Raw genomic sequence first — 72089 nt, forward strand, 5'->3', positions numbered from 1 at the left:
AGCAAATGGGTTTTCAAACTGAAAAAGGACAAGGATGGGAAACTTGAAGTTTTCAAAGCTAGATTGGTTGCAAAAGGTTACAGGCAAGTCCACGGTGTGGATTACGATGAAACCTTTTCACCAGTTGCAATGCTAAAGTCTATTCGGATAATGTTAGCAATCGCTGCATATTACGATTACGAAATATGGCAGATGGATGTCAAAACTGCTTTCTTAAACGGCGTTTTAACAGAAACTGTGTTTATGACACAGCCTGAAGGTTTTGAGGATCCAAAGAATGCTAAAAAGGTATGCAAGCTAAAGAAGTCAATCTACGGATTGAAGCAGGCATCCAGGAGCTGGAATATACGTTTTGATGAAGCAGTCAGTGACTTTGGTTTCATCAAAAAACGCAGACGATTCTTGTGTATACAAGAAGGTCAGTGGGAGCAAAATTGCTTTCCTAGTATTATATGTCGACGACATATTACTTATCGGAAATGACATTCCTATGTTGAACTCTGTCAAGATTTGGCTTGGGAAATGTTTTTCGATGAAAGATCTAGGAGAAGCACAGTACATATTGGGCATCAAGATTTACAGAGATAGATCTAAAAGGATGATTGGACTTAGTCAGAGCACTTATATCAATAAGGTGCTTGATAGGTTCAAGATGGCGGACTCCAAGCGAGGCTACCTACCCATGTCTCATGGAATGACTCTAAGCAAGACTCAGTGCCCAAAAACACTTGATGAGTGTAGACGAATGAATGGGATTCCATATGCATCATTGATTGGTTCAATAATGTATGCTATGATATGTACACGCTCGGATGTTGCGTATGCACTCAGTGCTACGAGCAGATACCAGTCAGACCCAGGGGAGGCGCATTGGACTGCTGCCAAGAATATTCTGAAGTACCTGAAAAGGCACAAAGATGACTTCCTGGTCTATGGTGGAGATGATGAATTAATTGTTAAAGGCTATACGGACGCAAGTTTCCAAACCGACAAAGATGATTTCAGATCACAGTCTGGGTTTGTCTTCTGCCTCAACGGAGGAGCAGTAAGCTGGAAAAGTGCTAAGCAAAGCACCATTGCGGATTCTACAACTGAAGCGGAGTACATTGCTGCACATGAAGCAGCAAAGGAAGCTATATGGCTAAGGAAGTTCATAGGTGAACTTGGTGTAGTCCCCTCCATTAAAGGACCAATAGCCCTGTATTGTGATAATAACGGAGCTATTGCACAGGCAAAGGAGCCTAGACACCACCAGAGAGTCAAGCATGTACTTCGTAGATTTCACCTTCTACGAGAGTTCGTTGAAAGAAAAGAAGTCGAGATAAGCAAAATTGGAACTGATGACAACATATCAGATCCATTGACTAAACCTCTACAGCAGGCGAAGCACAACTCGCACACTGCAGCTATGGGAATCAAGCATATTGGAGAATGGCTTTGATGTCTCTGTTTAATGTTTTAAAGTTTTAGAGTTTAAATCTTTGTAAAACATTATTGGTTAATCATTCACAATAAATGAAAAGAATTCATTTTTCCATTTAATTTGTGGTTTATTAAATGATGAGTCACTTCAATTTGACGATATATTCAAGATAGACTATCAGGACCAGTCCTGTGACTAAGAAATGTCTATCAAGTGAACTTGAATGTCAAAGGTTGAAAATGGTCCCTAGTCGGAGTTTTCTATAAAATTGGACGCATAGAAAACGTTAGACGATTAGAATGCAAGATGACTAGTAGTTCTGTTTCTTGAACTATGTGGACATGGCAATGTCATAATCATTTGCATAGATACTTACTTTGGGAAGACTAGTATCGGACAAGACCTATGAAACTTTACTGTAAGAGATGAAAATCTGTCATAAGTAAATTTCATTAAAATTATTAGACACTAAATCCTCAATACCTGAGTGATTTGAGATTACTTGTTTGAGAACTGGTTGCTTTGACGTTGACCAACCGTCGCACCGTAAAAGGAGGCTATAAAGGCAACGCTCAGGTAATCACCTATCAAACGAAGTCTAATCTCAAGATCGCAAGATTGGGATTGTCCTCCCATAAATCGGGATGAGATGCTTAAAAGTTGTACAAGGCCACTCGGAGAGCTAGAAACTGTGAAATGCATGGCCGTGCTCGGATGAATCATAGGCTATGATTATCTGTTTATTTGATCAGTTGAACTCTGAAACCGAGGAACACCTCCGGACATAATAAGAATGACAACTCTTACCTTATGTTCAAGAGCAAGCATCGAGCGACAAAGGAATTAGGAAATGCACACTTGTCCCTAAGGACAAGTGGGAGACTGAAGGAAATAATGCCCTTGGCCTTAGTATGCATTCAATGATAAGTCTAATAAATGCGGTTCAGTATTAATTAACAAGTTAATAATTCAGTGAGATCAAGTGAGCTGAATGCCTAGCTAGAGGCCGCTTCAGTTCAAGTGGAATTAATGATATTAATCCACAGCTTACTCTTGACTGAACCCGTAGGGTCAAACAAATATTACGTAAACGGATCAAGTATTTAATGGCATTAAATACTCCATCTATGGATATTCGGAATCGACGGATCTTGGTTTCAGTGGGAGCTGAGATCGTCACAGGCAAGAAATGAATACTCCGGAAACAATGATATTGCCGGAAACGGAAATATGGATCGTATCGGAAATATAAATATTATCCAAGTCGTAGATGTTGCCGGAAACGGAAACATGGTACGTATCGGGAAATATTATCGGAAATGGAAATATTGCCGGAATCGGAAATATTGCCGGAAACGGAAATATTGTCTGAATCGGAAATATTATCGGAATCGGAAAATAATTCCGGAAACGGAAATATTAAATATTTGTTCGAAGCGGAAATTAATTCCGGAATCGGAAATGTTAAATATTGTTCGTATCGGAAATGAATTCCGGAATCGGAAAATTAATCGGAAGCGCGTCGTACGAATTAGCATCGGACGAGCTTGCTAGACGAAGGCCCAGCACGAAGCCAGGCCCACGTCCAGCAAGGGAAACGCGCGCCACAACACGCCAGCCCAAGGCTGCGCCAGGCCCACCGCAAGGCAGGCCCAGCGCGCGCCCAAGGCTGCGGCAGTCGTGGGCTGCGAAGCTCGGGCTGTGCGCGCGCGCGCATGGCGCCCCTCGTGGGCTGCTGTGCGTGCGTGGGTGTTTGTGTTCATATACGAAACCTAAAACGTACAGGATTCGTTTAATGATTAAATTCCTAATTCTATTTGATAAATTAATTAAATAAAAGTTTTATTATGATTCTAATTTAATTAATTCGTATCCTAATTCGATTCCAATTCTCTTTCCATACCCCTATAAATATGTGGCATGGGTTCACAATTTATAACAAGTTTTCAAGTATTCAAAGTGAGTTTTTGAGAGAAAAATTCAGACACATTCCTTGCTCAAAAGTGCCGAAATTTTTAGTACCTTAAGGGCGATTCTAGTTGGTCAATCTTAAGGCGGATCCGGACGTGCTGTGGACTATCTACGGAGGGACGACACTTGGAGTCCTAAAGACTTGTTCTTGTTCGGTTCGGGCGCAGCTAGGGAAGGCACGCAACAAAGAGTATGCATCCAAACTATGCTATATGATTATGTGTAAATAATATGTATTCCTGGCTAAATGGTTTTTCCGCATGATTTATGAATTGTCATATGTATCATAACCTAACAGTACATGATTCTTATAGATATATAAGAAGTTTAGTGGGAGTACATAAAAACTTTATTGGTCCTATGTGTATCACACACATATCTCTCTATTGTGAAATAACATTCAAATGCTAATGACTTAGATTTGAAATTATTCATCAATGACGGACCAAGGCGAAACTTAGTACATATTGGGTTTTAAGATCTATTTACAAAGATCTTATAATATTGTTTTGGATTAATTAATGGCATTTACTAAATCAAACACGAAAAACTCCATTGGAGATATTCAACCCATGTGAATAAATCTAAGTAAAAGAATGTTTGAACTATGTATAAGCATTTACTAAGTTAAACATCAAAGGATCTAAATAAGATTCCTAACCTATATTATATGTCAAAGAATTTAGCTGGATTCAGTATCTACTGAAATTGAATGAGCTAAAGTTACATGAATAGAATTCAATTAGGAATTATTCTGCAAAAGAACTTATCATGTATGATATAATATGAGGATCGCCAAAAACGTATCATATGACTTTAGGCATGACGAACATATACCAATCTCTATTGATCTAAGTAAAGATCAACTAGATTGAGATCAAGAAAAACTTATGGTACTTGAAAAGGTACATAGGATTAGTTCTTGATTCAAGGAAATAAAGATATGCTAAATATTGATGCTTCACGCATAAACACTGGCAAAGGATCAAACAAGATCCCTTTGGAGTTATCCATTGGCAAGAACGAGCTATATGCATTGTGTTTTGAAATGCAACATGGATTGGAGACCATGAGTTGTTGCGTGGGAAATTAAATATTAATTTCTATGTTCTAAGATACAGCTGGAAAGACTTCCACATATCTGTGAACGGCTTGGGTAAATAAAATCCAAACAAAGCATCACTAGCAAACTATACAATTGAAGTAAAAGTACTTATTGCCTAAGAAGCAATAAACAGAGTTGTTTATATTAATGAGTTCTTCATTGAACTTGGGAAGATCACATGTCTGTTGACTTAATGGTTCTTCATTGCAAAATGCGTAGAACCACTAATATAGCAAGAAAAGACTAGATCACAAAATAAACATAACTCAAAAGATCTTATCATCTATCTCGAATAACATTCGATGAAAATGATATTAAGATTGGCAAAGCATGATAACTAAACCTATGCAACAAGTGAGAAGCAACACTCAAATTGTAGCATTGGAAATCAAGCATAGCTTTGAATTCCATGAACTGTTTTAAAGATGGGTTTGAGGCCCATGGTTGTAAAACATTGCGGTTGAACATTTATCATATATGAAATGAATTTTCATATTCCATTTAATCTTGGTTTAGTATTAAATGATGAGTCCCTTCAATTTGACAATATATTCAAGATAGACTGTCAGGACCAGTCCTGTGACTAAGAAATGTCTATCAAGTGAACTTGAATGTCAAAAGTTGAAAATGGTCCCTGGTCGGAGTTTTCTATAAAATTGGACGCATAGAAAACGTTAGACGACTAGAATGCAAGATGACTAGTAGTTCTGTTTCTTGAACTATGTGGACATGGCAATGTCGTAATCATTTGCATAGATACTTACTTTGGGAACACTAGTATCGGACAGACCTATGAAACTTTACTGTAAGAGATGAAAATCTGTCATAAGTAAATTTCATTAAAATTATTAGACACTAAATCCTCAATACCTGAGTGATTTGAGATTACTTGTTTGAGAACTGGTTACTTTGACGTTGACCAACCGTCGCACCGAGGCTATAAAGGCAACGCTCAGGTAATCACCTATCAAACGAAGTCTAATCTCAAGATCGCAAGATTGGGATTGTCCTCCCATAAATAGGGATGAGATGCTTAAAAGTTGTACAAGGCCACTCGGAGAGCTAGAAACTGTAAAATGCATGGCCGTGCTCGGATGAATCATAGGCTATGATTATCTGTTTATTTGATCAGTTGAACTCTGAAACCGAGAAACACCTCCGGACATAATAAGAATGACAACTCTTACCTTATGTTCAAGAGCAAGCATCGAGCGACAAAGGAATTAGGTAATGCACACTTGTCCCTAAGGACAAGTGGGAGACTGAAGGAAATAGTGCCCTTGGTCCAAGTATGCATATAATATTAAGTCTAATAAATGTGGTTCAGTATTAATTAACAAGTTAATAATTCAGTGAGATCAAGTGAGCTGAATGTCTAGCTAGAGGCCGCTTCAGTTCAAGTGGAATTAATTATATTAATCCACAGCTTACTCTTGACTGAACCCGTAGGGTCACACAAATAGTACGTAAACGGATCAAGTATTTAATGGCATTAAATACTCCATCTATGGATATTCGGAATCGACGGATCTTGGTTTCAGTGGGAGCTGAGATCGTCACAAGCAAGAAATGAATACTCCGGAAACGTTAATATTGCCGGAAACGGAAATATGGATCGTATCGGAAATATAAATATTATCCAAATCGTAGATGTTGCCGGAAACGGAAACATGATACGTATCGGAAAATATTAATGGAAATGGAAATATTGCCGGAATAAGAAATATTGCCGGAAACGGAAATATTGTCTGAATCGGAAATATTATCGGAATCGGAAAATAATTCCGGAAACGGAAATATTAAATATTTGTTCGAAACGGAAATTAATTCCGGAATCGAAAATATTAAATATTGTTCGTATCGGAAATAAATTCCGGAATCGGGAATTTAATCGGAAGCGTATCGTACGAATTAGCATCGGACGAGGCCTGCCAGACGAAGGCCCAACATGAAGCCGGGCCATCGCCCAGCAAGCCAGCGCGCCACAACGCACCAGCCAAGGCTGCGCCAGGCCCACCGCAAGGCAGGCCCAGCGCGCGCCAAGGCTGCGGCAGCGTGTGGGCCTCGTGGCAGTGGGCTGCGAGTGCTCGCGGGCTGCGCGCGCGCGCATGGCGCCCCTCGTGGGCTGCTGTGCGTGCGTGTGTGTGTTTGTGTTCACATACGAAACCTAAAGCGTATAGGATTCATTTAATGATTAAATTCCTAATCCTAAAAGATAAATTAATTAAATAAGAGTTCTACTAGGATTCTAATTTAATTAATTCGTATCCTAGTAGGATTCCAATTCTCTTTCCATACCCCTATAAATATGTGGCCTGGCTTCACAATTTAGAACGAGTTTTTGAAGTATTCAAAGTGATATTTGAGAGCAAAATTCAGTCACATTCTTGCCCATAATTGCCGAAAATTATAGTACCTTAAGGGCGATTCTAGTTGGTCAATCTTAAGGGGAATCCGGACGTGCTGTGGACTATCTACGGAGGGACGACACTTGGATTCCTAAAGACTTGTTCTTGTTCGGTTCGGGCGCAGCTAGGGAGGGCACGCTACAAAGTGTATGCACCTAAATTATGCTATATGATTATGTGTAAATAATATGTTTCCTGGCTTTATGGTTTTTCCGCATGATTTATGTTTATTCATATGTATCATAACCTAACACGTGCGCCCTCGCTGCTCTCTCTCCTTGCCTCGTCCTACATCGCGCCACAGCGCAGCCTCGCTGTTGTTGTGTGTGTGTGTCTCGCCCGCGCCAGCGTCAGCGCCCTCGCCCACTCGTCCTTTGCGCTCGCATACGCTGCTGCTTGCGGTGCGTGTTGCGTGCGTTGTTGTTGTTGCTTGTTGTTGTTGTTGCGTTTTTTCAATCGGCGCACACACACACAACACGATTAATTGTTGTGTGTGTTTGAGTTGTTCAATTGGGTCAATCAAATTATATTTTCAAAACATTAATTTTTAGTTTTAAATTGGTTTAATTGTTGTTATTATTTTAAATATTTGGGTTATTTAAATTGATTAAGAACGGTAATGAACACCGTATTGGATTAGTGTTGTATTTTAATTAAAGAGATTAGTTTTGATGATTGAAATTATTATTTTCAGATTTAATGAGTTTATAAAGTGTTGATTTCTAAAGTCAAAACATGTTTTTATGATAAACTATTATTAGGGTTTTAATTCCAATTGATTAAGCGATTGATTCACATAATTTAATGACAATTTAAATTATGGGAATCAACTTAAATTTTCAGATTGTTTATAAGCTTTAAAAAGTTGGTTTTTAATGGTTTTAAAGCTAAAAAGTCAATGTTTTTTATGTTAGGGCTTGAGATGACTATTTGAGACTATTAAATTAACGATTAATGAATGATTTCTAATTAAACTAAGAGTTTTAGAATCTTACATAGTTGCTGGAAATTTAGTAAACATGGATAATAACTTAGTTCTCCTTTTGTGTTTATAGGAGTTGATTTCTAGTGAGTCGTGATTCGCACAGTAGCCCCCGTACTTAGGTATTTCAGGTACGTACAAGACTAGGGTGACCACCCATCCCTTGAGGACTTTGTGAAGTGTATTGAATGCGAATCATGTGAACTTATATGTTATTATGAATTCATGTTTGATATTGAGAACGAGCATGTTATTATTATTATTGAATCTATGTGAACGAGCATGTTATGAATTGAATTATGCTTTATAGATTCTATTGAACTATCATGTTATGGACTTTTATAATCGTTGAATTATGTCAAGCATGTTGTTCAAGTTGGTTTGCATGTATGAGTAGTGCGCATGCAAGTTGTTATTATTATGCTATAGTACAGGATGTCTAGCATATATATTGAGCCAGTCGAATATTGCCAGTGAGAAATATATATTCTACCAAGGGGTAGAATATGTTAGATAGTCTATGTAAATTGAATTAAGGACAATTCGTGCTAAGGGCACACCCCGCTTGTTAATAGGCAATGTCGGGTTATCTCAAACAGTGTTTTTGAGAAGGAACAATGGGAGTAATTTCACTTGAGTCTATATTTGATCACAAGTCCTAAAGAATTAAAATAATGAAGTGTCATTGTTGAATTGTTTAATTGTTCAATTGTTTGTATGTTGTGCCTTGAGTAGAGTCTTGAGTCGCCTTGAACATAATATACTAAAACGTAAAGTGTAACCCAAAGAGCTTCAAAACTCTTCGAACGTATATACCTTGAGTATGAACAATGGGGGGAGTCTTGCCGGAAAACTTGTACTCCTAGAATGATACAAGACGTTGTTTCATTCTTCTTTTATGCCGTTGTGCATTGGAATTCTTGTCGGTATGGCCCAGCTGTCGGTAGTAGCCCGACTTATTTTGGTGTATGGGTTGCTCCCATCACCCTTTTCTTTCCTTTTGAGGATACTTTACTTTACCCGTTCGAAGCTACTTTTTATTAATCTGTGAGTCAAAAGTTGTGTCAAGTGTCGAGTCTTGTCTCCATGGTTTTTTGTGTATTTACATGGCTTTTGCATGTGGATCATTTAATTTATCGAGTGAAGCATGTTAGGATAGAATGTTATTCTAGCTTGTTCGTACTCAGCTTTTGCTGACTTCGTGCTTCATGTCTTCTGGTCATGGCCTTTGCCTTAATGACCCTATGATGATCCATCAATTGCATTTGCGTTGTTGGGGAGTAGAATTTTAATAAAGCAGGTTTGTAGAGATAACTTGCGGGAGAAGTTATCATGGGATTCAAGTTGAGAGTTTAATTCTTCCGTATTTTATAAACTCTATTTTTATTTATAGTCATGACTAATACTATCTACAGTTAATGGATTTTTAAATGGTTTAATACTTTGGATTTGGGCCTCAACGGTTCCAACTTGTTTTAATGACCATTAACTATTTATTTAATATGTTTTGAAAGTTAGTTAATTCCGTTGCGTAATTCTGGTAAATAGCCTTAGCCGTTATCACGGTGGCGGTAATATCTTGGTAATTCCTGTGTTTTAAGTTGGAAAATGTTTTATAAAAAGCAAGGAATTATTAGGGTGTTACAATAATCATAAACATACATCATATTACTTAGCACATAAAACATATAATAATTAAATAATCACATATAACTCACATACGGGCATATAAAGCTTAAAGGTTAGACATAATAGTTACACCTTGAAACATTTTTATATATGGGCATGCACATAAATGCTGGACATAAAAAGTACATAACGTATACGGGCATGTAAGATAAAATGTTAGACATAATAATTACCTTGATCGTTAATCCGTTCGGCTAAATCCTTAAATACCAACATGATGTTAATCCCAATATGCATCATCTTTTCTCATTGCTTGAGTCTCAAGATGCTACCTTAAGACATTGCTCCATTATATATAACAAACCCCAAAGTTAGAAATAATTATTCATTAAATTAAATGGGCAACCTTAATAAAGTTGAAACACTTACTTATCCTTTCTGATCAGCCCATAAGAATGTTAACTCCTTATTCCTTAACTTTATTTGGGCCCACTTTCTATTAGAAATCCATTAGCAAGAAGTAACAAAAGAATCAAATATTTAGAGAAGCAGGAACAATGGGAGAGCTCATGTAATAGCGAGCTATAACAGTGGGGCCACCGGCCATGGCGGGGCGGGAGAAGCGGCACAGCAGCAAGGCGGCGCCAGTGTCTGGGAGCGGCGGTGTAGGTGGTGGCAGAAGAGACGGTGTCGTGGTGGTCGAATGGAGGAGAGAGAAAATGGGTATCCATTAATGGTGAAAGATCAAGGAAATAGATAGAGGGGAAACAAATTAAACTTAGAAATATAATCAGAAATATTAATTAGTTTTAGCTTGCATAAAAATGGAAACTAAGTTAACAAGATTTCGCCACGTATAGAAGAAGAAGAGAAAATGGGGTTTGCAATGCATTTGGACTGAAATGTGAGACAAAGAGAAGCCAAAAATATTTTTCAATCAAGCTCTTATCATGGAGGTTACACGTATAAAAGGAAGGTTGAAGAGGAGAATGGACTTTGTTCTTTTTATTTCACAAAGAGCAAAATGATAAATTCACACTCAACAATAGAAATCAGATTTTTGATTAATAATGGGCTTGAACGAACAAACTCACATATGAAAATATGTTGAGCACAAATAATCTGTATTATGTCACAATAAAAAGATAGACATAATAGGATAATTGAAATAAATTGAAAAAAAATTAAGGACGTAATTACATTAATAATCGTAATTGCAGAATAATAAAAGAGGCTTAAAAATACGGGGTGTTACAGAAATAGAATAGGCAATGAAGAAGAGAATTATGCCAATCCGGCCTATAGCACGGTACAATCACGAATTGAATGTGATTGGGCGAAAAAGGGCCAAAAAATACCGAGTATAACACACAACACAAGTTGGTGTGTGTGTTGCGTTCGGTGCAAGCACGGAAAGCAGGGGCAATAACAACACGGCTCGGCAACAGCGCACGAGCAAGGAGAGGATAGAGTGTGTAGGTGTGTGTGGGGCCGGGCACGAGACCACGCAGCAACACAACAACGAACAACATCAGCAACATCACGCAAGGGTGCGGGTTGTGCGGGTAGGTTGCAGCGACGAGGGGCGAGAGAGGGGTGATCGAGGTGCGTGCCGTGCGAGAGGCACGAGCAACTTAGGAAACAAGGGAGTTCGAGGGCACGAGCACAAGCGCACCAACGAGCAGCGTGCTTGGTTGAGTGCTGGCCAGGGAATGGTCGAGAGAAAGAGAGAGCCGAAGGAGAGGAGAGCAAGGGGAAGAGAGAGAAAGTTTAATGAAATAGTGGAGATCATTAAGGTGAGGGGATATATTTATAGTTTCCTAATCCCTAGTGGGCTTAGGTTTAGGGGTTTGCACTGGGCTTTCACAATTGGGTTTGGTTTAATATTTAATACTTGAAAACTCTATTGGGCTCTCCAACTGAATTGAATTGGGCTCGGAATTAATTTAAAACACGAGCCAACAAAATTTCCCGACTTGAATAATAAAATAATAAATTTATTTAAGTTATTTCGGAATTAATAAAATAATAATTATATTATTTTAAATAAAAATACATTTAAATCAGCAATTTAATTTCTAAAATTCATAAAAATACTTTATAAATATAATAAAACATATTTATAAATTCAAAAAAATACGAGGTATTACATCGACCATGGGTCGAGGTTTCCTACCATTCACTAAGAGGTCCACATACATCATGTTTATGGAGCTCTCTCTTGTCTTCGGGGCCTCTTTCTTCATTGCATACATCATGTAGACGGAACTCACTCTGGGGGCTCTTTGATCCTCATTGCATGCTTCTTCTTTTGTCTCTTTCGGTGTTTCCTCTACGGACATGGCCGACAACTTTTTCTGCGGGTTTTCAATCTCCCCTTTGTGCTTGCAATCCCACCATTTGTGTGGCCTTCGACATAGCAAAATGTTAATCCTGCTACGTTTCTCGAGGGCGTGCTGATCGTGGATTCTTTTATGGACAAGGAAGGTGATGACCAGGATTTCTGCGAGTCTCCTCCCCCATTTTCCTTTCTTGAATCCCCCGACTGAGTTAGACGTCATCCTTGAGTCATTTCTCGCACTCTTGGGTGATCTTGGAGTCGGGCGCTCTAAACTTGTAAGCGTCCCCCTTGGTTCTTCTTCCGAGCTATGGCCCTTCCCTACGGAGTAGTCCATTAGTCGCTCTGCAGCAGTCATGGCTGTCGAGAGGGTGTCAACCTTCGCCCTCAAAACTTAACGCTGCGCCCATTCTTTCATCCCGTGAACAATGTTGAACAACCGATCCTTCTCATTCATGTCTCTGATGTCCAACATGCAAGTGAGTATTCTTTCACATAGTCGCGTATGAAGCCCTTTTGGTGGATCTCATGTAGCTTCATTCTTGCAAAAAACTCAGTGTTCTCGGGGTAGAACTGATCTTTGAGATCCTTTTTGAACTCTTCCCAAGTATCTATCTTGACTTTCACATCTTTGATGTCATCGTTCTTTGGGCGCCATCATAGCTTTGCATCATCCGACAAATGTATGGTCGCAATATCCACCTTTAGATCGTCACTAAACTGACAAATTCTGGAATACTGCTCCATGTTGAAGAGGAAGTTATCAACTTCCTTCGAGTCTCAAACGCCACTATAGTCTCGAGGTTTTTGAGGTTTGATTTTCATCGCACCACCTCCACCCGAGTCAGTCCTTGCAGCGTGCATTAGGGTCGCACACTTGTCTTGTGCATCTTCAGCTTGTCCCTTGACAAAGCTAAGTTGTACATACAGTCCTTCTATTTCTTGCATGAGCTCGTTAACCGCATTCTCGATTCTCTCTATTTCTTTTGCTTGGCCAATCACAATTTTATCGAGTCGGGTCCAGTTCTCTACCTAGTCCTCTAGCTAGGCTATTCTTTAATTCTTCGATTGATCCCATCTTAGATTGCTTTCTCGGGTCTCTTGATGTCTAGGTTTGAACCTTGGCTTTGATACCAACTATCAGGGTCCGAGTTTTCTACACCGGATCGTGCGGCGCGCTCTTGTCTATGGGGATGCAAGCCTTATGCGGAAAGTGAATCTCAAGGCTCGGGGTACGAGCGGATGCTTGCTTCAGAATAAGAACTCTTGCCTATTGCATGGCGACAAGAGCGAGGGTCGAGGGTCGATCGGGGCGCTTGGGTGCGCACATCAGGCACAAGCGGGACCGACGACGAGAATGTATCTGTTTCGGTGGAGACTTTGTTGAGTCTTGAAGAGCTTAAAAACATGCGATAGCACAATATCTATAAAGGCTAACAACAATGCAAGTGATTAAGCAAAGATAATTTCTGATGAGAGGTATTGGTCCATACCCCTCATAGAGGTTTATTTTGAATTAGCTAAAAACGGCTAGTGAACATTAGAATGACAGTAACATAATAGTTATCTCTAAAGCCTAGATAACAATTAGAAAGATCCTAGAAAACAATAGATAATAAAAATACAAGTAAAAGAAGGTTGTATTCTAACACTTTGCATACATTACTTCAATATGTACGTGGCAATCTACAAAAAATTTTCATACAAATTTTCTTGAAAGAAGAAATATATATCAAAAGTATGCATGGTTGACAGCAACATTGTCATGAAAAATGTGAAACCAAATTAAATAAATGTAAGTTGGCTTACAAGCTGCGGAGATATGTTGCCCCACACGCTCAGATTACCAAAATTTATTCACTTGACTTGGGGTCACATATTCGATCCCGGTCAAATTAATACTTCCTCCGTCTCTTTTTATTTTTTACGTTTGGAATTTTTCACGCGTTTTAACGAATAATTAATTTGCATCGAGATTCCTCAATTTTTTTATTTAAACAAGATAAATTACGTTTATTTATAATGTTTTCACTTTTATCAAAATTCTGATATTGGGGAAATGAGAAAAATTTAATGTTCCAATGAAAAAGTGTGAGAGATTAAATGACCCAATGAATTTAATTGGTTAAAATAATAATTGGTCACAAATTTTGATAGAATACTAAGTTATTATGTGATAATATAAAAAGAAATGTAAAGAACATTTTCAAATACTAAAAAAGGAAAACGTAAAAAACAAAAAGAGACGGAGAGAGTAAAAGTTTTGACCCTTACCTACAATTAATATTGCAGTCATTTTATCGATCAATTATCACGACCCAAACTAAATATCATCATGTATGTGATCTGAGGGTTATATAATACGGTTTTTTCATGAAATGCCCCTGAGGTTTGCAAAAACGCACCAAATACCCTCGCGTCTTTTGAATCACATAATATACCCCTATTTTTTCCCAAGTTTGCACCAAATACCCCTAAACCGACTTTCCGTTAGTCATCCGTTAAGTCGTGTTCATAATTCATAAAATACACCTATTTTGAAACTAAGTTGCACCAAATACCCAAACTGCTTTTAAACTGCAGAATTTGATTTCCACAAATCGTTCACCTAAATCAATTTAATCAACCTAAAAGTTAAACCTAAAACAGAAATATAAGTAATAATCAAATAAAATTGTGGAATAACAAGATTTATATAGCGTTTAAGAGTGCTTTATTACATCCCCTGTTAGGAGCCTTTGAAAATCTTTATTCACTCTGCGTATTGCCCTACCTGGAAGCCTGGATGCACTTGGCGTGAATGCAAGGAAAAGAAACAAAAGAAAAAGAGGAGACATTGCTGCTGCTAGCAATGTAGCATCACTATGGGGATTGGAAAGTCAGCTTGTATGCCCGTGAGAAATGTAATTAAAAGAGGAGATAAAAGAGAAGTAGATCCATTCAGAAATCATGTTTTAGCAGCTTTGTTGTTGGGATAGTCTAGTCTCTCGAATGCAAGCTGGTTTCATTGGTTGGTTATCAATACGATTTCCCATTAATTTCTCTTCTGCAGTCTTATTTTTCTCCATTCCAGACCTTTCTTCTCTAATCTAAACCCATTCTTGCAGCAGGTGCGGCACTGCAACACACAAAAAAGAATTAACCCTAGTTTAACCAATCCTCCAATCGAAGAACCCTAATTTTTAAAACCCCCAATAAGAGAACCCTAATTTATAAAGAAACCCCCAATTTCACAACACAAAAACATCACAAAGAGAACATAGTGAAAAAGAATCGAGGGAGGAGTTAAGGAGAGAGATTACCTGTCATCACGGTTAAAGCTTCCAACCTTGGTCAACAATGGTAGAGAGCACAATTAAGAATTGAGGGAGGAGTGAATTCAAGAACAATCCATTTAAATTTGATGGCGCGTGAAGGATCTCGATCTACACCGAAGAAAATTGCGGTGGCGCGCGAAGGAGATCGACCACCGCTGACCAGAGAGCAAGAGTAAGAACAGGGGAGAGGAGAGAACAGGGGAGAGGAGAGAGAAAGAGGAAGAACAGGGGAGAGGAGAGAGAAAGATAAGAAGTTTGAGATTTTTTTGGAATTTATGTCGAAAAACATCATTAAGGGCAAAATGGTAAATTGCAACTAACGGTAGACTAACGTCCGTTAGCTCCAAGTGCATCTCATGAACAGTACGAAAAAATAGGGGTATATTATGTGATTCGAAACACACGAGGGTATTTGGTGCATTTTTGCAAACCTCGGGGCATTTCATGAACAATGGCGAAAGGTGTATATAATATAGGCACCTAAAAGCCTTAAACCTCGGCACCTTGCCTTTCCCTCCTTCAAAAACCCCTCATTGTCTGCCTCCACACTCCTCATTCCTCATTCCTCATAGAGTTGTGAACAATGGCGAAAGGTGACGACGCAAGAATCAAGAAGAAGAACAAAGCCAATAGGAAGAAGCTTGCTAAAGATCCTACTTCCGTGTCTGCTCGCGTTGCTGCTCTTATTGCTGCCAAAAAGCGTCGTCAATCCGGCAAGCGCCGCAACTGTCAGGTCCTCTCTCTTTGACTCCTCTTTTAACTTGTTTTCGTGGATTAGTGTAGCGTTTATACGTGCTTTCTGCTTGTTGATTTATATGGGTTTGTTCTATTTCGTTTTTTTCCCTTCTGAGTTGTGTAAATTGTTATCTATTTGAGTTTAGAAGTGCATATTTTTTAGTGTTTTTATATTAATTTGGGAGTATTTCACCATTTATTCTCCATAATTACATATTTCGAAACGGGCATAGGTTATTTCAAAACGCGGTTAGAAGTATTGTGCTCGACTAGTTGTTGAAAGATGCCTGGAGGGCTGGAGGTAGCAATTAATTGAGGAATAGCGCGCAGATTGGTTATTCCGGAAATGTCTGTTTGGGTTTTTTTCGTATAGACTGCTTGAAACTTGAAAGGAAGAAGCCAAGGAAAGAGGAAAGAGCATAAGTTAATTCTTAGCTCCGTTGTTCGGTTTATGGGGGCATGTTGAATGGAATAGAAAACAATGCATATATTTTTGTTGGTTGGCTATGAGAAATTAAGAAGTGGTGAAGCTAAAAAAATTAACTACAGCTCGAACTTTGAATATCCTTATTTCAATCAATTTGAGAGCATAATAGGACATTTGCCATTTCTTTGGCTTTTTTGTGAAGTTGTTATGGGGCATCTGTTAATGCTGATTTGACTTCAGATTCTGTATTTGTTTTTTTCCTTCTTGTTTCTTGGAGTTAATAAATTGTGGTTTGGAATAAATGCACAAATTTAGGTGACTTGGTTATTGTTTGGGGTTGAATACACAGATCCAAAGCATAGGTATTTATGTTTCGATATATTTGTATAGTTTTGTGAATCGAAATCCCCCGATGTAGTAACTCAAGTCTCGAAAAGAAAAACCACATTTTTCTTTATTTCCTTTGTTTCACATCCTATTCCTTTTGCCTGATATGTCGTATGCAGACAATCTTCTTTTGAGTCGCTGACATTCACGGACATTAGATTGAAGAAGGCATTTTCATTAGAAATCTACATCACATTCCCAACGTCCTCGTAGCAGGAAACTCTTGAATTACTATATGGTTGGAATGTTTTGTTCTTAAGCACCTGGGTCTTCAGAGGCCGATAGGCGGTATAATCTTGCTTAAATTGTACAAACACATACATCTTAAATAGGAGAGTAGTGAGAAACATCACTTTAGCAAGGGCTAGTATAGTAGGAATCACACAAGAAGCAGTTGGGATTTTGGGAAAGTAGTTAGTGCTGATAGTAAGTCAACATGTGAATGACATGACAAATTGACAACTTTGTAATGTTTTCACTTGAAGGAAGTTCTTCTTATAAGCATATTGTCTATTGCTTGTTTCCACTTTGGAAAAATAGTTAAGAACTTGGTGCTGGTGTCATAAGAGCATAACAGATAGCTATCAGTTTTTTTCCCAATAAATCAATAAAAATGCATTTCTGCAAGTCTATGTTAGTTAAAAAATATATGTAAAAAAAGAGGCCAAAATTATTATATAACAATGATAATTGCCATTTACGTTGTCGTTATGTCCCCGCTTTTCCACAGTAAAAAAATGTTTATTTGTCTTTTTTAAGTTGCTAGTAACAACTTTTCCCTTCCTTAGTTTTAATTCTATCGTCTTAATTAGGAAGAATTTATCAACGAGTTTAGTTTGTTAGCTGCTAAAGTAGTTTGTTGTAACCATGCTTGGAAAATCAAATGATTGACTCTTCTCCCTCTTTTTATTTTTCTTAAACTTTCCCTTCTTTCTTCATCGTGCCTACTTAATGAACAGACTCTAAACATATGTTATTGTTATTATTATCCTTATTTTAATTTTAGCTGTCTGGTTTACATTTGGGATTTATTTATTACTGCATCAAAGAGTAAATATTTCTCTATACACTATATCTTTTGGATGAACGTCTGTAATGTTTGGATATCCTTCTCATTTTACATCTTTCTGGTTGGTATAATCTTCTACGTTTTAGGGCATGTGCTATAGTCTTCCCTCACCCGAGGATCCTTTCAATGAGAGACATGGAAAAGAAGATTTTAGCAGTAGGAAGATCAAACGTCTGGCTCCTGAGGTAAAGACCAAGCAAACCTTAAAAAAGGAAGCCAATAAACAGCAGAAAAGAATGCTTTCTGGTGACCAAGTGAACATTAAGGAAAAGAATACAAAGCTAGGCGGAGGAGACTTCCAAGATTTTACTTCAGGAAATTCTGGCTGCCCATCTAAGTTTCTTTGCTCGTGCTTAAACTCCATAAAGGATTCTTTGCTTGGTGATGGTGTGCTTAATAAGGAACAAGATAAACCTTTGTTTGTTGACTCATGGGGAGTTGAATTTTGGAAGTCTTATTCCTCTGGAGTTGATATTTTGGAAAACAGTGGTTCTAGTCCTTCTGTGCAGCAAATGGCCTGGATAGCCTCCACCGCAGCTGACAGCATTTCACAGAAGGAGAAGGATGGGATATCCTTTACCAGCCCGTTCCTGTTATATCTTGTACCATCACAACAGAAGGCTAATAAGGTCAGTTGGCATAACTTTTTAAGTTTTTTCTGATGTGAGATTGATGTTACATTTACTCATTTTTATGTTCTCACAAATTAGTGCACATCCATGAAGTGATAATTTTCAGAATGAATGAGGGCTAACATTAGTGATTGTAACAACATTAACATCTAGATTAAACTGTCATAGGATTAAAGGAAGGAACATTGTTAATTTTGTAATATTTTGTAACTCTTGGAAGTGTTAATATCGATTTACATAATGGAATTAATGCCACATTCTTTGAAGAAAACTTCTTTAGTGAGCTTCTGCTTTCCACCCCCTGTATCGCCAAACATTGATGGAGTCTTTGTAGGCTATAGCCCTTTCTTTCTTCAATGGCTCTAGTTTGCTTATTTTGACGTCACTTCTTGAGAACTTCTCATTTCTTGGTGTAGTCAAAAGGATAACACAAGAAAGAATGCACTGTCTTGAAAATGCAGCTGTCATTTGTCATTTCTAGGCTATTTCACTCAGACTCTGATCTGAAGTTTGACACGGGTAAGTGTTGAAGTGTCTGGCGCTGCTGATTTTTGATAATTTTCATGATTTTGGGCCATTTCAGCCAAGTGTCAAATTGTCCTTACCTGTCGAGGGTCTGACATGGTTACTTGAGGGTCTGACATGAAGAGTCCGAGTAACAAAGTTCCAGGTACTATCATTATTCATCTTGCTGTTTCAGGAGCCATTTACTTAGAGGATGGAGAATGGGGTGGCACTAAGTCACTAACCTACTATTCCCCTAGCTAGACAAGTTCACTTTTACGTATGATGCTAGGATTTGGATTTGAATGTGACTTGTAAGACTCCAGAGTGGATCCAAGAGTTAAAGATAATTTATTTATTTTTACTTTGAAAATACATGTACAAGGTTAAACTATTTCTCAAGTGAAAATATGCATAATAGGATATAGATTTTCAAAATAATTATGAGTATAGTTTCAAACAAATTTCTTTAATATTTATAATTTTGAAACTTATGATAAATAAATAGGACTAATTGGTAACAACTAACAAAGTGAAATAGATTCTGAAGAAAATGAAAAATTACCAGCAAATATAGTCCCTTTCGTTTTTGGCTCATTGACGGATCTTATCCCACTTCTTTTCACCCGTTTCAAGTCTAGTTAATTATTATCTTCATTTCTCAACTTACTCCCTTATATTATTTTCTCTGCCGAAAACCCAATTGTTCTCCGGTTAAACCATTGACAAGACATTGTCTTTCCTGGGAGATAAAACGGCCTACCCTCTTTCTGTTTTTTCTCATCAATTAATGGGTCTTTTATAAAGATCTAGGGTTTTTGAATGCCAATCCTTGATCGTAATGGTAATTCTTTGTAGCTGAAGACATGTATGTTGCTTAATTTTACAGATAGAGGAGGTAAGTTTAATTTCGCTAGTTAAAAAATCTCATGTTTGTGTTATATTATCTGAGCCTGAAATGATACTCTGTCTTCTGTATCCATGCTGTGTCATGTTGACATCCTTACTTTACATCCTTCAGCTCCCTGTAGGTAAGAAATATGTCATAGGTGATTTGTAAACAGAAGACCAACTTTGTATAAGTAAAAGAAGGGAGCAAGCATCCTTGAAACATTCTCAAGAGACTCATGCGTATAGAGTACTGTATGCTAACGGACACATCAACACTCGGTTAAACTCGGTTAGTTGATTGCCTTGAAGACTCCATCCTTGTGTTTGATCCGGGTAGTTATAACATGAAGGCAGTTCATAACTTTTAAGTTGATGATGATTTATCCAAGCAGATCAATGAAGTGTTAACAGAATTAAAAGTTTGTGGATAAATCGGCTATGACCCTTCTTTATGGATCAGTAACATGTAAGCTAGGGATATAGGATGAAATGAGGGTGTTATAAGGTAATACTGATAATTTGCAGTTAGAAATGACTAAAGAGGGTGAATTACTCTTAATTATAATTGGTTTAAATGGAGAAATTTTAGTTTATATGAGGTCAACTATGAAGAATATATTTGTACTCAACTCATCCTATGAAGAAAGTCCCACATGGAGATTAAAATCTATTTTATATGATGTGCACATGACTCACCATTAGCTCGGCAAAGCAAGCAAGCCTTCCCTTTGCAACATATAGTTTGTATTGATTTTCCCCAGAGCTAACGTCCAAGCTCTCATTTGTGCTAGGTGAGGCATGCATGAATTTACCTCAGGCGCATAATTTTCTATTCTACACTAATTTTATTTATATTTTTATTGAGTGCGCCTTACTCACTTCTATGAGTCACACCGAGGCGCACCGCAGCAAGTCCTCTATTGCCTTAGCGAGTTAGTGCACTTTGAGATTCTTTATACATTGTGCAGGACTAATAAATTTTGTACTCATAATCCTCATGACTCTTTTCCCTTTGAATTTATGTTTATTTTTCCTTATATATACATGGTATATACTAGGTATAGGTATGCTGTAAATTTGCACAAAGTTGTGCTTTGAGTTCGCGATGTGTGTGCATCTGCCTCATTTCACATGTCTCCGGTTTCAAGACTTTTTGGCTTTTCCACCTCTGTAGGCCCTGTGCTTTTAAGAAAACTAACTCTTATGCGGCCGTGTAAGATGCTTTTCTGTTTCAATGCATTAGCATATCCAAGAAGCCAATAAGGACGCCCATGTCATACGACACATCTAACTTTTAAGGCCTTGTTTCAGCACACACTGGGTTGCAATTTCAGTGCTCAAGCTTGGCAAAGTTGATCCTAATCATTTTTTATTTAGTCTTTTAGATTATCTTTTAGTGGACAGGGGTCAGTGTTGTTTGGCAGTCCAGAATTGCTGACCATTTGAAGCGCAAAACGTTGGAAACATGATTTTCCTTGTTTCAGCATACAGTGGGTTACACTTTCAGTGCTCAAGCTTGGAAAACTTGATCCTAATCACTTTGGATCTAGTCTTTTAGATAATCTTTAAGTGGCTAGGGTCAGTGTTGGTTGGCAGTCCAGAATTGCTGGCTATTTGGGGCCCAGAACGCTGGAAAACATGATTTACACTATTAACTTGGGGGTATCATTTTCAGTTTCCAGTTTTTGGTTTTTCAGTTTTATAAGTCATATGATTTATATTGAATCATGAAATAAAAAATAATCATACTTATAGTAATCATGTTAATTTTGAAAACTGACAACAAAATACTGGAAACTACTTTTTGTGGTTTTCATCTTTTGGTTTTTAGTTTTGTAAATAACAGATAATTGGAAACAAAAACCGATACCGAACGGGCCCTTGGCAATCCAGTTTTGAAGATACAGAAGATGATGTTTCTGTCCCATGTGGACCTTTTTAATCCATGTGAAGGTGCTTTAAGTAACACATTCCAGATCTAGGGTTGGCATAAAATACCCTAGATCGGAAGCCACACACGAGAAAAAGCAGTCCAAGTCATTAGGGTTTTTGTTTACAGGTGTAGTACAAAGCCATTGGTGAACTTCTCGTCTCTTGTTGCCAGCAGCAGCAGCGGCTTGCTAGTATTTGTCAGTAGACACAAAGAAAATGTTTTGTCTGTTTTCACCTTCCGTCTCCAATATCTTCACTTTTATTGGTAAATGTAATCGTGACGTCTACTTCACTGCTACTTTTATATGTTGGAGAGACATAAGTTTTTATCTTTTCCTTCACAGAAGTCTGAACTCCCAACTCAAGTATATTTACTAGTACCCATCTATCCATTAGTTAAATTGAAAATGTTTCATGAGCTTTGCGACTTAGCATTAGCAACAGATCTTTTATAGTGTCTGTGTGTGTGTGCATGCACGCGAGGTTAGAAATATGTTTTGGGATCTTGATACTTGGAGAGAGAAAAGGGGAATCCACTTGATCTATAGGGATTTCCTGATAATAAAGACTTTTGGGTGAAAGATAAAAATCACCATATGTAAATTCTGGGTGCATGATTTCTTTTCCCACATGTTCCCAGACTACTCACCTACCCATATTGAAGAGTATACTAGCATTGTATTTCATGGTAAATTTTGGTGAAGTGTGAGCTTCTTTTCCAATCGTATTTCAATCTCTAATTTCACAGCTGTCACTTTGTTTGATATTTAATTCTTTTTTTCTATCTCTGTCAAAAAATCATCAAAGTTGCTTAAGTTCCCTTTTACATTGTAGCAACAAATTATGTCGTACAAATCATTCTCACGAAATATCATAGGCATACCCTAGGGTTGCTCTTATTTTGCCTTTTCAAAATAAGAGTGTTTAAATCCTAAGCTGTTGTGGCTGCAAATTTGTAATCGAGTCTGAAATCATTAGGGATATGGGTTAAAGTCCTTGCAAGCTACTAGAAGAAAATAAGACTTCTAACCTGATGCACATTTTTTCATTTCTAAGGTCCTCAAAGTTTGTTCTGCTTTGATTTCTTTTGTGTTCTTTTAGGTGCGTTCTGTGTGCAAGCCCTTAAAAGCTTTCGGCATTCACACAGTCAGTTTACATCCTGGTACTTCAGTGGAGCATCAAGTTCAAGGGTGAGACTGAAATCTCCGTTTTTTGCGTACCATGCACTTGAATATCAGTTGTCGATGCATTGGTAGATCACTTGTATACTTTCCATTTATTTCCTGCAGCCAAGGGACTAATGATTTTTTTTATTGCATTCTTGAATCTACATTTTGATGGTATTCTATTCGCAGGACATTCTGAGAGACCCTTAAGAAACAGGCACTGTTACGATTAATAACTCTGTTGAGAACTGGATTGCTTATTTAATTTATTGGAAATTATTGCTTGATATATTGATGGTCTTGGTGTAAACATCTGTTGGGTTTTGTGCACTTTTATGCCATTTAAAATGGGTTAATTTTTCGTTGTAAGTGGTTGTTTGGTTAGATCTAGGCAGTTACATTTGCTAGGAATTTGCAATTTCCAGGGAGTAATTTCCTTGGAAATGTAGAAAGTTTTGTTTTTTGCAGGAAGTTGTACTTGTTGTGGGAAGTTTCACTTACATTTTGTGAACAAAGTAACCAAATATCCCCATATCATGGGAAGGAGAACTATCTAGGAAGTGTCAACCAAGCAACTCCCTAGGTTTCTACTTCACAGTAATTTGTCCCTGTGTAATCTTGTGTCAACCTAATGCCGTTATATAAAACAAAATCTGTATTTTTTGCAGTTCCATGTGTTGCAATTCTAGCTTTAGGAATCAATTGATCTTGTTTTCTCATGATAAACTTTTTTTTTTCTGCAGCCTACAGAGCTGTGAACCTGAATTTCTTATAGCAACACCTGAACGCCTGAGGGAGCTTGTTTTGCTAAAGGCAGTTGATATATCAGGGGTTTCATTGCTGGTAATTTTTATTTCAGAGTTTGTTTTGTGTGTTAAATTTGAGGCATTTGTTGTGCTACTTACATTTTTGGACATCAATTATTGCCCGTTATTGCCATTCAATCTTTAAACACTTCCATGTGAAAGCAAAATTTGGCATTTGCATGAGAAGTTTGAAGTAGGGAGGGGAGACTGGGTAAAAGACAGACAAAAGGAAGGATGGTAATGTGAGAGCTAGGCTTGTAGTTTTGAGATCTGTTTTCATTTTCTTACACTGCAAAAAAGGATACGCATCTTGTGTAATCCTTCTCTTAAGCAGGACAAGGAGACATGAAAAGACTATTACCCAGTTGATGGACTGAATCCATGCTTCCCTTGTCCTTATCCTGTTAATCAGAAGTAATACAGGATCCAATTCTTTTTCTTCTGTGCTGGCTGATGGACATTTGAAGTTTGAACAAAAGGCTATGGTAGCTAAAGATGTGAATCTACTGTCATCTTTTTGGGAACAATTTTTTTTTATGCAATTCAAAATTTAGAGAGTAAAAAAAAATAAAAAATTGGCTGGCCTGAATAATTATTTGAATCCAGCTGAGCATTTCAAATAGAGAATAAAATCTGAATATGAAAACTGGAAATTTTATGGATGAGCATTAATGTTGACTTAAATTGATGAACTGGCAGTGGAAGACAAGATTTAAAAAGTAATATTTTAAAATTTCTGACTAAATTGTAAACGTAACTTTATAACATACTACCTCAGTTCCTTAAAGTTCTTTACACTTACTATTTGCACGGACTCTAATGCAATATTTAACCACTAATATATCCAATTCCGTATGAGAAAGTTATAAAAAGTTGATATTCTGAAAATACATACCGGGACCAATCTAACAAGATCTTACATGATGACGTTTTGATGTGCTTCTTATATAATAGTGAGAATTTACGGTCAAAATGTATTCATACTTTGGACACATATTCTAAGGCGTAAATAACTTTCAGGACCGGAGTTGGTATTTATATTATGCGTGACTATATCTCACTACTGTGTTTCCTAATTTTTTTATTCTTTGATTGGTTAAAATTATTGTGTTGCCAAAGTGGTAGTTGTGCTATGAAGAGGTAATCTAGGAAGTTAATAAGCCAAAATAATGAACATGCATGGCTTTTTTGGGCCAATACGGGATAGCAAAGATTACATAGAAACTAGATTGTCGCTAATTCCCGCTTTAATAGCCATTTCATGGGAAGGACCAACTAGACCTCTACAAACCTTCATCAAAGAGAAAATATTAAAATTATCACAAAAGATTATGTTCATGAGAATTTTGATCTCAAACGCCCCTTTCTGCGGACATCAAAGGAAAGAGAAGCTCTCAGTGAGTCAATCCATGCACCGATAGTGTCAAAGCCACCTTGGGGGCTATATTGTATACCAGAAAGTGGAGGCTTCTGCTTGCAGGGAAGAAATTGCCATGCCCTTTCTTCCATCTTCTGTTAATTTACTTCCTTCTTCAGTTTCTTCCAAGTCCGTTGGATGAACGATGCTCTTGGAGAAAAATTGCTCTGGGGTTCGCGAAGGAATACAATGCTTTGTGGATGGATGATTATTAAGCTCGGATATGATGTTGAGAACTAAGGATGGTGGAGTATGAAGATTACTTCGTGTCAAAGTGTAGGCAAATGGAAATCCATTTCAGGTGGGTTATATAATTTCAACTTTCAAGTCCTTGCTTGGTTTCAAAGTAAAGAGTGTTTCAAAAGTTCTGTTTGGCTTGACTTTTGGTGTGAAGATTAGCCAGGTGTGGAGATTAGCCACGAAAAGGTTAATTCCTAGATTTGTTTAGATATTCCCTAATAAAGGAGGCTACCGTTTCTGAGGTTTTAGTGACTAGAAGCAATGAATGTTACCTTTCTAGACTTATTGGGAATAAGATTCGTTCTTGAGGCTTTTGGATGACTTTCTGTTCAAGAGGTCTCTTTGGAGGGGAAAGAAGTGATGATTTGGTGGCTTACTAAAGGCTCTCTTTTTCTTCTGGATCTTGCTTGAAAAAAATTCCTCGTGGATTTCCCTGCTTCTGATGTTTGGAAGATGAAAGCTCCTCCTAAATAAAAAAATTCCCCACTTGGGTGGCGGTCAAAGAGAAGATCCCAACGAAGGATTATCTCAAGTTCAAGAAGACTTTTTTCACTACTAGTTGTTGCAGTTTGTTCCTTAAGGAGAAAGAATCTGTTAATCATCTTCTGCACTATTTCCTTGGGCTTTTTCTCTTTCGCCTAATATTTAGCGTTGTTTGGTTGAGCTGTGTCAACTAGATGTACTTGTTGCCCGGAAAGAAGTAAGAAAGAATTATTGCTTGCTGAAGTGTGTATGAATTATGATCCCGCTGCCACTTTGTTGGGGTGCACTTGGAAAGAAAGAAACAACGGACTTTTGAAATAACTTCCGCTCATCAAGGTTTCAAGTTCCAAAATTGTTAAATGTTAGAATCCGAGTATCACCTAAATTTTCTTAATTTCGAAGATGAAGTGTTCTTCAATAGCCTTAGGTCATGAGCCTTATTTTCCTTAGCCCTCACTTATCGCTTACCAAACAAAAGGTCTACCCAGCCTTAGATAGAATGTGGCCAACAGAAGTTCTACTTAAACTCCATTATTTCCTGCATGCATCTTATATTTATATGAGTCAGAGATTTTTTGTTTTTGTTTATGAGAACTGTTTGCTCTGAAGCAACAATCTTAAAATCCTTGTTTGAACATTTTTATTAATGTTTGAAGTAATTTTGTTTTTAATTTTTGTAACTTATTACTTTGTATACATAGTTTCATCTCTTTGAATACTTAGATGCTGTGTGCTCTAAAGGGGGTTAAGTGTGTCAACAACATGGTATTTACGTTACTTAATTCCTGTTGATGGATGTGATTTTGCTAAGTTTCAGTTTTCCAAGTTGTTGGCTTATGTTTGAGATGCCTTTTCCCGTGTATGGAACAGGTTGTGGATGGAATAGACGCTATATCTCACTGCCTAGATGCGGTAAAAAGCATAAAAAAGTCAATATCTGGAAAGCCCTGCACAATGGCTTTCCAGGGTCACTCTGATATAGAGAGGATTCTCAGGAAACCCTTTGATACTTTATCTCTTGATGGACCAAGAAAGAGTAAAGTTTTCTGAAGTTTCTGAACAAATTCATCTGTAGTCGAAGTCATAGATTAAAGATTACTGAATGCATCTTGGATTGGATATTGCAAAAACCATATCCAACAAGACATAGAATGTGCAACATAGCCATGGAAGTTGTGAAGCTTGTGAGTTTATTATATCTTGTCTTAGTTATTGAACCATCTAGTCTCGGAGTCAATTCACGTAATTGAATTATTGTTTGGTTATTTGTATTCTCTTCATTTTTGGAAGTACCAGAATTTCTATTAACTTGGTTTGGTTTGTTGATAGATATTGGAGTTGATATCTCTCTTTCATAGATGTCAGGATTGATTTAAACCGATGAACATTAACAGTGAATGAATTATGTACTTAGACATTTTTGGCAACTACTAAATATAAATAGGAATTAATTATGAAGATAATAAGTTAATTATTTTAGTAATCATATTTGCTTGTTAGAGAATAAATGTGATTAGTGGGACAATATTGATTGAGCGTATAACTAAAATATATTAATCCTATGAGGTTACATATTGTAACACTAGTTAAACACTAACATATGACTTTGTGTGATTGATATCTCCTTTACATTTTTAATTGGATTATCATAATGGAAGAAAACGAAAAAGATCCAAAGGTTGGTAATTTCCAAATAATCATTTGGTCATTCGTTTTTTTTGTTTTGGTAATGACCAAAGGGTTATTCGGAAATTGCATAAAACTCAATTATGCATTGAAGGTTGGTAATTTCCAAATAACCTTTTTGTCATTACCAGAAAAAAAAAAAAAAATGTTTGCTCCATAACTTATTGTGATGATGCTTTAAGGAAAAAGATCAAATATTTTAATGTGAAAAAGATCTCAACTTTAATGTGCTTCATAACTTTGACATTGATTACGAAAACACAATTGAATTTGAAAAACAATCCTAACCGGTTTTGGATTCAAACAAACTCAATTCTAATCCTAGCCCAAGTTGGCAAAGCCCAAAACAAGAAAACCCATATCCCCTACCCATATTTCAATCTCACGTAAAAATACTCTCAGTCCCTTCTCCTTCACTTTCACGTGAAACAAAAAAAGAAGAAACAAATACCCTCTTCCTCCCCCTTCACGTGGAACCTGTTTCCTCTTCCTCCCTTTGCCCAGCCGCCAGCCAGCAGCCTCGCTGGACCACCGTCACTGCCACCAGTCCCCTCCGCCGTCGGTACTCCTCCTTCTTCTCTCACTCGTTTTTCCTTTCGTTCTTCTTCTCACGTTGCTTCGTATATTGCTCTCCTCAATTGATTTTCTATTTTCGTACAGCCCGTCGCCGTACTCGCCGCCAGCATAGCCACCTTGTCGTCGCCTGACCGCGACCCTTTGCACGGTAGTCCTCTCGTCTTTCTGTTTCGTTGTCTTGCTTTCTTTTGTTCTCCTTTTTTAGTTCTCACCCGTTTCTGATGTTGCGGCAGCCAAACACCACCACCGGTGCGCCGCCGTTCCCCACCTCGCCGTCGTTCCACCGTTGTCGCGCCTGTGCTCCGCCGGCCAGCATCTCCTTGAATCTTTATTTGGTTAATTTCTTAAACCCTAAGTTAATTAAATGTTTTAAATATATTTTATAAATTTAATCTATGTTTTGATTGAATTAAATTTATGATTTTTATGATTTATTTACGAATTTCAGATTTAATATTTGCATAATTGAATTATCAATTTTCAGATTTTATAAATTGATTGAAACAAGAATTTGAATTAATTAAGCGGGAATTCTAAGTTTTTAATGGTTTTAAATCATGGTAGAATGATTAGGAATGATTTAAACTATTATTTTATACTCTAAGCATGATAATTTGGTGTTGGGGAAGTTTTAAACAAGTTTATATTGCTGGAAATTTAAAGTATGATGCTTTGAAGAGTTTTCAACGAATTTCAATCCTCAATTCAATAATTACGATGCTAGGAAATCAAATATCCGAGTTTTGATATTGGGGAAGGTTCTAAATATGTTTAGGATATGATGTATTTAGAATGCTTTATTATTGTTGCGAATGATTAGAAGTTGATTGGGAATCCTTGTTGGTTGTTTTAGGCGGAGAAATCTCTGTAGCCGACTTTTGAGATTGTTAAAGTGGCCTACCAATTTGTTTACACAAGGTACGTACATACACGTGTGCTTGGGGATGTGTGATATTATTGAAACCATGTTGAATTTGTTGATGAACTTGGTTATGTTGAAATTTACATGTTTAATGTTGTTGGATGAACATGTTGAACATATATTTCGTTATGAGAATTATAACATGTTTGTATGGATGATTGATGCAAGCATGTCGGTTGGGATTTTATATATTGGTTTAGATCGATTGATCGTTGTTCCCTTTTAGCATTTCACTACTTTATGAGGGCCGAGGACCTTGTTTAGTAAGTTGATACTTTACACCTATATAAAGGTGGTTAACCATTGTTAAAGGAATGGTTGAATTAATTGGAATGAGTTATTGATTGATAACTTTGTGATCGCTTACTTAATTCCAAGATAAAAACGGTTGTAAATACTAGTTGATTATGTGATTTATGTGATTGACGAGTCATAACAAAGTATTAATTGGTAAATCATGTAAAGTGAAACTGAATAGCAATAGCTTTAGACTGTGCATGTCTGAAGTGACGGACAAACAAGAGTTGGGGTTCATGGTGGTAGCCCATGGCCTTTTCTGGGACCGGATTGTTCACCGGGTTCTATTTTTCTTCAAAAGTTCCTCGATATCGCAGGTCACTGAGGTTACGGAGTCGCGCCCGTACCTCGTCTTCCTTAGTGAAGACTTCTGGTTGGACAACTCGTTCCATTGACTTTTTCAATTATTATTAGGAATCATGGTAGAATGATTAGGAATGATTTAAACTATTATTTTATACTCTAAGCATGATAATTTGGTGTTGGGGAAGTTTTAAACAAGTTTATTGCTGGAAATTTAAAGTATGATGCTTTGAAGAGTTTTCAACGAATTTCAATCATTAATTCAATAATTACGATGCTAGGAAATCAAATATCCGAGTTTTGATATTGGCGAAGGTTCTAAATATGTTTAGGATATGATGTATTTAGAATGCTTTATTATTGTTGTGAATGGTTAGAACTTGATTGGGAATCCTTGTTGGTTGTTTTAGGCGGAGAATTCTCTGTAGGCGAATTTTGAGATTGTTAAAGTGGCCTACCGATTTGTTTACACAAGGTACGTACATACATGTGTGCTTGGGGATGTGTGATATGATTGAAACCATGTTGAATTTGTTGATGAACTTGGTTATGTTGAAATTTACATGTTTAATGTTGTTGGATGAACATGTTGAACATATATTTCGTTATGAGAATTATAACATGTTTGTATGGATGATTGATGCAAGCATGTCGGTTGGGATTTTATATATTGGTTTATATCGATTGATCGTTGTTCCCTTTTAGCATTTCACTACTTTATGAGGGCCGAGGACCTTGTTTAGTAAGTTGATACTTCACACCTATATAAAGGTGGTTAACCATTGTTAAAGGAAAGGTTAAATTAATTGGAATGAGTTATTGATTGATAACTTTGTGATCGCTTACTTAATTCCAAGATAAAAACAGTTGTGAATACTAGTTGATTATGTGATTTATGTGATTGACGAGTCATAACAAAGTATTAATTGGTAAATCATGTAAAGTGAAACTGAATAGCAATAGCTTTAGACTGTGCACGTCTGAAGTGACGGACAAACAAGAGTTGGGGTTCATGGTGGTAGCCCATGGCCTTTTCTGGGACCGGATTGATCACCGTGTTCTATTTTTCTTCAAAAGTTCCTCTATATCGCAGGTCACTGAGGTTACGGAGTCGCGCCCGTACCTCGTCTTCCTTAGTGAAGACTTCTGGTTGGACAACTCGGTCCATTGACTATTTCAATTAAAATAATATTATTGTTATAAAAGTCTAGTCCAGTCTAGCCTAGTCTAGTCAAGTGTGGTCTTCAAATTAATATGTTTTGTTTGCCCTTACTTATGTTTTATTAGTATCATGTTATGATTGTTCGTTTAATAGAATCATGTTAGGATTATTATTGATTTAGTATGTAGTACTCAGCTTTGCTGATTACGTGCTTTGTTTGTGTGTGTTGATCATGGCTATGCCTTATTGATCCTGTGATGACCCATTTTGGTGAGAAGTCTCTAAGGATAAATAAGCATTGTCCATCTACAGGTTTGAAGATGATGCATCATTGGGATCGGGATTAGAGAGCTTGTATTTAGTTTTAATTCGCTTAGTTGACTTGGGTTTGTTAAATTGAACTTTAACTTGTCGTACTAGCTACATCACTTTATTCTCGTTGATTGGTTTTGGATTTTACTTTGTGATTGATTATTTATAAACCTAAAGTTAGTTCTACGTTTTCCGCTGCAAAATTCTGAATAAGCCGTTACGTTTTCACACGGGCGATAATTCCTTGATAATTCTCTACGTTTTATATTAAAAGGTTATTTTAGAAAAGAAAGAATTGTCGTGGTGTTACAATAACAAATACATGAACAAAAAACAATCGAATTTGGGAGAAAATTATTAAAAGTTACAATTTTTTTTTTGACATAAGCTTAAAGAAACTACAACCTGTCAAAAAAACATAAAAGAGTTGTCTCCACCTCCGTAACCAACACATGAGCTTGTTGAATCCTCCGTCTCTCAACCTTGTGGACGCTGCACCATCTAAAGGTCCTACAAATCCTTTGAATTTTCTTGATCGTCCGTAGGATCTTAATATCAACCTGTACTTTGTCTTGTAACATAACTACCAGATAGTGAGAGACAATAAGAGGGTTATCGAATCGAATTGAGATTGAGCAACCCATCACAGGCCATAAAGACATGCTAAGGCTTCTGCTTGCAGAGCTGAGCTTACCACCCCAAAGGTCGCCCCCTTATAAAGACAGACTAAGGCTTCTGCTTGCAGAGCTGAGCTTGCCACCCCAAAGGTCTCTCCCCCTATAACTTCCATCTCGCTGTGAGTTTCTAGGAACCATCCCATACCAGTTCTATTCATATCCTTATTCTACGCTTCATTGGTCAGAAGAATTTGCATGTTCTCCCATTGACCATCATCTGCTAGAATTGCTCGAAAGAAGTCGAGGGACACACTAGATCTTCCTCAGGAGGTGTAACTGACGGAGGTTTCCCGTGCTACTGGCATGCAACATCCCTTGTTGGGTTAACCCCTTGGTAATTAACGCACAAACCGATGCCCTATTTCACGTGTTTCCTCTAAAAACATGTTATTCCTATATAACCATAAACCCCATAGTGTTATAAGAAATAGACACATCGCGAGCTACCTTTGCCATCCTGGATAACAAAGAGTCGGATATAAGAAAGGAGCCATTCAAAAAAGGAAAGTTTTCCATTTATTTTTGAGCGGATAGCGAGGTTTCCACCCCTCCAAGTTTTCTTTGCAATCTCATAAAAGAGAAAAATGTGTTGAATATCCTCAGCCAGTCCTTGAAAAAATCACACATCACTGATATCTGTAACCTTCTCCTATTTAAGCCAACCTTTGTAGCCAGGCCTCCCTTGATAAGTTTCCACATGAAGAGTTTCCATTTTGGAGGAAGCTTAAGGGACCACAAAAGTTTACAACATCTGGGATCTGAGGTCTTTGGTTCGGAGCTACAGTTGTCGAGAATATTACGAATAGCTTGCTCCGAAGGAGGCATGTTCGGACTAACCTTGAAGTGGGATTTAGCAAGGTTGAGTTGTTGCTCCGAAACCTCGCCAAACCTTGAAATGATAGACTCCTTTAATGTTACTACAACTAGCCGGAGTTGCCTTAAAAAAGAGAAGAGCATCATCCGCAAAAACACAAGTGTGTAATCTCCGAGCTCCTTCTCGTTAAGCCAATACCCTGAAATTAATGCAAATTTGTTGCTAATTGCAGCATTCTAGAGATAATATCTATATAGAATAAAAGGAGATATGGGGATAAAGGATCTCCCTGTATGATTCGACACTTTGGCAGGAATTGATATGATGTTTCTCCATTTATGAGGACTTTGTACGAAATCGTCGAGATGCATTGGTAGATCAGATGTATCGAATGAGCCGGAAAGCCATAAGTTCGAAGAACCCGGAGGAGAAAATCTCAGTGGACTTTATCGTAGGCTTTGCTCATATAAATTTTAACCGAGGCTAAATAATCATTTCCAGTGGATATTTGGTTGACTTTATCAATTTAACTCAGGAGAATGTTATATACCGAGAGTGGAACATGACAGCTGACTGAATATGTAGCTAATGTAGGACATTTAATTCAAGATGATATGTAATTTGTTTTTTTTTAATAGTTTGCACCTCCCCTCGATTATCCATAGAGAAAAATTAAGTCTCGAAATGAGGGCCTTGATATGTGTATTTTATATAGTGTTTTCACCCCCGTCCCTTAGTACTTTTACGCGTTAAATGAGCTCTTAGGAGCCGTTTTTAGTACTAATCTGTGTATTTGAGTGTGCCTTGAGTTTCAGGACTACTTTGTGAGAAATTGGTCTTTTTAGACCCGTTTCATGATGATTTAGGCCACTACGCATTCCCGAGGGAGTTCGGGACGACTATTGTCGACTTACGGGAGCCTTAGATGTTCACGATTGATCCCCAGAAGTTAGACTCGGTGTTGCGGACGAAGAGCTTCCCGCCCGGTTGATCTCCCCTCGCCCACCGGGCGAGCAAGCAGAGGAGCAGGCAGTCAGCTAGGCGCCCGACGGGCGGTGCTTCGCCCGGTGCCCACCGGGAGCCCATTAGAAGCAGCAGCAGCAACTTTCGCCTTCCGCCCGACGGGCGAGTGCCGCCCTACCGGGCACGTGCAGATGCTATCAAAAACGTCTCCCTCTGCCACGGGCAGACCTGCGCCCGACGGGCGGGTTACGAGCTGGTCGCCCGACGGGCGGATGGTTGCCCGACCGGGCGACGACAACCTAAAGCCCTTTTTCCGCGGTTTTCTTCCGGTTTTTTCTTATGTTTATGGGCAAACTATAAATACTAAGCTTAGTTATTTTAGTTGTACATCTTAATTTCTAGTATTAGCCCCTTAGTTTATTTTCTCTTAGCTTTGTTTTCTCTCTAAATTAGTTCAAAACACTTAGTTTCAAATTCAATAAAAATTCAAGCTTTCTATTTCCATTGTTCTTCAATTAGGTATTGTTCTTTATTTAAATTCTTTGTTTTGCTATAATCATGTTTCCCATCATGTTAATTTCTTTGTTTATTGTTAATATGCTTGAGTAGTCTATTTTCTAGGGTTTGGGGATCCTTGAATAATATGAAGGGATATTGAATAATTGTGATTGTTGACATTGTAATTAATTCCTATTGATTGGTTTATTTCACTATACAATTAGATTTGCGTAGGTTTAATTGTGGTAGTTATGCAATATCAAGTTAATATTCAAGAGATGCAATTTGATGTTTAGGCTTGTGTCAATAGGTGGAATTAGAGTTAATACGTAGCGAGAGCCCGTTAATTCTAACTCTATGATTAGTATCGATTAGAGAGAGCATGCTAGTCTAATTAATTACTTTGTTGATTATCGTGATTGTTTATTGTCCTGGATTGTTATCTGTTGGTGAACCTATGCCCTAGATTCCTTAATATATTCATTCCTAGTTGTTTAATTATCGCCGTAGTTTTAGCAAACCATCAAACCAACTCTTGTTCCCAATAGTCTAGTCTAATTGATTAATAGTCGAAAGAACACTGTTTCCATGTGGATTCGATCCTGACTTCCCTTGCTACCTAGCTAGTGGACTTAGGTTTATTTTTGATAAGGTGATACGACTTTAGCCTGTCAAATTTTGGCGCCGTTGCCGGGGAAACTGTTTTATTTTCTATTCTTGATTGTTTATCCTAGATTATTGTTTGTTACTACTCAAGGAACTCACGTTCCTTGAGACGGGATCTCACATTGTTTTGTAGTTTCTTTGTCTATGCCCAGGACCGTAGGTACTAGTAATCTTACTCCATTCGATCCTGAGCCCGAAAGAACCTTTCGTAGACGAAGAACTTTCATTTCACAGTGTGGGAATTACTCTGATTCTGATCATAATATTGGCGATCTTTTTCCTTCAGATACAGATTCAGTTTCAGAGATAGAGATGGGTGACGAAACTCCACTACCGCCACCTACCCCACGGCTTACAGACTATTCTAAGCCAAGTCTGTCTGTGCTACCAAAGGCAATCATGCCTTCTATTGCAGCTGAGACCTTCAAGATTGAGCCTGCATTGATTAACATGATTGAGAGATGCCAGTACGGTGGGGAACCAGGTGAAGATCCGAATCTTCACATACAGTCCTTCATCGAATATTGTTCCACCATCAAGCAAAAGGGATTGACTCCGGAGCAGACTATGGAGATACTTTTCCCGTTCTCTCTGAGTGGGAAAGCTAAGTTGTGGATTAATGGGTTGAATCGGGCGGCTTTGAAAATCACTAATTGGGAGTCCTTGGCCCTTGTTTTTTATGTTAAATATTTTCCACCTGAGAAAACGGCTCGTCTGAGGGGTCAGATATTAGGTATCTCTCAACAAGCAGATGAGAGTTTGTGCGAGGTCTGGGAGAGATTCAAGGACTTGCAGAGAGAGTGCCCGCACCATGGTTTGGATGATTGGTTCTTGATTCAGCAGTTTTATAATGGTCTGGGTAATGAGTCTAGATGTTTGTTAGATTCAGCTGCCAGTGGGAGATTCATGCAACTTGAGGTGCCTAGAGCTATGGAGGTGATTGAGGAGATAGCCATTCATAATGCCCAGTATGGGAATCCTAGAGGTCTATCTAACAAGGGTGGTAAGCATGATTTGAATTCTATAGAACAATTAACTGCCCAATTAACCGCTTTACATTATAAGTTTGATAATATGCAAGCAGCAAATGCTCAATTTGCCCAACCTGTTAGTGTAGCTGCTATGAGTGCACAACCTGCTACTGCTTGTGAAAGTTGTGGAATGTCTGGTCATTACGCACAGGAATGTATGAGCTCTATTGAACAATGTAACGCATTTCAATCCTACAAACAAAATAACCCATTCTCCAACTCTTACAATGAGGGCTACAAAAACAACCCTCTACTATCCTACATGAGCACCAATATCCAGAACCCTCATCAAATCCAACATCCACCACAACAACCATACCAACCCCCACACCAACAATCCTACCAACCACGGAACAATTACAACCAACAGTCTAGTGGACCACTTGGGTTCCCTAGACAACACACATCACCTCCACCACCACAACCTCAAGCCACACAGCCTGACCCTATGCTAGTAGAGATGAGAAACATGATGCTACAAATGCAAAAATCTCTAAGTGAAAAGGATGCAAAGATCGATGCTCTTACTTCTCACAACAAGATCATTGATACACAGTTGGCACAGATGGCTACTACTATTGCAGGGAGGCCCCCCGGTCAACTTCCTTCACAGCCCGAAAATAGGGAAACTGCAAATGCAATTACATTGAGGAGTGGTAGGGGTTATGATGGTCCTTCTATGCCAATTGAGGTTGATTCTGGGGTGTCTGCTAGTGGTCTGGTCAATGAGGAAGTCCCAGAGATAGTCATGGATGGTAAGGAAGCTGAAAAGGTAGTCAATGAGAATGAGGCTACAACTGAGGTTAAGAAGGGGACAGATATTCAAGTACCACCTACTGTACTCCCCTTCCCAAACCGGCAACTCAAGAATAAGCTAGACAAGCAGTTTGGCAGATTCTTGGAAGTGGTCAAAAATTTGCAGGTAACGGTTCCTTTTACTGAATTGATTTTACAGGTTCCTGCATATGCTAAATTCATGAAAGATATTTTGACCAGGAAACGTGCTTTTTGTGAGGTAGAGACTGTAGCTTTTACTGAGGAATGTAGTGCTTATTTGCAAAACAAGTCTCCACCTAAACTTAAAGACCCCGGGAGTTTTTCCATCCTATGTAACATTGGCACTGTATTTATTGATAAAGCTTTATGTGATTTAGGCGCTAGTGTGTCTGTCATGCCTCTGTCTGTCTATACTAAACTGAATATGGGTGAGCTTAAGGTTACTAATATCACTCTGCAAATGGCCGGCCGTTCTGTCAAATACCCCTTAGGTGTTTTAGAGGATGTCACTGTTAGAGTAGGTAAATTCTATATACCTGTAGACTTTGTGGAACTAGACATGCAAGAGGATTCTCAAATTCCCATTATCTTAGGTAGACCCTTGTTTCACACGGCAGGGGCGGTCATTGATGTTAAAAGTGGGAAATTGACTTTGTCTGTTGGGGATGATAAGGTAACTTTTAATCTGAATAGTGCCTTAAAAAGTCCTATGCTAGAGGAAGAACAATGCTATCGAATTGATGTGGTTGATTTTATTACGCGTGATAACGTCTCCCAAGTTCTCGAAAGATATCCTTTGGAGGCAGTGCTTTGTTGTGAGTCTTCTGCAGGTGATAGCAGTTCTTGGAGTGTTGAAGTGGATGCTCTAGAGTTGGCTCTTGTTGGTGAAGGGTCCGAACCAGAGAGCACCAAATTGAAGAGGTTAGTTCGGCTGGTTTGTCCTGTTAAAGAGGTAAAGAAACCCGAACTTAAGCCTCTTCCTGCTAACCTTAAATATGCGTTTTTGGATGATGAACAACTTTGCGCTGTGATCGTCAGTACTGCACTTGATGCAGACCAGTTATCCCAACTTCTTATTATGTTGAAAAAGCACAAAAGGGCCATTGGGTACAATATTGATGATTTAAAGGGGATTAGCCCTGATTTTTGCATGCATAGGATACATCTAGATGAAAATCATAAACCATGCATTCAACCCCAGCGTCGTTTGAACCCTGTCATGCATTAGTAGAAAAAACCCTTATTGCAGCGGGCTTCTAGACCCCTGTTGCAGCGTACATCGTATGCTGCAACTGGGGGGCCTGCAACAAGTCTGAACTTGTTGCAGCGTACAATGTTCGATGCGAAAAGTGGTTTTTTGCAGCGTACATATGCATGTACGCTGCAACAAGTGTCTAAATTTTGGCTAAAATCTTGACTTGTTGCAGCGTACAAATAGGTGTACGCTGCAAAAAACCCAACCTGTTGCAGCGAACATCTATTTGTACGCTGCAATAGGTCTGGTTTTTTGCCAAATTTTACACCCTTGTTGCAGCGTACATATATATATGTACGCTGCAACAAGGGTGTAAAATTTTAGTTTTAGGGATACCTAGATTGCCCAAATACAGAAACCTGTCACAACAATAATAGAATATCGCGACCTGTATAACAAATATAAAAACAATAAATAGTATTTTGAAGATATCCCAAAACAAAAGTGCACGTACCATATACATTTAAATATATGTATGTTCCAATTTCAACGTATGCATACATTTTAACATAAAAGATTGTTCTATAATATCTAAACTAACTCGATCAAGCGCCCCTAGGCCAATAATAAATACTTGCAGCCCATTGCTCACGAACCACATCAATTTCCTCACTAGCATAAGACGTATTCCTCGGAGTATAGACCTTTACAAAAACAAAAAAAAATCACATTTTAACATTCAAGCAACTAATGGCAATGTCCTAATAGTCTAAAATACGAAGCAAGAGTATGGAAAATTAATTAATTACCTCATCTAGCCTTAGGTTATGCATATTAAACATGTAATAAGTTTAAAATGAGTATTAGGTTCTATAATTCAAAGTTGGGAGCGAAAATGCCTCATTTTAGCCTAAATATGACCTACAACGACCAAACAAGCCTTAAATGTACATAAGTAGATTAGAATAAGTCTTAGAAACTAAAAAATAAGCATATTAATCATATAATAAGTTTAAAATGAGTCCTTAGGTTATTTAGTTCAAAGTTGGGAGCGAAAATGTCTAAATATGACCTATAACGACCCAATGAGTCTTAAATGTGCATAAATAGATTGGAATGAGTATTATAAAGTTAAAACTAAGCATATTAATCATGTAAAAGGTTTAAAATGATTCTTTATATTATTTAGTTCATAGTTGGGAACGAAAATGTCATTTTAGCCTAAATATGTCCTATAATGACCAAACAAGCCTTAAATGTGCATAAATAGATTGGAATAAGTCTTAGAAAGTTAAAACTAAGCACATTAATCATGTAAAAGGTTTAAAATGACTCTTTAGGTTCTTTAGTTCAAAGTTGGGAACGAAAATGTCATTTTAGCCTAAATATGACCTATAACGACCCAATGAGCCTTAAACATGCGTAAATAGATTGGAATGAGTCTTAGAAAGTTAAAATTATGCATATTAAACATGTAATAAGTTTAAAATGAGTCCTTAGGTTCTTTATTTCAAAGTTGGGAGCGAAAATGCCTTATTTTAGCCTAAATATGACCTATAACGACCAAACAAGCCTTAAATGTACATAAGTAGATTAGAATAAGTCTTAGAAACTTAAAAATAAGCATATTAATCATATAATAAGTTTAAAATGAGTCCTTAGGTTATTTAGTTCAAAGTTGGGAGCGAAAATGTCATTTTAGGCTAAATATGACCTATAACGACGCAATGAGCTTCAAATGTGCATAAATAGATTGGAATGAGTCTTAGAAAGTCAAAACTAAGAATATATAACATATCGTAAGTTTAAAATGAGTCCTTAGGTTCTTTATTTAAAATTTGGGAGCGAAAATGCTCATTTAGCCTAAATATGACCTATAACGACCAAACAAGCCTTAAATGTGCATAAGTAGATTGGAATGAGTCTTGGAAACTTCAAGCTAAGCATATTAATCATGTAAAAGGTTTAAAATAAGTCCTTAGGTTCTTTAGTTCAAAGTTGGGATCGAAAATGTCATTTTAGCCTAAATATAACCTATAACGACCCAATGAGCCTTAAATGTGCATAAATAGATTGTAATGAGTCTTAGAAAGTTAAAATTATGCATATTAAATGTATAATAAGTATAAAATTAGTTTTTAGGTTCTTTAGTTCAAATTTGGGAGCGAAAATGTCTCATTTAAGCCTAAATATGACCTATAACGACCAAACAAGCCTTAAATGTGCATAAGTAGATTGTAATAAGTCTTGGAAACTTAAAACTTAACATACTAAACATGTAAATCAGAAGAGAGGGTGCAAGAAAATGATGTGCAACAGAAAATGGTTGTAGGAAAATAATTTCACCTGACTGACGAATCCGGTGTCAAGCATCCAATGAACAGGGATGTGAAAAGACTTGAATCTGGTGGCTGCTGATTCTCTTAGTCGCGACAGATTATAAACCCCGTGCTCTAATCTGTTTCAATTAGCATATCATGAAATTGCATTAGCTAGTTGAAATCAAAATGTTAAACAGAATTGCAACAAAGAAAAATGAACATGAAAAATGGATGTTGTTGCATGTAGTAACAAAACGATTACCGTGGTCCTGGTCAAATACCTCTAGGACTTGCAGAGGATCGAGTGACTCTTAGTGATTATGAAGAAGGCGAACTGCAACATTGAGCATTGGTTCCTTACCGTTCTGTGGATCCAAATGCATATCAAGCAACCTAATGGTCATGAAATAAAAAATCAATTAGAATATATTTAGAACTCTGTTTGACACATTCAAAAAAATCGTTAGAGGTTTTGGCTTTTGAGTAAAAGTCAAAATTCATAAGGCTCTAACTCCTAAATATAATCCAAATAGTGTGACTAGTTTCTACGATTTCTGATATACCTCCACAATTTGAGCAACAGTCGAGCTGCTTTGAAGACTATCCAGGTACTTCTCTGGATGCACCTGTAAACAATTGAACTCCCAATTAGAAATTGCTCAAGAGGCAATGGACCAACAACTGCTTGTAATACCATGTTCGTATAATTATTCATCCTTAGAAATCATCATGCTCCCACCACCCCAGCCCCCCAACAAAACTCTAACGCGCACTTTAAGAAGAATATGTATACTTGGCCTGTACAACTCTCAACTTTAAAGAATCTTCAAAAAAAAACTTTGTTCCTTGGTAGAAGGTGTGTGCATTTGTAAATGGTCTGATTTGTGTATCACTTTTCCCATGTTCAACCTTGTTTAACATAGTCGAATCAAACTTGAGTTTCCAGACGAGCTCAAACAGTTTTTTAAACTTGATTCATTTAAGAATCAATATGTTCAAGTTCAGCTCGTTTATTAATTGAGCTAAGCTCATAGGCGGACTTCTTTTTCCTTTAGATCATTTAACTAAAAAACTCATCAACGGGCCATAATTTATATCTGGTTAAGTTATTTTTGTTTTGAGGAAGTATGAGAATTGGATAAACCCGAGAATTTAGAATATGCAAAAAAATGTTATTGAATGAGATTTTCAGGAAGCGATTATACCTCCAGGCACCTTGTTACAACCTTGCCATTTTGAAGCACATACTGCAGCATTGTAGCCCGACGATCTGAGAAGCTTCACCAAAGCATAATGAATACAATTTCCATAGCATAGACCAGATTTAACAAGCTGAAGCTCGTTTACATCCATAGAAAGTAAAAGAGATATACAAACAGTGTACTGCGATTACTTGCATGCATGTGTGTGAACTATCCAATATACTATACTAGAGGACAAAAAGATAAGAGTAAATACAAAGAAACAACAAAGTAAAGGTTACAAGTTACAAACCTCTGTGGAGCAATAGGCGAACTCTTCCAGGAGTAAGCACACCCTGTTTCATGGGGAAACCTTGCTTGTCACATCCTCCCATAATTTTGAAAACGTATCCTTTGAATTCCTGCATCATTAGATTTTAATTAAATATTATCTTCTAGTCATTCCTTTAAGAAATGCATTATACGGAGTAACAAAATTATTCACACCTCTCCGAGAGCATCTCCATTGACTTCCTGGGAGATCCTCTTGTCATAGAAAGCTCGACTGTTCGACACCAAAGGTTTATAAGCTCAGACAAACAAATAGAGTGGATAAAAGTAATAGTCTAATTTAGTTCTATGCAATCAAACACATATCCATTTAACTCATCAATGTGATGATGACTGATGAAATACCTATTATGTAAGGTCTTACTAGGCAAGTCTCCCATCTAAACTTCCTAAAATCAGTTCACCGAAGACACAATCCCCAACCGAAGTTCAAAGAAACCCCGCACATTTCAGTTACCCAAGTAAACGAAGGTAACCGTTTTATAAAACGAAACAAGATATGGCAAGGATACAAAGAACATCCACAGATAACAATAAAAAATAATGAGTAAACTGCCAAGCAAATAATTAAATGTGATATATCTGAGAACCTGAGTGCACGCAGCCATTAAATTCAAAGGCAGTAATGCAAGCATTGGTTGGCTCAAAAAATATGGGCAACGCAAAGGGCTGAAAGCACCATCTGCTCCAAGAGCAAAGAGCCCCAGCAACGCTAACGATTGCCTTAAACTATCAAGGAACAGACAATCATATAGATTTTATGATTAATGAAATATCTATTATTTACAGTCTCAAAAGACAAGTCTTTTATCTAAACTACCTTAAAGATGGTTCAACACCATAATGAATACACAATTAGCCCCAACCGAAGTTCTTAAATAAACTCCACACGAAAGAATCCCCACATCCAGAATGCCGAAATTAAAAAAGGAATCCACGTCTATAAAACAAAGAAAATACTCTAATTAAGAATAGCTACACATGATTTACAGGATTAACAGGGGCTAATAGTGTTTTAGCAATCAATGTAACCAGGAAGCAAAGTCGGAAAAATGGGCACATCCAAACCAAATACAATCCCAAAAACAAGTATAAATACAATACATTCAAACTCCCTGATTTAAATAATTATAAAACTACAGAAAATTTATGAAGAAAACTCACAGTTTCTGGTCGTCGTCGATCTCGAGCTTCTTCTGGCACCCTGTAGTAGGGTTGGCGATATTGAACTGCAAACACCCAACAAAATCTAAGATTTAAAATCGACAAAACCAGAAAATGTCCGTCGAATCTTAATTCACATACAACGAATTCACACAATCAGTGAAAAATCCCATAAATTTTTAAGATGAACGAACCTTCATGGTAGCAAGGAAAGAGTTGCGGCTGAGGGAAAATGAACGAGAGAGAGAGACTGCGCTCTAGGGTTTTTTAGTGTTCGGACCAACAAATTTTGTTACACGGATTTGTTGCAGGGTACAATAACATGTACGCTGCAACAGTATCTAGCTATTGCAGGGGGCTTTTAATATGTACGCTGCAAAAAGCTCTTTTGCAGGGGGCAATTAATTTGTACGCTGCAATAACCCTTTAAAGGGTTTGACCCGCATTGACCTATTGCTTGTTGAAGCGTATTAATACATGTACGCTGCAACAAGGGGGCTGCAACAGGGGTTTTTTCTACTAGTGATGCAAGATGTTGTAAAAGATGAAGTTATGAAATTGCTTGATGCGGGTATTGTATATGCTGTGTCTGATTCTAAGTGGGTGAGTCCTATTCAGGTAGTGCCTAAGAAAGGGGGGACAACTGTGGTTAGAAATGAGAAAAATGAGTTGATAACAACTAGGGTAGTCACAGGTTGGCGCATGTGCATTGATTATAGGCGTCTGAATGTTGCTACTAAAAAGGACCACTTTCCCCTTCCCTTCATTGATCAAATGTTAGAAAGGCTAGCCTGTCATAAGTTTTTCTGTTATCTGGATGGTTATTCTGGTTTCTTTCAAATTCCCATACATCTAGACGACTAGGAAGAGACCACCTTCACCTGTCCCTATGGTACCTTTGCATATCGTAGGATGCCCTTTGGTCTGTGTAATGCACCCGCTACTTTCCAACGTTGCATGATGAGTATCTTTTCTGAGTTTATTGAGTCTATCATGGTAGTGTTTATGGATGATTTTAGTGTCTATGGTACTTCTTTTCATTCTTTCTTGCTAAATCTGACTAAAGTGTTGAAAAGATGTGAAGAGTGTAATTTAGTCCTAAACTGGGAAAAGTGTCATTTCATGGTAACTTAAGGGGTGGTCTTGGGACATTTGATATCTGATAAGGGCATTCAGGTGGATCGAGCTAAGGTCCAAGTGATTGAACAATTTCCCCCTCCAGTTAATGTGAAGGGTGTTAGAAGTTTTCTAGGTCATGCGGGGTTTTATCGCCGCTTTATCAAGGATTTTTCTAAAATTGTTAAACCACTTACCCAACTCCTCCTCAAGGATGCCCCGTTTGTGTTTACTGATGCTTGTCTTGAGGCCTTTGACAGGATTAAACAGACACTGATTTCGGCCCCCATCATTCGTTCTCCCGAATGGGATCTTCCGTTCGAGATAATGTGTGATGCAAGTGATTATGCAGTTAGGGCAGTTTTGGGTCAGAGAAAAGAAAAGGTTTTGCATGCCATCTACTATGCAAGTAAGACCTTAGATGAAGCTCAAGTTAATTATGCTACTACTGAGAAAGAGCTTCTAGCCATAGTCTATGCCTTGGACAAGTTTCACACCTATCTGATTGGGTCCAAGGTGATAGTCTATACTGACCATGCGGCTCTTAAGTATCTGCTCTAAAAGAAAGAAGCCAAGCCTAGGCTTATTCGATGGATACTACTGTTACAGGAGTTTGATCTGGAGATTCGCGATAAAAAAGGGGCTGGGAATGTTGTTGCAGATCACCTGTCTAGATTGAGATATGATGACGGTAAAGTGTCTACACCGATCGATGATTCATTTCCGGATGATCACTTACTTGCACTTGTCAGTCAGTCACCATGGTTCGCAGATTTTGCTAACTACATTGTAGGGGGTATTCTTCCGGCCGATCTTATATATCAACAGAAGAAGAAATTCCTACATGATGTTCGGTTCTATTTTTGGGATGACCCTTATTTGTTTCGTGAGACTGCTGAAGGGTTGTACAAGCGTTGTGTTCCGGAATGGGAAGTCCAAGGTATTATCAGTAGGTGTCATTCTTCACCTTATGGTGGTCACCATGGACCGGCAAAGACTAACGCTAAGTTGTCACAATGTGGTTTTTACTGGCCTACTATGTTCAAGGATGCACATGCCTTTATTATAGCTTGTGATGCATGCCAGAGGGCCGACACTATTTCGAGGAGGTATGAGATGCCACAGAACGGGATCCTTGAGGTTGAGGTTTTCGATGTGTGGGGAATTGACTACATGGGACCATTCCCATCGTCCAAGGGTAACTTGTATATCCTTGTTGCTGTAGATTATGTGTCCAAATGGGTGGAAGCCGTTGCCTCACCTACTAATGATGCTAAGACAGTCATTTCCCTGTTCAAGAAGGTCATTTTTCCTAGATTTGGGGTTCCGCGCGCTTTGATTAGTGAAGGAGGGTCACACTTCCATGAGAAGCATTTGGATGCGCTCCTGCGCAAGTATGGGGTTTATCACCGCACTGGGCTAGCCTACCACCCTCAGACGAGTGGGCAAGTTGAGGTCTCCAACCGGGAGATCAAATCTATCCTTGAGAAAGTGGTGGCGAAGTCTAGGAAGGATTGGAGCGATAAGCTGGATGATACTCTATGGGCATACAGAACCGCCTTTAAGACACCTATTGGTACCTCCCCGTATCGGTTGGTGTATGGCAAGGCGTGTCACTTACCAGTAGAAATGGAGTACAAGGCTTATTGGGCAATCAAACAGCTCAACATGGATGCAAAGTTAGCCGGTGAGAAGCGGTTACTTCAATTGGGTGAGCTCGATGAATTCCGACCACAAGCTTATGATAGTGCCCGGATTTATAAGGAAAAGACCAAGAAGTGGCACGACGATCACATTTTGCATAGAGAGTTCGCGGTAGGCGACAAGGTTCTACTATTTAACTCTAGGCTTAAGTTATTTCCTGGAAAACTTAAGTCTAGGTGGTCTGGGCCGTTCACCGTGACTATGGTAATCAAGTTTGGGTCTGTTGAAGTAGAGAATGATAATGGTGAACGATTCTAGGTCAACGGGCAACGTCTGAAGTTGTACCATGATGGGGCTACTGTAGGAGTGGTTGAGGTCCATCAGCTCAATCCCTCCGCCTGATAAAACTGCATATTCAAGGTAACAAGGTCGAGCGGGACCTAGAAATAAACCAGCGCTTTGCGGGAGGCAACCCGTATTTTATTGCTTTCGATAGTTTAGTTTTATTTTGTGTGTTTTGTAGCTTATCCTTTGCTTTCGAGTGGTGAGGAGAGGGTATTTTTACTACTTTGGGCATTTGATGTTGTACAGGTTTAGCTCTTAAGTGCGAGAAGTTAGAAAAATGATTGTAGGAGGACGTTCGCATATCGCCCGCCAGGCGAGAGCCGCCCGACCGGCGCGTGTCGAAAGAAAACGCAGGATCTCATTTCGCCCGACGGGCAGCCAGTCGCCCTACGGGCGGCTCATTACGGAGCTGCAGGCCTATCGCCATTCGCCCGACGGGCGAAAGCCGCCCGACCGGGCGCGTGCGGAAAGAACCAGAAGTGTCGCCCTTCGCCCGACGGGCGGACCTGTGCCCGTCGGGCGGCCTACGAGCTGCAGGCCCGTCGGGCGGGCGTTGGCCCGGCGTGCGACGGGAGATTTGAGCCTAAATAAGCACGGGCTCCTTCTATTTTCTTCACTTCACCTCTCAATCATTTTCTTCATTCTCTCACAAACCCCATTAACCTTAAAACCCTAACAACTTCAAACTCCATATCTCCCTCATCTCTCACTCAAATTCATCAATCCACATACCAAAATCATCCTCATCACATCCTCTTCAACCTCCACCAAACAATTTTCACCCTTTCTCACTCCCCACAAAAAACCCAATTTCACCAAAAAACCCCAAAACCCGAAAAACTCAAAACTCTTCAACAATGGGTTCTAGGCCAAAGAGGACTTGCACGGGAGCATCAAGGAGACAAGAGGAGGCTTCCACGAGCCGTCCACCACCACCACCTCAGTTTGCACCCGATTCGGCTTTCCCGAACATGATCCTTGCTAGTGAGGAGCAACAAACTCGCCTTGCACACCTCAAGCTTCGGAAGTTAGTCCCTACTCGATTTATATGCCAGAAAACTTTGAATGATATGGGTATTGAGAGGTGAAGGAAATAATGCCCTTGGTCCAAGTATGCATTCTATGTTAAGTCTAATAAATGCGGTTCAGTATTAATTAACAAGTTAATAATTCAGTGAGATCAAGTGAGCTGAATGCCTAGCTAGAGGCCGCTTCAGTTCAAGTGGAATTAATGATATTAATCCACAGCTTACTCTTGACTGAACCCGTAGGGTCACACAAATAGTACGTAAACGGATCAAGTATTTAATGGCATTAAATACTCTATCTATGAATATTCGGAACCGACGGATCTTGGTTTCAGTGGGAGCTAAGTTCGTCACAGGCAGGAAATGAATACTCCGGAAACGATGATATTGCCGGAAACGGAAATATGGATCGTATCGGAAATATGAATATTATCCAAGTCGTAGATGTTACCGGAAACGGAAACATGGTACGTATCGGAAAATATTATTGGAAATGGAAATATTACCAGAATCGGAAATATTGCCGGAAACGGAAATATTGTCAGAATCGGAAATATTACCGGAATCGGAAAATAATTCCGGAAACGGAAATATTAAATATTTGTTCGAAACGGAAATTAATTCCGGAATCGGAAATATTGAATATTGTTCGTATCGGAAATAGATTCCGGAAATGGAAATTTAATCGGAAGCGTATCGTACGAATTAGCATCGGACGAGGCCTGCCGGACGAAGGCCCAGCACGAAGCCAGGCCATCGCCCAGCAAGCACGCACGCCACAGCCCAGCGCGCACAAGGCCGCGCATGCGTGGGCCGTGCTGCGCGGGCTGCTGCTCGCACGCGCATGGGCAGCCCTTGTGGCTGCCGTGTGTGTGTGAGTTTGAGCTCATGCGAGATTCCTGAATCTGCAAGAGTCAGTGTATGATTAAATGTCTATTCCTATTGGATAAATTGATTAAGTAGAATTCGTGTAGAATTCTAATTCCAATTAATTCGCATCCTACTAGGATTACGATTCCTTTTCCATAACTCTATAAATAAAGGCCTAGGGGTCATAATTTATACACAAGTTTTTAAGTATTCAAAAGTGAGTTTTTGAGAGAAAATCAAACACACATCTTGCCCCAAAAGTGCCGAATTTTCTGAGTACCTTAAGGGCGATTCTAGTTGGTCAATCTTAAGGCGGATCCGGACGTGCTGTGGACTTTCTACGGAGGGACGACACTTGGAGTCCTAAAAGACTTGTTCTTGTTCGGTTCGGGCGCAGCTAGGGAAGGCACGCAACAAAGAGTATGCATCTAATTATGCTATATGATTATGTGTAAATAATATGTTTCCTGGGTTAATGGTTGTTTCCGCATGATCTATGTAAATGTCATATGTATCATAACCTAACAGTGGTATCAGAGCCCCTTATTATTTTCATAATCTAAATTGCATGAACATGGTTAAATATTACAAATTTGCAAGAATTAAAAGGGGTGATTAATTTTCGTAATTGTTAATTAATTGCAAATTGCGTTTATTTAAATATATGTACGCAGTTTTTCGGCAGTTTTTCGGCAGTTTCTTCGTTACTCATCCGAATTGAGTGATTTTTGTGTCAATTCCGCATGTAAAAGGCATTCTAAAATTTTGACAAAAATAGTATTTTTCTGCCGAACCCAGAATTCTCAAATTCGAAGCCTAACTATGACTTTTCGAAGGTTTTAGTTTTTCGGATGCAAAATTTCGTAAATTTAAGATGTTAAATTAAATATTTGCGATTCCTGTTGATAAATCTTGAATTTTTGATTGACCTACAGCATATGTTTAACAAGTTTGAATGCCTAGTCTTGTTAATTATGCAATCTAATTTGTAATTATGATTAATTTGTTGAAAATTAGAATAATTTAGAATTAATTTGATTTTCATAATTAATTGTAATTTAATTAGAAACCTATGATTAAAAACCACCATAAAAATTGTAAATTTACGATAAATTTTAAATTTTTATGACCTAGACTTGAATCCATATCAATCGGAAATCAATTGGATAATAAATTTTCGATTTTTTCGCCCTAAAATTATGAAATTAATAATATTTATTAATTTGTCATTAATTTTAAATATAAATTTTAAATTTTTATGCGATTCGTTCAAATAACTTGCACGCACGAAGCAATGGACGCTTCGTGTTACCCTTAAGGGGTGTTGTATAATGCGGGCATGCGACGACGAGCAAGGGAGCTCGTCGCCCGTGCGGCACGAATGCAATGAGCAAGGGCGTAGTGCACGAGCACAAGGCAGCAGCCCTGCCTTGTGTCGTGTGCCACGAGCAATGAACGGATGGGCATGGGCGAGGGGCGAGCCAAGGCAGTCGCGTGTGGGCAGCAAGCGAGCTGCGCCACAGCGCGCGCTGCCTCGCATAACAGCGCGCAGCCTCGTGCGCAGCGAGCGCAAGCTCGCGTGCCACGAGCGCTGCGCACAGCATCACTCGCGCGCACCAGCGAGCGATCTCGCGCGCCAGCGAGCGATGGCTCGCGCGCACCAGCGAGCGATCTCGCGCACCAGCGAGCGATGGCTCGCGCGCGCGCAGCGAGCGATCTCGCGCGCCAGCGAGCGATGGCTCGCGCGCACCAGCGAGCGATGCAGCGCCCCAGCGAGCGATGGCTCGCGCGCACCAGCGAGCGATCTCGCGCACCAGCGAGCGCGGTAACGCGCGCGCGCTGCGAGCGATAGCTCGCGTGCGGTGGGCGCTGTGCGGAGGCTTGCGTATGGGACAGCAGCAGCTATGCAACGAGCGCATGGGCTGCGCGCACATGGCCAGCAATGGCTGTGTGCGTACAGCCCATGGGCGTGCAACGCGTAGGGTGTTTGCGTATCGATTAGATCGTTTGAATGTTTAATTTGAAAATTTCAGTTCACGTAATTTTAATTAATTTTAAAATTAATAATTTAAATTAATTTCTTGGATTTTAATTTTGAATATTATAATTATAATAAATGGAATTTATTCTAATTATTTTACTAAAATTAAAATCATGAATTAATTTAAATGCGACTGAAATTAAATTAAATTTTGGATTCAATTATAAATTTATATGAGCTTTAAATTTTAATTAAATTTGTATGTTTCCGGTTAGACTAGAAATACAATTTTATGTTTAAAATTAGTAAAGCATATGAATTTATTGGTTTGAGTGGGAGCACTTTTTAGTCATAAACTCTTGATTAGGTCTACAAATCCTTAAGGTTAAAACAACTCGATTAGAATTAATAAGGACTGAATAATTGGTAGATTATTGGTGCCCTTGATTAATTGCTGCAAATGTTTACGTGATGCATAATGTGTTTAACTAACCAGCTATGTGGGCCATTCATGATAATGAATGGGTGAATGGTATATATTGTATATGTACTGTTTTGCAGGTTATGAAATGACTAGTATGGCCCAAATAGGATAGAAAATATGGTCTGCGTACCATTAATTTGAATGTAATTGGTCTAAAGTACCAAAGTTGTTTTTCAATTCAAATATGGTCTGCGTACCATCAAATAGTTGTAATTAGTTATAACTTATCCTATTTGAAGAAAATGGTGCCTCCCACGGAGATTTTCAAGACGGACTTTGGAGTCAAAGCTTCAAGATGAAGTCGGGCCATACTAGATCACAAATATCTTATGCATGTTTTAAGTTATTTATTGCTTTAAATATGTCTTAAAATGCATGAGATCAAAAGCTTGATTATGTTGCATGATTAAGGATTTTAGTTCACTTAAAATCTAACCAACATAGTAAGAGCCTTAAGTTCCAAACTTAAAAATTGAGTTAAAAGGTGCCATGCCAAAATATACACTTGCTTGGATATCCTTTACATCAATCTAGTAATAGTTTTCGCTCAGCGAGGTGTTACTTATTGGTCCTAAAGGGGCAAGGTACACAAATAATTGTGAGTACATGTTAGTTTTGGTGAAACTCAACGATATAAGTAAGGAGTCCTTTTATGTCGTGGCAAATTCGATAGGTTTACCTAATAAGTTCTTAGACGTACCTATCAACCAAGAATAGTTTCTAGACTATTAGCAAAAGGCTTTTGCTTACCTAAGATGTTCTAGGATTAAGTCGACAAACTGTGCTTAGTTCTTCAATGATTTTAGGATCTTGGAATCATTTTATTCACACCTGCCGGAACACATAACTTGAATAAAATGCTTAATAAACATTGAATTATGCATGAATGCTAGAATTTAAGTTTATTAAGAGAAACTGTGAATGGTTATTTATTTGTTTATTCTTTTCAATTGTAGTTTTTAATATGGCAAACAACAATTCATTCAACATTCGATCAATTCTCGAAAAGGAGAAGTTGAACGGGAAAAACTTCCTTGACTGGCAAAGGAACTTGCAAATAGTTCTTATGCAGGAAGAAAAGGAGTATGTCCTAGATGAGGCGATGCCCGAAGCTCCAGGCGACGGGATCACTCAGGCAGCCCTCAATCGTTGGATTGATGCCAACAAGGATGTGAAATGTCTAATGCTCGCCACTATGAGTGCGGATCTGCAGAAAACGTTCATCAACTCAGATGCTTTCACAATCATCAGTGAGTTGAAGAACATGTTCCAAGATCTGGCTCGAGTCGAAAGATTCGAGACTCATAGGCAAATTCTTGAGACCAAGCTTAAGAAAGGCGAGCCCGTAAGTCCACATGTTCTCAAAATGATTGGACTCATTGAGAATATGAGTCGGCTGGATCAGCAATTTTCTCAGGAAATGGCTATAGACACCATCCTCCATTCTCTTCATAGCGGGTATGATCAGTTCAAACTGAACTACAGTATGAATAGTCTGGACAAAACGCTCACTGAGCTTCACGGTATGCTGAAGACCGCTGAAAAGACGCTCAAAAATGATAAGCAAGATGTGCTTATGGTGCGTGGGGGCAAGTTCAAGAAATCTGGAAAGAAGAGGAATGCTAAGAAAGGTGGCAACAAGGCCAGCCCAACTAAGCAAACTGGCGCCAAATCTGCAAAGAGGAAGGTCAGTCAACCCACTTCTGAATCCGAATGCTTCTACTGCAAGAAGAAGGGGCATTGGAAGAGAGATTGCTTGAAGCTAAAGGAAGATCAGAAGAACGGAACAGTCGTTCCATCTTCAGGTATTTTCGTTATAGACTGTATACTTGCTAATTCAACTTCTTGGGTATTAGATACAGGTTGTGGCTCACACTTATGTTCCAATCCACAGGGACTAAGAAGAAGTAGAAAGTTAAGCAAGGGTGAAGTCGACCTACGAGTGGGAAATGGAGCACGGATTGCTGCATTAGCCGTAGGAACTTACTATTTGTCGTTGCCCTCCGGGCTAGTTTTGGAACTGGAAGAATGTTTCCATGTTCCAAGTCTTACTAAAAACATCATTTCAGTTTCTTGCTTAGATGCTAAGGGATTTTCCTTTATAATAAAAGACAATAGTTGTTCGTTTTATTTTAAAGAGATGTTTTATGGATCTGCTAGATTAGTCAATGGACTTTATTTATTAGATCACGACAAACAAGTATATAACATAAATACCAAAAAGGCCAAAAAGGATGATTCAGATCTCACCTATCTGTGGCATTGTCGATTAGGCCATATAAACTTGAAACGCTTAGAAAGACTTCAAAGGGAAGGAATTCTAGAACCATTTGACTTAGAGGATTATGGTAAATGCGAATCATGTTTACTTGGCAAAATGACAAAGCAACCTTTCTCTAAAGTTGGAGAAAGAGCAAATGAACTATTGGGTTTAATCCATACAGATGTATGTGGACCAATGAGTACAAATGCTAGAGGTGGTTTCAGCTACTTTATCACTTTCACTGATGACTTCAGTAGGTATGGTTATGTCTACCTAATGAAGCATAAGTCTGAATCCTTTGACAAATTCAAGGAATTTCAGAGTGAAGTAGAGAATCAATTAGGCAAGAAGATCAAGGCACTGCGGTCTGATAGAGGCGGTGAATATCTGAGCTATGAATTTGATGACCATCTGAAAGAATGTGGAATTCTATCAGAATTGACTCCTCCTGGAACACCACAATGGAACGGTGTGTCAGAACGGAGGAACAGAACCTTGCTAGACATGGTCAGGTCAATGATGGGTCAGGCCGAACTTCCATTAGAATTTTGGGGACATGCACTAAATACAGCTGCACTCACTATAAATAGAGCTCCGTCTAAAGCTGTCGAAAAGACTCCATACGAATTATGGTTTGGAAAGCCTCCAAATGTGTCTTTTCTTAAGATTTGGGGATGTGAAGTATACGTCAAACGATTAATTTCAGACAAACTTCATCCAAAATCTGACAAATGTATCCTTGTGGGCTATCCAAAGGAAACAAAGGGGTATTACTTCTACAATACATCTGAGAACAAAGTGTTTGTTGCTCGAGATGGTGTCTTTTTGGAGAAGGATCATATTTCCAAAATGACAAGTGGGAGAAAAGTAGACCTCGAAGAAATTCGAGTCGAACAACAAACTCTAGAGAATGCTCAAGATGACATTCAGGATGAAACTCAGAGATCTTTAGAAGAATCTGGTGAGAATCATGGTCAATCTAGAAATGTTACCCCGCGTAGATCGCAAAGATATAGATCTCAACCGGAAAGGTACTTAGGTATTTTGACGAACGAGAGCTATGACGTTCTATTACTTGAAAGTGATGAACCTGCGACTTACAAGCAAGCTATGACGAGCCCTAGCTCCAAGCAATGGCAAGAAGCCATGCAATCTGAATTAGACTCCATGTCTGAAAACCAAGTATGGGATTTGGTCGATTTGCCAGATGGCTACCAAGCCATTGGAAGCAAATGGGTTTTCAAACTGAAAAAGGACAAGGATGGGAAACTTGAAGTTTTCAAAGCTAGATTGGTTGCGAAAGGTTACAGGCAAGTCCACGGTGTGGATTACGATGAAACCTTTTCACCAGTTGCAATGCTAAAGTCTATTCGAATACTGTTAGCAATCGCTGCATATTACGATTACGAAATATGGCAGATGGATGTCAAAACTGCTTTCTTAAACGGCGTTTTAACAGAAACTGTGTTTATGACACAGCCTGAAGGTTTTGAGGATCCAAAGAATGCTAAAAAGGTATGCAAGCTAAAGAAATCAATCTACGGATTGAAGCAGGCATCCAGGAGCTGGAATATACGTTTTGATGAAGCAGTCAGTGACTTTGGTTTCATCAAGAACGCGGACGAATCTTGTGTATACAAGAAGGTCAGTGGGAGCAAAATTGCTTTCCTAGTATTATATGTCGACGACATATTGCTTATCGGAAATGACATTCCTATGTTGAACTCTGTCAAGATTTGGCTTGGGAAATGTTTTTCGATGAAGGATCTAGGAGAAGCACAGTACATATTGGGCATCAAGATTTACAGAGATAGATCTAAAAGGATGATTGGACTTAGTCAAAGCACTTATATCAATAAGGTGCTTGATAGGTTCAAGATGGCGGACTCCAAGCGAGGCTACCTACCCATGTCTCATGGAATGACTCTAAGCAAGACTCAGTGCCCAAAAACACTTGATGAGCGTAGACGAATGAATGGGATTCCATATGCATCATTGATTGGTTCAATAATGTATGCTATGATATGTACACGCCCGGATGTTGCGTACGCACTCAGTGCTACGAACAGATACCAGTCAGACCCAGGAGAGGCGCATTGGACTGCTGCCAAGAACATTCTGAAGTACCTGAAAAGGCACAAAGATGACTTCCTGGTCTATGGTGGAGATGATGAATTAATTGTTAAAGGCTATACGGACGCAAGTTTCCAAACCGACAAAGATGATTTCAGATCACAGTCTGGGTTTGTCTTCTGCCTCAACGGAGGAGCAGTAAGCTGGAAAAGTGCTAAGCAAAGCACCATTGCGGATTCTACAACTGAAGCGGAGTACATTGCTGCACATGAAGCAGCAAAGGAAGCTATATGGCTAAGGAAGTTCATAGGAGAACTTGGTGTAGTCCCCTCCATTAAAGGACCAATAGCCCTGTATTGTGATAATAACGGAGCTATTGCACAGGCAAAAGAGCCTAGACACCACCAGAGAGTCAAGCATGTACTTCGTAGATTTCACCTTCTACGAGAGTTCGTTGAAAGAAAAGAAGTCGAGATAAGCAAAATTGGAACTGATGACAACATATCAGATCCATTAACTAAACCTCTGCCGCAAGCGAAGCACAACTCGCACACTGCAGCTATGGGAATCAAGCATATTGGAGAATGGCTTTGATGTCTCTGTTTAATGTTTTAAAGTTTTAGAGTTTAAATCTTTGTAAAACATTATTGGTTAATCATTCACAATAAATGAAAGAAATTCATTTTTCCATTTAATTTGTGGTTTATTAAATGATGAGTCCCTTCAACTTGACGATATATTCAAGATAGACTGTCAGGACCAGTCCTGTGACTAAGAAATGTCTATCAAGTGAACTTGAATGTCAAAGGTTGAAAATGGTCCCTAATTGGAGTTTTCTATAAAATTGGACGCATAGAAAACGTTAGACGATTAGAGTGCAAGATGACTAGTAGTTCTGTTTCTTGAACTATGTGGACATGGCAATGTCATAATCATTTGCATAGATACTTACTTTGGGAAGACTAGTATCGGACAAGACCTATGAAACTTTACTGTAAGAGATGAAAGTCTGTCATAAGTAAATTTCATTAAATTATTAGACACTAAATCCTCAATACCTGAGTGATTTGAGATTACTTGTTTGAGAACTGGTTGCTTTGACGTTGACCAACCGTCGCACCGTAAAAGGAGGCTATAAAGGCAACGCTCAGGTAATCACCTATCAAACGAAGTCTAATCTCAAGATCGCAAGATTGGGATTGTCCTCCCATAAATCGGGATGAGATGCTTAAAAGTTGTACAAGGCCACTCGGAGAGCTAGAAACTGTGAAATGCATGGCCGTGCTCGGATGAATCATAGGCTATGATTATCTGTTTATTTGATCAGTTGAACTCTGAAACCGAGGAACACCTCTGGACATAATAAGGATGACAACTCTTACCTTATGTTCAAGAGCAAGCATCGAGCGACAAAGGAATTAGGAAATGCACACTTGTCCCTAAGGACAAGTGGGAGACTGAAGGAAATAATGCCCTTGGTCCAAGTATGCATTCTATGTTAAGTCTAATAAATGCGGTTCAGTATTAATTAACAAGTTAATAATTCAGTGAGATCAAGTGAGCTGAATGCCTAGCTAGAGGCCGCTTCAGTTCAAGTGGAATTAATGATATTAATCCACAGCTTACTCTTGACTGAACCCGTAGGGTCACACAAATAGTACGTAAACGGATCAAGTATTTAATGGCATTAAATACTCTATCTATGAATATTCGGAACCGACGGATCTTGGTTTCAGTGGGAGCTAAGATCGTCACAGGCAGGAAATGAATACTCCGGAAACGATGATATTGCCGGAAACGGAAATATGGATCGTATCGGAAATATGAATATTATCCAAGTCGTAGATGTTACCGGAAACGGAAACATGGTACGTATCGGAAAATATTATTGGAAATGGAAATATTACCAGAATCGGAAATATTGCCGGAAACGGAAATATTGTCAGAATCGGAAATATTACCGGAATCGGAAAATAATTCCGGAAACGGAAATATTAAATATTTGTTCGAAACGGAAATTAATTCCGGAATCGGAAATATTGAATATTGTTCGTATCGGAAATAGATTCCGGAAATGGAAATTTAATCGGAAGCGTATCGTACGAATTAGCATCGGACGAGGCCTGCCGGACGAAGGCCCAGCACGAAGCCAGGCCATCGCCCAGCAAGCACGCACGCCACAGCCCAGTGCGCACAAGGCCGCGCATGCGTGGGCCGTGCTGCGCGGGCTGCTGCTCGCACGCGCATGGGCAGCCCTTGTGGCTGCCGTGTGTGTGTGAGTTTGAGCTCATGCGAGATTCCTGAATCTGCAAGAGTCAGTGTATGATTAAATGTCTATTCCTATTGGATAAATTGATTAAGTAGAATTCGTGTAGAATTCTAATTCCAATTAATTCGCATCCTACTAGGATTACGATTCCTTTTCCATAACTCTATAAATAAAGGCCTAGGGGTCATAATTTATACACAAGTTTTTAAGTATTCAAAAGTGAGTTTTTGAGAGAAAATCAAACACACATCTTGCCCCAAAAGTGCCGAATTTTCTGAGTACCTTAAGGGCGATTCTAGTTGGTCAATCTTAAGGCGGATCCGGACGTGCTGTGGACTTTCTACGGAGGGACGACACTTGGAGTCCTAAAAGACTTGTTCTTGTTCGGTTCGGGCGCAGCTAGGGAAGGCACGCAACAAAGAGTATGCATCTAATTATGCTATATGATTATGTGTAAATAATATGTTTCCTGGGTTAATGGTTGTTTCCGCATGATCTATGTAAATGTCATATGTATCATAACCTAACAAGAGGGATGTTAGGAGATTATTTCATGGGGTGGGCATGAAGCATATGTTTTCCATGGTTAGGGTGACATTTAGAGATCTTACTCTTGAATTTCTTATCTCATTTAATGTCAGAAAGAATGGATACAAGGATGTCACTAGAGTTTCTTTTCGGTTGTTGAATACTAGTTTTGATATGCCTATTAAAGATTTTGGTGCGATATTTGGTTTATCTGTTGAGCATGATAGGTCCCCCGAGGAGGGACATCTTAATAGTACTGTGTGGGGGAAGTTGACTGGGGATTTCAATCCTAGTAGCATGCAACATTTGCACGCCTCTAGCGTGCAACACCCCGTCCCTTTTGTTTGGTTCCGGTTTATGGCCTTTACTATCTTTGGGAGGGACCAAAAGGAGAATGTGAGGAGCACAGAGTTGGAGGTGCTCGGGGGGTATTTGTTGGATGGTAATGAAGGTTATAGGATGAATTTGGCCCATTACTTGGCCATACAGTTGCTTACTACTGCCACCCACCGCTACTTGACCGATATTGCTTTAGGGGGTCTGGTCACCCACATTGCCATAGAGGTGGCGAACTTTGCTGAGAGGGACCATGTCGCGGTCCGGGGTAACAATCTGTTAGATTTAGAGTATTTTGGAAGCCTTTACAGGGTGCACTCTGAGTACGGGGAACTTCTTCCCGGTCAGATGTCATGGATGTTCCAGAGGAACGCTCTCTTTACTCTACTGGACACTACCGGTGTAGGGGGGTTTTTTGTGGTATCTTTTTTCCCGTTTCCTACAATGGGGGGGGGGGGGGGGGGGTTGGCACGCGGCGGTTCGTTTAGAGAATCGTTGAATTGTTTTTGCACCTCGAAGGAGTCGCCACCAAACCTATTTTAGGTCTCGTTTGGGAAGACCGCAAAATGACTCTATTTTTGGATAAGGCCTTGAATCCTTGAAACGGATGGGTGAGATCCGGGCTCGGGAACGAAAATGCTTATTCGGCGAGCTTTAGAAATATTCAAGTACGTTGGCACAACATTGTTTCGAAAATAAACCCTAAGATTAGACTATGTGGGTTTGCAAATTAGAACAAAATAGAATTTCTAATTGTACGGTGGTCACTTTGCTTTAAAGATTGATTTAAGGAACCTAAGGCCGGTTTGTCCAAAAATATCTTCGTTAAGCGTGATGTAACCTTTGTATTTTGTTGTATTTAGCATGTTGGTGATGAAAGCAATAAAGCACATAAAGCAACATCACAATACTAAATAAAGTGCGGAATTAGTAAATACAAGACCCCCTAGAAAAGGACTAGGGAGTAGGTCCACATTGCCTAGAAATGGACTAGGCAAGTAAAGGTGCGGAATTGAAAGTGCGAAATTGAAATTGCGATATTGAAATTGCGGTATTGAAATTGCGGTATTGAAAGTGCGATATTGAAAGTGCGATATTGAAATTGCGATATTGAAAGGTGCATATTTGCAATTTGTACTTGGGCACATGAGATTCGAACGCCAAGCGGCTCCTTAAAAATAAGTGCGCCCGACACGAATTCAAAGCCAAAAATCTCAACTTGGGAGAGGTTCCTCAACCTAAATGTCCTAGATTTTGCATATTGAACTTGAAATTGAAAGCTTGAATATTGAAAGGTTTGAACTTGAAAAGATTGAATCTTGAACTTGAAATGATTGAAATTCGAAAACTTGAACTTGTATATTGAAATTTGAAGACTTGAACTTGTATATTGAAAAATGGAGTTTTTAATCTCAAAAGATTAAACCTTTAAATGCTAAAAAGGTGTCATCTTTGATTACTCCATGCTTGAAGGTGATTCTAGTCCAAAGATATGAATGCAAACAACTTTGAACATCCTTGAATCTTGACAATTTGTATTTTGTATTTTGAAAAAGTTTGTATTTTTGAAAAAGCATGTATGATTGTTGCAAGTGGTGTTTTTTATGGCAAAAAAACCAACTTGCTAATCATTTGAAATCAAAATAGCATGATTGATTGAAATGGGATTCGGATTTACCTAGTTAGGCTTAGGCACGAGCTCCCAATTGCTCTTGAATTTTGGAATTTTTGTATGTGTTTTGAAGAGTTTTGAAGTTTGTATTGTGAGGATTAATGTCGAAATTACGACGTTGTATGTGTTATTGTAGACGCCTACTTTTGTCCCCATTCCCGAAAGGGAAGGTTCGATGATGAGAACATAAATCTCCACTTGGCAACGCATCTCCTATAAAATAACGAATCTCAATCACCCTTTCATTTCAGCCAAAGCTGCTACTTATAAAACCTGCTAAGAATAGTAACTGCCGTAAAAGGTAATTGTTAAAAGTGGCAAAATCATAAAAGATAGAAACCTGTCAGAATTAGGTGTTGCACTCCAACATGAATCCTAAAAGAGATAGAATTTACAAAGGAATTCTATTCCTGGTATAATTCGAAAATAAGAGTTACGTATTAATTAAATTCCTAACGAACCTAGAGTTCGTAACGGGCCCAGACGCATTCCGTCATAAGTTAATACGCACTAAAAGACTTGGATAAATCTCCCAAAACGCTCTGTGTTCTAAGAGTCCAAATCTGACAAGAACTCGGCCCAGATCCCATTTTCAACGCCTGGATCTGGGCGCCGAAATCTTCGGCGCCCAGCCCTGGGCGCTGAAAGTGCCTGGGGCCGTTTTATCTCCGGATTCTTTTTGGATTCGTATCTTAAAATCTATCTTTCCACACACTCTTTTCCTATAAATACAACCTAAAACCGACGTGAAAATAACACACAATTCCATAATCTGAGTATTGACTCTAGCCTTAAGCCTAAGCCTCACGCTGCGAAATTGATCCGGCGTTCTGTCGCAATCGACCCAAAAGTCGAACAGAACGCATCCTGCCCCTTGTAGCTTGATGAATTAAGCCTAAATACTGGAACATTGCTTGGAAACCCGAGATTTGCTAAATAAAAGGAGAAATAGCAAAGCCAAGTGGTTAGTTTTCTGAGAACCACAACGCACCTCTCTAGGGTGCGTTGTAATGTGTCCCTCATATGATTAATCGCTTTCATCACCCTTTTATAAAATTGTCAAACTATTAATTTGATTGATCTATCACGCCTAATAAGATAATACCCTGGACAATTGAATTATCATGCTAGGTACCTTAAATCAATCTAAATAAGATAATCACGATCGGTTTAGTATTATGTGTTGCATATTGCTAAAATCAATTCAGAATAGTTTAATAGTTTAACGCATGTCCCTTCAATTATTTATGCTGAGCTAGTAAGGATAACCTGCCTCTGGAGTATTATCGATGAGCACTCCTCTAGGTAGTTACAGTCCCCCGAACTCTCAATCTCTGCCCTGCAGGTGTACGTTGAGCGATCCCCACACCAGGGATCACAAGGGAACCTATGGCCGTCGTGGTCGAACATAATGGCACTCCCTTTATGTCACGATAACCGGGTTTTATCAGTTTTTCTCATTGTCGTTAAAAACTGAATGGCGACTCCTATATTACTAGTCGATTGGGTGTAAACTCACAGGAAATCCAATTACACTTAATCTGACAACGTCACGCCCACGAGGGACGAGGTCACGCATTAGCCTCGTGCTTTTTCGACCCCCTCACAGTGGCGACTCCGCTGGGGACGTTAATGAAATACTCGTGCTCGTAGGTAATCAAAATAGCCGAAGGGTGAAACGATCCTACCCCGCGTTTATTTCCCTATCAAGTTGGGACGACCTGAAAATCAGCATATTAATGTGAACGAACAGAACCGCATAACGAATCTTGGCTCCCTTGGCATGTTTCATCTCGGGAGTTGGGAATAAGGATACCCATCGCCACCCCGGGGGTGCATACGCTTCGAATGTTGTCCACTCGGCACTTTCGCTAGTAGTACACCTATCCCAAACCGAATCGCTCGCCCACTAGGTCCCTCTCATTGGTGCATGCCCCCTTGGCTTACATCGTGATTGGCCTCTTGGGACGAAATTCGCTCGTGAATGCACTTCCCCGACTGGGGCATGTGTTGGATCGACGATAGAGGAGGTACCAAGCCGGCACAAATATTACCCATAGAAGCCTATCATAAACTACGTGACATATTATTTTGCTTCATGTTGTAATGTTAGTTATGTGTAGCGAATTATGTGGTTGTGTGTGACAAATAACACTAGAAAACCAACGACCCTAAAAATTGCCCAAACATTCATAAACACCAATTGGCCAAAGAGTTGTACTAAAATACTTGTTCCGTAACCCCGGGCGATCGCCACAAAAATAAGCGACGCCCAGGACAGCCTGTAACGGATCCCACAACGCCGCACAATGCGTAAAGGACGTTATTAGGCAAGCATGCAAAATCAAGTCATATATACGAAAAAAGGATACGCGAACAGAATACGAGTACCAGTCAGGGACGCATTTTCAGCGCCCCTGGCTGGGCGCCAATCATTTTCAACGCCCGTGCTGGGCGCTGAAGTTGCTGCCTGGCCTTTTGGTCAGGCACGGAAGCCTCGATACCCGCACACAAAGTATACTTAGCAATAAAAAAATTCGTAACGGATTTGCTGCAAGGACGTATGAAAAAGGCACTCGATTCTAAAAACGACTTACAAACTAAACAACTCCTTGTGTCGTCATTAGGCCTCCTATGACGACAATGTTCGGCACCAAAACCGAGCATGCTAATTAAAATAACCTTGAATGTCACACGGGAAAATGTTTCGAAAATCCAAAGAATGACCAAAAGAAGAGCCAAAAGTGTACCAACAAGAGTGAGAATAGAAAAACAATAGAAAGAGTCAAAAGTCTAGACTAAGTAATGCTTAACTTTGGGCCTAAACTTTAGCTTGCCTTATGCATAGGGCTGGTTCTGCCACTTGGTGTCGATCTGAAAACCAAAGGTTAGTGCGTCTCGAAGCTACATCACCAACACAAGGTCTAGTAACTCCAAGCCACCCTTCTTCCCCCATATCAAAGAACCCTTAACGGTATGTTTGTCCGGGAAGGAGAAGAACACCTATGCTGTGACTTCCCTGAACCCTTCGTTCAGGATGGCCTGCTAAAGCGCGGATTTGAAATTTTCCATGACTGTCATACTTTGCATAAGGCACCCCACCTCACCAAGATTTAAACAACTTAAATAGTGGACAACCAAGCTCTATGGAAATTGTTTAACGAATCGAGGCCAATGGAGGACGAGACTGTGATGACTACCCTAGCTCTACAAGATGAAGGTTTCAATCCAACTCGGTTAATCGCTCCTACATCAACACTAGAAGAGGGAACAGATGGGTGAAGACATGTCAGTGGGTTAACGCAAAGGGAATAGAGTTCAAGATGAGTACAGGCGAAGGACCAAGGTTCTACGACACTAAACCCAAGGCTTGAGCCGTAGAGAGCACTTTAGCAAAACGCCTAGTAGTTCTTTAGATGATAGAAAGAATAAAGCACTAGATATGGTCCTAAGAACCCTTAGAATATTGATTAATTTATTTCAGTGTGTTTTCCTTACTTTCCAAATTAATAAAAGCGTAAAATTCCTCCTAAAATATTATTCTAACACTAAATAAGCACTAATCATACTTGCAAATATAAAAAATCAAAAAATGTAAGGAAGCGGCCCACTTTAGGCCCAATAGCAAGGCCTACTCGGTCTTGAATCGTGACATCGAAACCAATTCCCGAAAATCCACAAAATAAACCATACCATCCCCTTCATATTTCCAAGACATAAGGGTCAAACCCGTGCAACCCAAAGAAACCAAAGAAATCAAATCCAAACAATGCAAATGTTGCTCAAAAAAAAAAAAAAATTCATAATCCTTCATTCTCATCATTAACAACAATGCACCTCAACCCACCCAAAAATCCTACGCAAAGATCTTCATATCTTTCGCACCCTAACTCCATTTTTCAAAACCGTTTCAGGTCACGAATAGAAAAATTAATCCGGACGAAAATGCGTCTAAACGCTAACAGTCCAAAAAGCTTCCGAAATAGCGTCAAAATTGATTTCTGACGAATAAAGAGTAAAATGAGACAAAAAAAAGAAATAAACGCAAGAACATGTGAAGGAAAAGAAGCAACGCGCCAAGAAATCTGCCCAGAAATCATTTTCAGCGCCCAGAGCTGGGCGCCGAAATCTTTAACGCCCCAGCTTGGGCGCTGAATCTCTCTACGCTTGCCAAATTTTGCCCAGAAGTGCTCGTCATGTTATCCGCACATACACGGAAAAATAACGAACACTTGGGGGGGTACAACACGTATTCAGATATACGTACCAAAAATTCAGATATACGTACCAAAAAAAACACATGAAAAGATTTTGTGCAAAATACATGGCTTACGGCAAAGCAGCAGATTAAAATAATAATAAACTTCCCTTATTCTACCATTTCAAAAAATATGTTTCCATCTCAGAACATACTTATCGAATTCGGCATCCTAGAATTTATTCTAGCTAGCACTACGCGCGACCTGATTCTAAGTTAAAGTTATTTAACAAGGATACGTAGGCAATCCTATTTATGGATTCGGTCCAATCAAATAAAAAATATAATGTGCATAAGTGTTGGAAATGAGCAAATAAAAAAAAAAAAAAGCAAAATGAAAACAAGAAAAATAAAATTACGCCTTTATTAATATTTAAAAATAATAAGCAGGAAAACAAAAAGTGCTAAGGAATGAAAAACAAACACAACTGAAATAAATAAAGGGCACCTACACCCTAACAAGAACTACACTACTCGAGTTCTTCCGGATCATCAAACAAAGTTTTGTAGAGGGCAATGTTCGCAGGGTCCACCCCCACAGGCTTCTGCGCTGCCCCTATATCAATCTCCTTAAGAACAGGCTCCTTGACACTAACTTCCAAGGATGCCAAGGCCTCAGAAACATTTTCAGTTTGAACAGCTATAGCCCGCTCAGCCTCAAGGGCACAAACAATGGTAGGGGAAGGATTATCAACATCAATTGGATTAGCCACTGGTTCTACTAGGGGCTGAACTTTCCTAACCCATACATTATTCCGGCGACGATCACCGTGAGAGCTTGCATTTCTTTTGTGAACGGCAGGCCCCTTCATGTTAGGCACCTTTTTAGGCCTAGAACTGGAACGGGGAGGAACTTCTTTTCGCTTTCGAACAGGACGAGCTTTTACAGTCTTAATACCATGGTCGTGAGGATTAGCAGGATCACGGCTCTCATACTTAGCCCTACCTCGAGGTATCAAAAGCTCAGCCGGCTCTTCATTTCGAGCCTTAGTTCTCACAGCCTTATCATCGGAACTCATCCACAACTTGTAGTTTTCGGAAAGACCCACAAAGCCATCTGTAGCCACGGTCCAACGCGGAAGGCCACCATAATACTTAGCCAACGCTTGAACCCGTGCTTGTGAAAAGGCCGCTACTTTAGGTGGTACCGTATCGGAAAACGGGATAGTCTACCTTAAGCCGTATTGTCGCATGACTCGGTAAGGAAAGATGTAATCGGGTCGAGATAGCCCCAACAAAGAAACATAAACTAACACCTCGGAACCCCCCGTCATATTAGTTAAACCCCACCACGGTACCACCCACTTAATAGAGCATATGCCATGAGTGAAATAGGAGGCCCACTCGGCCTCGTCCTGGCCTTGGTGCAAATACTTTCGGTTACCCAAGGCTATAGGGCGATAATGTTTAGGATCGGCAGGAGCTTCTAAAAGCCTAAGTCGTTCCATGAGCCAAATCTGCAAAAAACGGGTACGATCAGAAAAATAATAATAAAAGAAAGTCCTGCCTGGGACGCACTTTCAACGCCCAGGACCAGGCGCCAGAAATTCCGACGCCCAGCTCTGGGCGCTGAAAATCAGCTCCAGGCAGGGGGCTGTCGAGCCAAACGAAAAAAGAAAAGAAAAAGAAAAAATATGTGTATTACTTTGCACGAATAAACGATCGATTACCTGGAGCAATAGGGGGCTCCCCTTAAAAATTTCAGACTTGGCATCCTTTTTTTAACTCATCCGCACTCAGTAAGGTCTCGGCAACAACCAACGGCATAATGGAATAGAAACTCTCCATCTGGCTGATCAAGGGGATCAACCTTATGTCACCGAACTCGCCATTGTTATTCGACAGTAAATAGTGGTTCAACAAGCAGAATACAAGTGCTCGAATATTCAATTTCTGTTCGGTCATATTTTTACTAGGTCTAAAGTGATGTTTTACAAGCTTTGCCAAATTAACCTTATCACCCACAACGATCTCAGCGAGCATGTTAGCATCTAGTCCTAGAAAAGCCCCTATAGTTGTTTTACCCTCTTCAACAGTGCCAGGGGTAGCAGGAGTAGCATTGGTAGGATAACCAAGGATCGCGGCAAATTCATCTGGCAAAGGGCATACTTCATTGCCCCGAAAGACAAAAACATGGTGATCAGAATCCCAAAAGTTTAGGGCCGCATACAGAAAATTATAATCAATATTAATTTGTTGTAAGCCTAAGAATGCCTCTAAGTGGTATCCTTTCAACAAAGCCTTTTCTGTGGGATTAATGGCTCTTAGCCAGCGCCTAACAACTCGTTGGAGGGAGAAGGGAGGAATCGACATGGCAAGAATAGGGAAGAATAAAGCTAAGCAATTGCAAAAGAGAGGAAGATTGAGAGTGGTGAAAAAGAAAGACGTACTTAACCCCTATATATACACGAAAGCATCAAGTGACATCCTAATCCCATTCGGAAACGCGTTAAGAAATCCGGAACTAAGAAAAACTGCCAAAATAGAATTTCCAGCGCCCAAGGCTGGGCGCCGAAATTTTTAACGCCTTGCCAGGGGCGCCGGAAATGTAGCCCAAGGCCCGGATCCTTCAAAACGCGGAGCAGGAAAGGACTTAAAACCGTGTTAGTAGACACGAGGCCCTGTTGTAATCAAGATCAAGCCCAAAGCACCTTTAGAGCCCGAATAGTGAAAACAAATGTTAAAGCTTGTCGAAACTTAGACTCATCTCAAGAAAAAATATGTGTACATTTTTCAAGGCAATATAGAAAAAATAATAATCAAGGTCATTCTTCGAAACACAAAAAATAAAATAAAAAATCAAGTCGTTGGTTTCTCAAAAAAGCATTTATTTATCAAAAAGATCAATCCGGGCCAAAGTAAGCTCGATGTATTAATTATTGAAAAATGAAGCAAACTTTGTCGCTCGGAAAATGAAGTAGCACTCCACGACTTCATCAAAGTAGCATACCACTACAAAGATCACTCGCACTTACGAGCACGATCCCAAACACGATTAAGGACGTTATAGAATACGTACTTCTCTTGGCAAAGAACCACCACCAAGTACAAATGCTTGGGGGCTCGAAAGAAAGAAAATATGCCTTTCAAAAAAGGGATACAAGTTGAAACAACGTTTCCAAGCTACGTCCCGTGCTTGGACAAATTCAAAAATGAACTCGACCTCCAAACAAAAGGTCTCCATTAACATTCACATATGGTCCCACCGGTCATTTCACAAGGACCCAAGTAATGGCATAACTAGGCCAGTTCTAAACGGTGACATACATCCTATGAGCCGTAAAGACTTGTTCAAAACCACGAAAGGCAGACGACCACGAAATGATGGTCCGTTTAGACACGTTGCCAACCCACATTCAGGTTGCAGCTAAATCCGAGCATCCCTCGAAAGAATTCGCTCTTACAAGAATGAATAAAAATAAATTCTCAAAAGAATTCTCTAGAACAAATGAAATAGGGACTGGCCCACCTCGATCGGGCAAGATCGCACCACGAACCACGCGAGTCCCAAATCGAAAAGACGAATTCAGGTTCGCTCACCTCTAGCGGGCGGGGAGTCCACCCTTAGCGGACAGGGCTCGCCCACCTTCAGCGGGCGGGGTCTGCGTCACTAGCCGCACAAGTCCTCAGTTTTCAAAAATGAAAAGAAAATAAAATCTTCAAAACAAAAACAGGCTCGCCCACCTTCAGCGGGCGGGGTCTACGTCACAAACCGCGTAGGTCCTTATTTTCAAAACATCAAAACAGATTCGTCCACTTCTATCGGACGGGGTGTCCACCCTCAGCGGACAGGCTCGCCCACCTCCATCGGGCGGGGTCTGCGTCACTAACCGCGCAGGTCCTTAGTCGCTGCAGCGATAACCTTTCCTGGTTTCCCTTTTCCAAAAATCAAAGGATGGTTTCCCTTTTCCAAAAATCAAAGGATGGTTTCCCTTTTCCAAAAATCAAAGGATGGTTTCCGTTTTCCAAGAATCAAAGGATGGTTTCCCTTTTCCAAAAATAAAAGGATGGTTTCCGTTTTCCAAGAATCAAAGGATGGTTTCCCTTTTCCAAAAATCAAAGGATGGTTTCCCTTTTCCAAAAATCAAAGGATGGTTTCCCTTTTCCAAAAATCAAAGGATTGGTTTTCCGCTTTTCCAAAAAAGAGCGATGTTCTGGATTTTCCTTCGTTTTACGTCCTATAAAAGCAAGGGGGTTTTCTCGTTTAGCTAACCCTGAAAATGAGAATCTTTAAAACGTTTTACCTCGTGATTGGGCTTGGCCAGGCCTAGTTACACTTTATAGCTTTGATTTCGAAAACATCTTTAGATACTCTAATGACAAAGTGAGGGAGTTTCTATACTATCAGTTAACAAATTCCAATGAGGCGTGAGGAATGTGTTAACACTTCAAGTGATGACCCTTAAGTCAAATTTTATCACTCGGGGGCTCGTGAGACCCTCGCAAAACAGGTCACATACACCATGGCTTGTATGACGCACTCCGTCTAGTACTTTGACCATCGTCTCATCTCGAGACTCAGTCAAAGTGGGGGCTAACTGTAGACGCCTACTTTTGTCCCCATTCCCGAAAGGGAAGGTTCGATGATGAGAACATAAATCTCCACTTGGCAACGCATCTCCTATAAAATAACGAATCTCAATCACCCTTTCATTTCAACTAAAGCTGCTATTTATAGAAACCTGCTAAGAATAGTAACTGCCGTAAAAGGTAGTTGTTAAAAGTGGCAAAATCATAAAAGATAGAAACCTGTCAGAATTAGGTGTTGCACTCCAACATAAATCCTAAAAGAGATAGAATTTACAAAGGAATTCTATTCCTGGTATAATTCGAAAATAAGAGTTACGTATTAATTAAATTCCTAATGAACCTAGAGTTCGTAACGGGCCCAGACGCATTCCATCATAAGTTAATACACACTAAAAGAATCGGATAAATCTCCCAAAAAGCTCCGTGTTATAAGAGTCCAAATCTGACAAGAACTCGGCCCAGATCCCATTTTCAACGCCTGGATCTGGGCGCCGAAGTTAATCCGTTGGGATGTGCTTTGCTGGAGATTAGAGCTTCTTACTGGCCCTTAAAATTTGAATTTCGACTCACTTTCCCGGAGCTTGGGTCCGTTGGGAGTTGGGCGCCTGAGTCGTTGTATTTTTTGGACTTTGTATTCTTGAAATATTCATCTGTTTGTACTTGGAGATACAGATGTATACCCGTATTTTTGATGGATGGTTCGATGCGACGTTTGATGCTTGGTACGGAAGACCGTAGCAGCAAAGGACGTGCAATCAGCACGGGAGACCGCGCGCGCTGCAGACCTGCGCATGCAGCAGGTCAGCGCACGACGCTGGGGCGGTGCCTGGAGATGGGCTGCACTATATAAGTGCCCCTTGCCGTGCCATTTTGAGGCACATTCACTTGAAATTCTTGCTTCTTTTTTCTCAAAGGTCGATTAGCTTCTTCCCTTGGTCTTGTTCTTGCCTTGTCCATGTAAGTTTTTCATGTTTTTGCTTATGAAATAACTCTAGGATTGCATGTAGTTTTGATTTTCTCGTACCTTGAAATGATTCTTGTATGTCTAAGTTTCTTGAATCTTGTAGAAAATTGTTTGATAGCCACTTGAACTTGAACTGTTGGAACTTGTACTTTCGAATTTTTGAACTTGTATCTGCTTCGGCACGGATAGCCTAGGCGTTGATGTAGAACTTGAATACCTGCTTCGGCGTGGATAGACTAGGCGTTGGTGTAGAATTCGAATACCTGCTTTGGCGTGGGTAGCCTAGGCGTTGGTGTAGAACTTGTATCTTGAATTAGAGGTCCACTGGGGATTTTGTTTTGTATTTTTTTTTACTTTGTTTAGGCTAGTGTAGGATAGCCCCCAGTTTAGAATTTTGACTCTTTGTATGCTACTTGATTTAGTATGCCTCGTCACACTCGGAGAAAGCTCGCTGAGTCGTCTGTGGTTCGAGCTGCTGAGGAAGATGCTTCGGATGATGAAGCGGCTGCAATAAATGCGCTAGGTGGGGGTATGGTTCCCCGAGATGCGCCTGCTTTCCCGGGTGCTGGTTGGACCCCTTCCGACCTAGTGTTTCGGCCGGATTAAAACTTGTCTCAGCGGCCTCGCGCTAGCATGGTGAGTCTTGTACTGTGTTTTGGGTTTGTACTTTGTACTTGTATAGGTCTTGAGCTAACTCGTTCACCCGTAGGCCGACGGAAATCCGTTCCGTACTTACTGGTCCTTGGTGGAAGTTCAGAGGGCCTTTAAAGCTCTCCGTGCTAATGAGGAGGCTATGGGGATTTGGTCGCAGATGGGCCTGGCCGATTTTTGGCGCACCATGGGAGGTTTCTCGAGGAGAACAGGGAATAAGAACCGTTTGTGGGCTTTGTTGGAGCTGTGGTGGGATACCACCAACACTTTCCACATGGCATGGGGGGAGATTACTATTACCCCTCTTGAGTTTGCTATTATTACAGGTCTTCCTTTTTCTGAGAGGAATGTGACCTTCGATTTTGAGCTGACGTGGCGCTCGGCCGCTGCCCGGGACTTGCTCGGCCCTGTTGTTGATTTGTCAGAGGACGACTCTCACGCTTCTATGACGTGCTTGTGGATGCTATCTGTGGTGAGGGTGTGTCCGCGGAGCAGAGGGTTAGGCTCTTCCTCCTTGTCTTGGTTAGCAGAGTGATTGCCCCGAGTAGGAACAGTCGGGTGCATATTAGCTTCTTGTCCGCTCTGAGGGACTTGAGAGCTGTTCCGAGTTATAACTGGGGTTGTTTGGCCTACATCCACCTCTTGTATGAAATGGGGCGGGCCTCCCGGACTGCACTGGGAAGTGACCCGAGCATGGCTGCTCTGTGGAGCGTGCTGGAGGTATTCGAGACTCTTTGTACTTTGTACTTTGTATTTGTATGCTTGTATCTTGAACTTGACTGATGTTTTGTTTGTTCCTTGAAATATTTGGATCTATGAGCACTTTCCGACTTTGGCGCCGGAGCGTACTAGTGATGCGGCTTACCCTTATGCTGCCTCTTGGATAGGAGCGGTGCGCGTTGGTGCGTCCCTGGCGGCCTCTCGCAGAGCTTGGAGAGTTTTACCTGCTGATAGGGTAATATTCTTGTACTGTTTTGCTTTCTTGTATTTGTATTTGTACTGTTGCCTGAGTTGTCTGCTTTGTAGGTGGTATGGCGTCCTTTTGCCAATGCAGTTGTACCTGTCTCGGCTGCTCGTGCCAAATTCCTGTCTAGGCGGCGGGTTTTGCTTCCAGGGTTGTACTGCCATATGTGGTATCTGGGGGAGCGAATGTCCCTTCAGCACAGTTCAGGGGATAGACTTGTCCCCAAGGATCCGCCGGAGTCCATGCTGGCGTTGGATGAAGAGTTGGCCCGGCTCTATGCGGAGGCTAGGGGCGAGGCTGTTTGCCGCTCTTGGAGGTAGTTTGTACACAGGAAGGGGAGCTATGACGACTTCCTGAGGAGGCTGGCTCCACCAGTACGCTTCGTACTGCCGGTGAGCTTTTTAACCTTGTATTCTTGTATTCTTGTATTGATTGAATAATTGTATGGTTGTATGATTGTATGTAGGAGGAGGAGGTTGATCCTGAGGACATTCCTCATGCTGATAGGATCCTCCGCTATGAGAACTCGAACGGGGAAGAGGTGGTGGAGACCATTCCTTGGGCTTCTCCTCCGCACCGGAAATCATATGATGCTGTACCCGAGCATTACGCCCCAGTAAGTACTGTTGCATTTTTGAAACTGTTTGTAACTTGTATTTGGAAATTGATCTTGAATTTTGTATGCAGGCGCCTCGGGTGAGAGTGCGTCGCTGGATGCTCTTGCTTGATTCTTGGAAGAGGCAGTGCGCCAAGCTGACCCGGAAGCTTTCTGGCCGGAACAGAGAGGTACCTCACTTGATTTTGAAACTTGTATACTGGAAATTCCAACTGGGAAATTGATTCTTGAAATTGTATCTTGTATAGGAGCGCCGTCGGGACCGTAGAGACTCTGTTGACAGGGAGCCTCAGGCGGAGACGTCCTCGAGACAGGAGGGACCGAGCTTGGAGCTGGGACAGGGGTCCGGTGCTGGTGTCATCAGAGGCAATCTAATGTTGAGTGGGGAGCTTCCCCTTTTGTACATGTTGACCCTACCAGGCATTCATTCGGAGGTGCTAGCGGTTCACGGCCCTTTGTTCCTCCTTCCGGCTATTACTTCGGAGGAAGTGGTCCTCAGCCTTGGGGTGCAGGTTCATGGGCTTGCTACGCGGAGATGGATAGGATGCGTCAGGCTCAGATGTTTGGGTCGTATCCGTATATGCCGATGCCGCCACCGTATCAGTATTCCTCTCCTCAGCAGGGAGTTCATCCTACCACTGGCACACTTCGTATCTCGGAGCAGGATCCTAGTACCCCTGGGACGGAGCTGGATCAGGAGCTAGAGCGCTTTAGGAGGCGTAACAGGGACAAGGGGCCT

At 39.7% G+C, this 72089-nt stretch overlaps 2 protein-coding genes, 1 long non-coding RNA gene and 1 other non-coding gene across 4 annotated transcripts; 1 reads left to right on the plus strand and 3 right to left on the minus strand.

The window, feature by feature from the left end:
* Window positions 1–14530: 14530 nt before the first annotated feature.
* Window positions 14531–15493, minus strand: LOC130472456 (uncharacterized). The gene is made up of 2 exons (XR_008932743.1): window positions 15159–15493; window positions 14531–14974 (listed from the first exon to the last, which is right to left on the minus strand). It is a non-coding gene; the product is annotated as an uncharacterized lncRNA (long non-coding RNA).
* A 101-nt stretch (window positions 15494–15594) lies between these two features.
* On the plus strand, window positions 15595–27221 carry LOC110799168 (uncharacterized). The gene is made up of 5 exons (XM_022004382.2): window positions 15595–15906; window positions 17878–18420; window positions 22852–22940; window positions 23660–23759; window positions 26733–27221. The coding sequence occupies exons 1-5, from the start codon at window positions 15757–15759 to the stop codon at window positions 26910–26912; spliced, it is 1062 nt and encodes a 353-aa protein (XP_021860074.1). The 5' UTR covers window positions 15595–15756; the 3' UTR covers window positions 26913–27221.
* Window positions 27222–35449: 8228 nt separating this feature from the next.
* Window positions 35450–35556, minus strand: LOC130460230 (small nucleolar RNA R71). The gene has a single exon (XR_008920166.1). It is a non-coding gene; the product is annotated as a small nucleolar RNA R71 (small nucleolar RNA).
* A 5977-nt stretch (window positions 35557–41533) lies between these two features.
* LOC110799170 (40S ribosomal protein S6-like) lies at window positions 41534–43046 on the minus strand. Its single transcript, XM_022004385.2, has 4 exons — window positions 42953–43046; window positions 42759–42823; window positions 41751–41808; window positions 41534–41665 (listed from the first exon to the last, which is right to left on the minus strand). The coding sequence occupies exons 1-4, from the start codon at window positions 42956–42958 to the stop codon at window positions 41549–41551; spliced, it is 246 nt and encodes an 81-aa protein (XP_021860077.2). The 5' UTR covers window positions 42959–43046; the 3' UTR covers window positions 41534–41548.
* Window positions 43047–72089: the final 29043 nt, after the last annotated feature.

Source organism: Spinacia oleracea, chromosome 4 (assembly GCF_020520425.1).
Source record: "Spinacia oleracea cultivar Varoflay chromosome 4, BTI_SOV_V1, whole genome shotgun sequence".
NCBI lineage: Eukaryota > Viridiplantae > Streptophyta > Magnoliopsida > Caryophyllales > Amaranthaceae > Spinacia > Spinacia oleracea.

Bases quoted from the DNA above. Each gene is read 5' to 3' on its own strand.
- LOC110799170 (XM_022004385.2), bottom strand. The intron at 41,809-42,758 runs GTGAGTTTTCTT...GGTGTCGAACAG, and splicing joins ATCGACGACGACCAGAAACT to TCGAGCTTTCTATGACAAGA. The intron at 41,666-41,750 runs GTGTGAATAATT...CTAATGATGCAG, and splicing joins ATGGAGATGCTCTCGGAGAG to GAATTCAAAGGATACGTTTT.
- LOC110799168 (XM_022004382.2), top strand. From the start codon at position 15,757: ATGGCGAAAGGTGACGACGCAAGAATCAAGAAGAAGAACAAAGCCAAT. The intron at 15,907-17,877 runs GTCCTCTCTCTT...TCTACGTTTTAG, and splicing joins GCAAGCGCCGCAACTGTCAG to GGCATGTGCTATAGTCTTCC. The intron at 23,760-26,732 runs GTAATTTTTATT...TGTATGGAACAG, and splicing joins TATCAGGGGTTTCATTGCTG to GTTGTGGATGGAATAGACGC.